This window comes from Nelumbo lutea, chromosome 6 (assembly GCF_056320005.1).
Source record: "Nelumbo lutea isolate HS-2025 chromosome 6, American lotus-T2T, whole genome shotgun sequence".
Lineage (NCBI taxonomy): Eukaryota > Viridiplantae > Streptophyta > Magnoliopsida > Proteales > Nelumbonaceae > Nelumbo > Nelumbo lutea.
This window is the reverse complement of record NC_142689.1, coordinates 12581233-12653321: the sequence shown is the minus strand read 5'-3', so window position 1 is coordinate 12653321 and position 72089 is coordinate 12581233. Positions and strand designations below refer to the sequence as shown.

The 72089-nt window shown below is 38.2% G+C and overlaps 3 protein-coding genes, 2 long non-coding RNA genes, 1 other non-coding gene and 1 pseudogene across 9 annotated transcripts in view; 1 reads left to right on the top strand and 6 right to left on the bottom strand.

Annotated features, from left to right (window-relative positions):
* The window catches only part of LOC148847393 (uncharacterized), a 1363-nt gene extending 1171 nt beyond the window's left edge, over positions 1 to 192 (bottom strand). The window contains exon 1 of the mRNA XM_088949883.1: positions 1 to 192. This exon is cut by the window's left edge and continues 1171 nt beyond it. The gene's annotated coding sequence lies outside the window, so the exon portion shown is untranslated.
* Positions 193 to 681: 489 nt separating this feature from the next.
* On the bottom strand, positions 682 to 753 carry TRNAE-UUC (transfer RNA glutamic acid (anticodon UUC)). Its single transcript has one exon. It is a non-coding gene; the product is annotated as a tRNA-Glu (tRNA).
* A 23202-nt stretch (positions 754 to 23955) lies between these two features.
* On the bottom strand, positions 23956 to 25318 carry LOC148847391 (uncharacterized). The gene has a single exon (XM_088949882.1). It carries the CDS (start codon positions 24876 to 24878, stop codon positions 24135 to 24137), a length of 744 nt encoding a protein of 247 aa, XP_088806008.1. The 5' UTR covers positions 24879 to 25318; the 3' UTR covers positions 23956 to 24134.
* Positions 25319 to 35420: 10102 nt separating this feature from the next.
* Positions 35421 to 37168, bottom strand: LOC148847390 (putative galacturonosyltransferase 3; annotated as a pseudogene). The gene is made up of 2 exons (XR_016100872.1): positions 36921 to 37168; positions 35421 to 36835 (listed from the first exon to the last, which is right to left on the bottom strand). The product of XR_016100872.1 is annotated as a putative galacturonosyltransferase 3 (transcript).
* A 1332-nt stretch (positions 37169 to 38500) lies between these two features.
* On the bottom strand, positions 38501 to 41928 carry LOC148847389 (uncharacterized). Its single transcript, XR_016100875.1, has 2 exons — positions 41068 to 41928; positions 38501 to 40926 (listed from the first exon to the last, which is right to left on the bottom strand). It is a non-coding gene; the product is annotated as an uncharacterized LOC148847389 (long non-coding RNA).
* An 858-nt stretch (positions 41929 to 42786) lies between these two features.
* On the bottom strand, positions 42787 to 47768 carry LOC148847388 (uncharacterized). The gene is made up of 6 exons (XR_016100874.1): positions 47631 to 47768; positions 45818 to 46084; positions 44980 to 45189; positions 43965 to 44147; positions 43728 to 43833; positions 42787 to 42922 (listed from the first exon to the last, which is right to left on the bottom strand). It is a non-coding gene; the product is annotated as an uncharacterized LOC148847388 (long non-coding RNA).
* Positions 47769 to 48570: 802 nt separating this feature from the next.
* FACE2 (farnesylated protein-converting enzyme 2) lies at positions 48571 to 69074 on the top strand. 3 transcript variants are annotated; one of them, XM_088950296.1, is made up of 10 exons: positions 48571 to 48708; positions 48813 to 49306; positions 50046 to 50105; positions 50300 to 50512; positions 51020 to 51131; positions 54046 to 54117; positions 65031 to 65093; positions 68401 to 68478; positions 68728 to 68775; positions 68880 to 69074. In XM_088950296.1, the coding sequence occupies exons 2-10, from the start codon at positions 49094 to 49096 to the stop codon at positions 69011 to 69013; spliced, it is 993 nt and encodes a 330-aa protein (XP_088806422.1). In that variant the 5' UTR covers positions 48571 to 48708; positions 48813 to 49093; the 3' UTR covers positions 69014 to 69074. The 3 variants fall into 3 exon arrangements, 2 of the variants coding, with proteins under 2 accessions (XP_088806422.1, XP_088806423.1); XR_016100873.1 differs by having other exon boundaries at positions 48676 to 49306; positions 68620 to 68775; XM_088950297.1 differs by lacking the exon at positions 68728 to 68775 and having other exon boundaries at positions 48676 to 49306.
* The last annotated feature ends 3015 nt before the right edge of the window (positions 69075 to 72089 follow it).

Below are 72089 nucleotides of genomic sequence, written 5' to 3'. Positions count from 1 at the left end.
AGAGGAGAACTAGGGTTTGCTTGCAGATCGAAAAATGAAGAAGTCTAAAGTTGCTTCTTTAGAGTGGGGTTCAGTGCAGTTAAAGGTAGCCTTCCTCCCCGATGAGAAGGGATGTCAGATCTTTCGCCATGTTTCCTCTCACCACTTCTATCATTGCCTTCCTCTTCTCTTGGGCCTTGGTGAGTGGTGACCACTACAGCGTGTTCTTGTTGCCTCAAATGACTGTTTTACCCTAGAAGATTATTATATTACCTGTATTTAGTATCAATATGCATAAAATTGTAAAAAAAAAAAAAAAACGAGGAGAAAATTGGCATTACAGGATCATCTGTGAGATGTGACATGGCAGGAATGCATGCATGTACGCAGGAAGTAGAATGTAAACTTCCTTCCTGAACTACGAGGTGAAGTTGATCATCGGCCGGGCCGGGCTTTACACTACACGGACCCGGGCCTCATTTTAGGCCTATCTTTTATATCTAAAAAAATATTACACATGTACAATATTTTATATTAAATGATATATAATATGTATATAAATTTATTTTATTCATCACATTATATAAAATATTATAATACCATATTATAAATTTATAAGATCTATATATAAAACATATATTATAAATAACACATATATCTATTATAAATAAATGTGTTTTTTATAAAAGCACAGACATAAAATTCCGTTGCCGGGAATCGAACCCGGGTCTCCTGGGTGAAAGCCAGATATCCTAACCGCTGGACGACAACGGAATCACATACAAAAGAACATATATTTAACTATATGTGCGTTGCACTAAACTCAAAAGTATTAACCTAAAGCCCAGCACGGAAATTTGTGCGCCTGTGTCCAATGCGAGCTTAAACACAAAGCCTACGCTCCATTAGACCAGTTATCGGGCCCAAAACACCAAGCATGATTGTGCGTTGGGCTAGGCTCGGGATTTGTGAAAAAAAGTCTGGCCCAACTTATTTATATAATATTTATTGTAATATATATATATATATATATATATATATTATAATTTAATATATATATTTTTTTAGTTTTTTTTCTTTATAATTTCTCTCTCTCTATTTAGCCGCTTCAGTAGCGGCGTGAGCTATATACTTCGAATTCGGGCTCAAGCCCGGATTTTGAGTTTTTATGAGAGCTAGGCTCGGACCTAAGTTGTAAGCTTGATGGTCAGGCCGGGCTTAGGCTTGGGCCTTAAAAAAATCCATTAATGCAGAGTGAAAGCCTGGCCCAGCCCATGAGCAGGTCTAGGCTCAACCGCTCAATCCTAGAGTTTCTAGCTTAGGCTAAAATGATCACCCATCGTGTAAGCGAGTTGAGCTACTCGTGAGCACTTCAACTTGCAAGCACTTGAAGATATTTGGCTTCAAACGAAATAGTTATCAAGTCGAGTTTGGGTGTCACAATACCCAACTCGAGCAGTTCACAAGCCTAATCAAGCTTATAATAAAATATTATTTTTTATACTAACTTATTTATAATATACATTAATAAATTTATAATCGAGTTTCATACTATGTTTTTATTTATAATGTTTTTAATATTAATTTATTTATAATTTTAATACATAATTGAGTTTCCTAATATATTTATTTATAATATTTTTAATATCAATTTATTTATAATTGGCTCGAATCAAAGTTGAACTTAAATAGCTCTCAAGTATCCACTTAAGTCGAGTTTGAGTAGCAAACATGAAACTTAATCAAACTCAAATTGAGTTTTCAAGCTCTAAGTTTTTTTAGTCAAGTTGAGCTCAAGTAGCCCAATACTCTTGGCTTGATTCTAGCCATATCCTAAAGAATGAGAAAAACTTAGTTGCTCCATGGAAGGAGGGAAGCCTACTTCCTAAGTTATAATCAAATACATTAAGAGGGTGCTTGTTAGTATGATTTTGCATGAAGTGTTGTATTGGTGTAGGATGATGCATTAGAAAACAATAAAAGAATTTGGATACAAGGTAAAATTTTAAATTGTTTATTGTTTTTCATAATAGATAAGTGCCACCGGGCATCATTAGATGCCACATAGGACAAAACACTCAACACAACTAACTATATTGTCAAAAAGACATGATATTGAAATGGTTTTAACCAATCAACCTCCCTTGTGAAATAGCCACCTAATTGGTTACCACTTCTTGATACTAGTTGATTGATTACAAGTTATTCCATTTCATGGTCAAATTCTTCCACCAAAACTCACTTTTACATAATCCAAGAAAAATAGAAGTATAAAACATGGTTTTCAAAACCGGATCGAAAAAACTAGGAATCGGTCAGATGATTGTTTTCAGTTTACTCCAAAATCGGATTTTTTTCAAAAACCGTTGACCTAGGAGGTTAATCATTTGAATGGTTTTGACCTTTTTTTTTCTAAACTTTTTATGTTTTTGTTAGAACGGGCCAATTGTTCAACCCGATTGGTAAAATGATTGTACACACCTACATGAAACGTTTGTAATTGTTTGATTACAAGTTATTTTGGTAAAATGCTTGTACACACCTACATGACAATGAAATGGCTCTACAATGCTATATAACACCAAGATGCCAAAAAACACCAAAAGCTTTAGGCTTAGTTTGGAAAGAGTACAAATACAAATATATATACAATATAAATAAATACAAAATACAAGGTTTTGCATTCTACATTTTTGTATTTGTACTCCTTCCAAACTGAGCCTTGGCAATAACTTGGGTCTCTCGTTGTGATGCATAAAGAGTCCAAACTCCAATGCTATATTAATTTGGATAGAAAACCAATATTATCATGACAAGCACCAACATTCAGTTTCTAACATTGAATTCATATTTACCTTCCTTGCAAGTCCAAATTGATCCCAGATTATATGGATGTTGATGTTGCTCAATCCGAGGTGGTGCACGAACCAAGAAAGGTAGTCAGATAGTCCTTGCCAACAGGGTGGAGCCGCGCTTCAAGACCTATGATCAAGAAAGGATGTTAGAAGCTCGAGGAGTTGTCCCCGGGTAGATACTCCAACATTCAAGTAAGTAGAATGTGGTGGATAGTCGGGCCAAGCAATGAGGGTGCTAGTTCGAGTAGAGTAACAGTATGGGTATCAGCCCCTTTTAGTTGTTAAATTTATATCATATGATATTTAACTTTTATGTCCTACATGAAAATACCCCCTAATCATTAAGTCAAATGATGAAATGTGTTAAATTACCAAAATGCCCACCTAAACTTTTCTTATTTTCCTTTTCTCTTAAATTCTAATAGACGAAAAATACCTTCATTTTCTACAAACAAAACCAACTAAAATATCAAGAATAATTTCATGGGCATAGAAAAAAAAAATTAAATTCTTGATACATTTCACTCACATGAATGTATTTCTTTATCCACTCCTTTCTCCAATAAATCAAGTAAAACCAAACAAAACCATAAATTTATATCTATGGTTGGGACTTACTTGGTAATCGACTGCCCATAAGGTAGTAATCAACTACCTATGACATTCGAGATTGATATCACCTAATAGTCAACTGCCTGGAAGGTATAGTAGCCGAGTACCTATGACAGTCAAGCCTAGTGTTACACTATTTTTAATTAATAGTCAACTATTTAGTAATTAATCATCGATTATGTAAGATAATCGAGATTGAGTAACAATTAGTAGTTTGTAGAGAAGAAATTAAGATTCCCTTTTGTGATTAGTAATTGACTACCTATTTTTGATAGGATGAAGCAATTGACTATTTGACCGTGATAGTCAATTACTTCACAAACAAAAATAAGATTTTTAACCATTTGAAAGCTCAACGGTTCTTTCCTCTTTTGGTAAGCCTTTAGAATCATTAAGAACAAGCTTTTAATGTTTTTTTAGAGTGGTCTAAACCCTTTCTAATGACTATATAACAGTCATAAGCTCTCTAAGCTTGATTCTTGCTATATATGTATGAGTGTAAGATGAAAAATTGAACGAGGAAAATGAAAATGAATTGTGCAAAGTATTTCAAATGAAACAAGAGTAAAAAGCAAGAGATAAAAGAGTGCATGTGAAGAGATTTTGAGCTAAAAAGATTTTCATCTTTATAACTACTTATGCTATATCTTCAAGAGCTATATAGTCTAATAATCATTGTGCATTCGCTTGCATTTGTTTAGTTTAAATTGTATTTATGTATCAGCCTTGTAGAGGCATTACATTGTGCTTCATATGTATATGTCTTCATTATTATTGTATTCATTCAATTAATAGGTACAGGTTCTAGCTAAGCATTGTTAAGTGTTCTAAAATTGAACACTACAAGGTTAGAATAGCAGCTACAAATCTATGTAATTAAAAGTTTTGTTGGCACATAGAAGTCCAACTATTATAAAGGTTTTGTTGGCACTTGAAAGTCCAACTTGTGTAAAGATTTTACTAGCACCTAGAAGTTTAGCTTGTATATAGTGGATATTTTCAGGTGGTGTGCCTAATGAGAGGATATTTGTTGGCTAGGCCGAATTAGGCTGTAAATCCTTTTTGTGCATTTTATTGTTCTTGATATTTGTTGTTTCTTTGGTTACTCAGTCTTGTACATACAATACAAGACATTTTTGCCCTTTACCTTTATTGCATTGCAATCATTTTTAAAGAACCATTAGATTGGAACAATTTTGTATAACCTAATTCACCCCCTCTTGGATTAAGCTATTTAGACAACAGTAGATACATGGAACAAGACCACTTAATATGATCCACCAACATGAAATTAACCCACTATTAAGTGGGTAGATTTATATGTATTTTTTTCCTTTTAAAGTGACTATTCAATTATGTGGGTTAAATAATCATAAATTAGAATTCATAAGGATAACAACTAAGCAATTAGAGCATACAAATCAACTGGTCAAGCAAGTAATGATACATAATCAAATCAAAATAATTGTCTTGCTAAAAAATCTTAAAATTTTATTCTAGTTTCAACGAGTGTGTTTGGTTCCGTTTATGTTTATTGAATAAAAGCGGCCACATAGGCACCCCATCAGCAAAAGCCTCAATAATTGCATCCGTACGTATCGATGTTTGCAAATTTCTGTGTGCCTCTCTCATTTTAGGAAGCTTCATTTTGAAGCTTCTTGAAACGGGCAAGTGTTTATTGGAACTTTGCTGATGTGGTGCCTAATGGCACCTATGTGTCTTAAGCGCCCTCATTAATTGTTTTTCTCTTTTGTAGCCACACAAGTACAAAACATTTATTCAATAAACATACATGGAACCAAACACCCTCTGAATTAGTCCAACCTAAAGCAATGTTTGGTTTGGTAGAAAACAAGAGAGAAACATAAAGTTGAGGGAATTTAACAAAAGTCAAGAATTTCCCACAATGAAAGTTCTAAATGATTTTTTTTTTATAAAATTCCTTTAGAAATTGCCCCCCCCCACCTACAACTTCATTCTTTTCTCTTGTTTCTTATCCAACCAAACTTAAGATGTTTTGAGCAATGTTTTAAAAATTGACCCAGAATCGGAACTATTCTAGCCACCAGTTTTCGGGTTGATGGTTTGACCATTTGGTTTGAATGGATGGCTCATTCTGACAAAAAATTAAGAAAAAAATAATTAAAATAAAAAAAAGCCAAAAATCATTAAATGGGTCAAACATCAAAAAACAACTCAATGACTCCCGGTGATCATTGAAACACGCTAGTGTGTGCTGAAAAAAGATAAAATCACTAGAGGGCCATTGGTTGCAGGTAATTTTTCTCCCAAGTTGTAAGATTGGGCTTTTCTCTTAATATAGTGCCCATTTGGGAGGGCTGAGGTGCAATCATGCAGGGGCTCCTAGCTTTTTGAAGTGTGTGCCTCACACAAATATCCAAAATAAATTATTTTTGGGGAGCCCAGATCGAATGTCAATCAGTCATTTGAAGGACTGGCTACTTCGATCTCCTAAATATCCTAAAGAAAAAAAAAAAAAGAAAATCTAAAAGAATTCTAAAAGGATAAAGCCTAAGAGCTGTTTAGGAAAGAAAGAATTTGAACTGAATATTTCGTATGATTTCTTCAATCTGTGAGGAGGGGAGCTGAAGTAGGGGTGATCATGGGTCGGGCCCAGGCCGGGCTTTACCTTCATAACAACAGGCTTAGGCTAGGCTTGGGCCCAGCCCAGCCCGCATTATGGGCCTAAAAATATAAGCCTAGGGCTGGACCAAGATTTAGGGCGTAATTATTATATTTCAGTTTCAAAATTAAACAATTGTACCTTTTTTTCGTTTATTGTCGTGGAGACTATAGCAACCTGTAAGAAACTTTAAATTTAATATCAAGATAAAAGCTTCTAACATAAAAGAAATTAAATAATTAATTTATAAGTTTCAATTGGTCATTGGTATGCTAAAAATGATAATTTTAACAAACCAATTCTTATATCAACAAAAAATCAGCCTAGAACCTATAATATCTATCAAAAAATAACCATCCATTGTCATGTAATGTCTACAAAAAAACTTTAAACATCTTTGTAAAGGGCTCCATCTTCCATTCAACTCCAACAAATAGAAAGTGAAATAAACAAGATATTAACAAACTAAGAAAAAATAGTTCAAATTAATGTAAATAAATAAGTAATAAAATATTGAAAATGGTTTCAATTTTACCCAAAACTTGCAACCACTCTAAATTTCATATTTGTCTTCATCACTAGAAGATTCACCTTTTAGCGAGAGAGAGGGAGAGAGAGACTGGGTGTGGTGGTGGTTTTATGAAATTGGTGAGAGAAAGAGAGCCGAGAAGATTAGGGTTTAGTAATTTCCATATTTCATTAAATACTATATTAGAATTTGGTAAGACCTAAGACCGTAGGATTAAAATCTTTAATCTCCTACAAACCTCTATTAATATCTATTTAATATATAAAACATCAACTATCAAATATTTTAAAATAACATATATACATAAAGATATATTATTTATAAATAGCCGGGCCGAGCCGGGCCTAAAAAAATTAAGCCCAAGCTCAGTCCTAAATTTTGTGGGCCTAATGCAGGCATGGGCCCAGGCCAGGCCTTAACAGAAAACCTAGGCCCAAGCCTGGATTTTCCAGGCTAGGCTTGGCTGGGCCAGGCTGAAATGATCACCCCTAAGCTGAAGATAAAGGTGTGGGTGCTTGTTGTGTAGTTGGCTCCTAGTTTCTACCCATTAAATGGGTTGTAATGTTCTGTTTCTGTAATGTTTTGTAGGTTAATCTTGTAAACAATAAAATTTACCCAATAGGGCTAATTTGGAGAAGATCCAAAAGGAAAATGGAACTCTAAATTCTCAAATAGTCGTTCTGAAAAATGTTTGGTTTGGCAAAGCTTTGCCAATAGATTTTTCAAACTTTTTATATGAGAATTTTCTTTTCAGCCAAAACCCAACTATATAGTGCTTTTTTTTTTGGTAAACCAACATAGAAAATACTGTATGTTCGCAAAAAAATAATACAATATTAAGCTTTTAGAATCTTCCTAGTTTGTGGGATGACTTATTGACTTATTATGTTAGAGCTGTTAATAAACACTTGGATTTGTTTTAACACCTATCCCTTAAAATACTCTCACCTCACTTTTGAAAAAAATTTAAACCCACTTTTAACACTTGTCAAAACACTTATCGAATGCTCACACTTTTGACACTTGTCAAAACACTTATCGAATGCTCATTTAACGTGATTACTAGATCTGGTACCAATAATAAGTTAGGTCCAATCGTATGATAGCTAAAGGATTTTGGTTATTTGGTACTCTCATATCTTCCATCAAGTCACATCAATTATTGTTAATTGTCGTGGTATTAGAACTCATGAAATCAATAAGCATACATGTTCTCCCTTGGATCATGCATGCAATTATGTATGACTCATGTATGTATGTATCTTTATAACTTTTCATCCCACCTCCTTCAATTTTCATGGCTTATATTTAAAAAATATATATATGATAAAGAATTAATTGAAGAAAAAGGCCTACAAAGCATATAGAAAAAAAAAGGCAAGAGTATAAACTACCTCAACCAGAGATAAAAAGAAAGAAATAGAAGAAAAACGGAAAAGTGCGGATTGGCCCAATGCAGATTTCTGAATTTCACTTAGATCTATAAACATTCAAAATGTCAATATACTCCCATTCTATGCACCAAGGCTTACCCGTAAATTGGCATCAATTCCAAGCTGGCACCTGCCCAACTATACTTTGGGCCTAAAAATTTTGACCCTTGGCTGAACCGTCATTCTCTCTTATCCCATTTTCATTATATTAGATAAAAAACGAAAAAGTACGGACAGGCCCAATGCAGATTTCTGAATTTCACTGTAGATCTATAAACATTCAAAATGTAAATATACTCCCATTCTATACACCAAGGCTCACGGTAAATTGACATCAATTCCAAGCTGACACCTGCCCAACTATACTTTGGGCCTAAAAATTTTGATCCTTGGCTGAACCGTCATTCTCCCTTATCCCATTTTCATTATATTAGATATTTTCTTTTTCCTATATATCACATGGCCCCCGCTAATTAATAATATGTAAATTAATAAAGTGTCATGATTTTTCTTGTTATATTTTATGCCTAAAAGATAAATTTCATATATGATTTAAAAAGCACTTGTTTTATCATTTGTAATAAGGTTATATTATAAAACTGAATTTCTAAGTTATCGTATTATAGTTAATTATATACGTCAAATGTCATTAGGTCAAATGGGTATCCGAGTGTTCCCATTAATAATTGCTTCAGTTCTGGTTCGAATTTGAGTTTTGTATCCCGATTATAAATTGGTTTGTGACTGCTGGTTTCATTCTGTCCCAGATCCGAACCGACCCATTAACAGATATAGGATTTGGACCATGCATGCACTAATTGTAAATTGTTCCTCGTTAGTTAGGTGATCATCTTCTGATCCAAAAGGACTCTTAGGACCATGCATGCACCAGTTGGTGTTCTACCTCTAGTCACTAATTGTAATAGCTTATTTGATTTATAGTCCGATCTGGAACCACCAAATCTATTGGAATCTGAATTGGAAAAGTCTATTTTCATAGTTTGTTTTGGTTCAAATGGGAATCAGAATATGGGAATTGGAATTAATTGGAATGAGATTTAATTTCTAAGAGAGAGGGAGAGAATGACCATAGGGAATGTCATTCCACTAGGAATAGAAATGGGATTTCAATTCCACCCAATCAAACAATTGGAATTGGAATGGCCCGTTCAGATTCAGATTCCAATTTCAATTTTTCTGTTTGAACAGCCAAGACTTGTTATTCTTTGGGCCTTCTGGGTTTTTGCACTTACCTTAATTAGTTGTTACCATGGCTGATCGAGATGAGCCAGAACATGGTCCAAGGTCATTAGAAAACTCACCCAAGCATGCTTGGTTCATCATGGTCCAATGTCAGCCTGGCCCTGGAATTGAGTAATTAGAGCAAATGAATCTGGCCTGAATTATCTCAAGAAAGCATAGGACCCTGACTAAGGTCAACCCACCCAAGAACACAACAATAGTGAGCATGTCAAAGCTGAGCCAACCCCATTGTTACGGGGTAAATCTGTAGCGGAAAAAACTTGTGCGGCATCCAGGCCATTTTCAGCTAGGACAAGCTTGATGTGTGCTTAAGGGCCATGTGTTAGTCCGATGAATGGCTCTACCAAGGTCAGTAACACTGGATCATAACCTCGCGGCTTATGGCCGGGGCTATCTGTAGCTCTTATTGGTCCATGGGAGGCACCTCTTACATGCCAAAAGGGGATCACCATGATGAGAGGCATATGTTGTGCCGATGATATGGACAGTTGGGCACCTGTATGCCGATGATGTGTAAAGCAACCGCTGGGCTTGAGCATACCCGTGCACTGTGGGCAACGTAGATCGATCAGTTTAGACATGGAGCTAGCGAGGTGTAGAGACATGCTTGACCCAAACCTGCATGAAAAGCCTCCCCTTCATGAGTGTGTGTGCCCATGAAGAATCCTGATAACGGTGCTAGCCATTACGCAAGGCCACCCAACAAGAGATGTTAGTTTATGAGTGCCAAGGTTAGGCATGTAAGGAGGTCGACCACCCCCTCCTTAAAAATTACGTTCGGCTTTTGGACGTCCGCCAATAAGAAATATAACTTTTCCAAAAAAATTGTAATGGCAATATTTATTATAGTGCCACTTAAAGTAAGCCCACCAAGTGTAGGTAAGCCTCTTTCGGACCGTAACACCACGGCTTTAAACCAGGCCTACCAGGAGGCTAGATGCAGGTCCCTTCAAAGCAAGCGTACGCCTCTTCTTCTATCTAATTGCTGGTTTGTTGGGGTCGTTTTTGCCACTTTGTTAATCCAGTGGATATACTTGAGAGAAAGAACCAATGAAGTGAGAGATTAGAAGGAACACTTGATTTCTTTTACTCAGTCTTCCGTATCCAAGTAGGAGATCGAATATTCCTCCTCTGGTCTGGGGTCTCATGAATCAACCTAATGTTCTTTCAAGTTTTGATTTATTCATTTGGACATTTATCTCTGCAACTGATTAAGAAGCACTAGGAACCAAGCCATCGGCCTCACAGGACATTAAATGCAGTGGACAAGCCATTCCTTGTAATGACAATTTCTCTGAGTTGTCGTCTCTCAAGGATGCATGTGAGTAGTGTTTCTGTGGTTCTTGGTGATGATAACGTTTTATGTCTGCTATCTCTTGATGTTGGAATCAAGAAACTGTCAAATATGGTTCACTTATGGTGTGTTAAAGATGTTAGTACCACTTAAACCTCCTAGCCCCCCAGGTTAGAAATTCAGGGACCGTGTTCACCAGATACTCTGCTTTCCATTTTCCTTCTGATAGATACTAGAAGTTCTAATCTGCTCAGACACCTTCATGAGGATGCCTACCTGCAATATGTTATCTTCCTGTGCCAGATTATATGGTGTGTACTGAATACTGATCTATCATATTTGCTATAACAATTCCATTAATTGTTAGATCATCCATGGCTGTATTTTCCAGTTTCGAATTAAGGAAAGATGATTGCTTTTCTTGGACACCAGTCGTGCAGGGAAATTATGTTTTCTGATGCTGCAGCAGACGCAGCCAGGTAAAATGTTCATGACAGACCAGAGAAGGGTTCTCCTGGTCTTGGCCATTGCTTCTTTTGTCATGTTGGCTTGTAGACTTGTAGTTACCCAGATGCCAATTCTCTCTCTCTCTCTCTCTCTCTCTCTCTCTCTCTCTCTCCCCCCTCTGCGTGTTGATGGGTCATGAGTGGAAGAGTACAGCCGTAGAGGATGTTCAAAACTTACTAGAACAGTAGAGAGAAACTAACTATAGTAGTTAAGAGAATGTTCTCTGTATGGCACAAATTTGTAGCACTGAGCGAATAGCAAGAAGGTGTGTTACATGTATTAAGAGTTTGTCCACTGGACTAGTTGGATAGACAATTGCAGAGAACCCCTCATCCACCGTCTTTGATCTGATCATGTATCAGATTCCGGTGCCAAGAAGGAGAAGTAGTGGGGAACTGCCGTTTGGGTCTTACCCTTGGATTATGCCGCGTGGTGTCCTTGAAGTAGACATCTTCGAAACTACTCCGCCTGCTAAAATCGATCTGCTGTTGTCCGTGGTCTTTGCCGGGGACATGTTCGAAGCTCCACCTGCTAGAGTCACTGCTGCTGTGTTCTGTTTTAGATTCTTTAGTGCAGTCATATTGCTCGAAGCTCCACCGAGCAGAGTCGTACATGGAACTACATCTGGCGGAGAATTTGCCGTGGTGGTCGTGTTCGAAGCTCCATCTGCGTGAGTCGGGGCCTCCGGTGTCATGGTCCACACCAGAGAAGCGAACAAAGCCCTTAACAACGGGAACAGGAAACTTGAGGAGTTCGTCCGGAAGGGTTCCTATCATCATGAAAATGTTCGACGTTGGACTGGTGATCGACTGAACCGGAACGGCGCTGGAAACGTCGGAGATAGGTAGCAGGCAATTGGCGAGAAGAGCACAGTCCGTTGCAGTGGAACAGCTCTCCCAGTAGAAAGGCGGAGGGAGGTTGTCGACTACGTCAAGGTCAATCTCGAAGAGATCATCGTCATCTTCAGGGCTCTCTGATCCATTGCAGCTTGATCCACCTCGTCCTTCTCCTCCCCCGAAATCTGCGCTGGAACTGGGAGAAGCCATGGTGACCTTGTCTGGTTCCAATACCACCGCTACAACGTTGGAGATTGGAGATTAACTATATAATAAAATCTAATGTGGGCGCAGTTAGCGGAGCGCCCTCCAACAAATCTACAACGATTTCACTTTGGGACAAAATAAGTTTTCCAAAGATCAACCACCATGAACTGTTCCACGCTGACCTATCGTGGCGTGGCAATTTGTCATGAGAAGACTACAGAGTCTCGCTGTTCACATAGAAGCAAGGATGATCCGTGGACCCTTAACCCTTTTTCTACGAACAATTGTTGAAAGGTTTGTGGGGCTCTGGAATTTAGTATTATACTATTATTGTTTAGAGGTCTAATAGGGAGGGTTATATTTGATGGTTTGATCAGTTGATCATGAGATTTGCAGTTGCAGAGATGCTTTGGTGAATGTAGTTGACTAAACCCACTTCCACCCAAATAAAGAAAGATTACCTCCTCTTATTAGAGAGAGATCCATTCGACAAGAAAATATATATATAGAAAGAATAAGGACGGAAGTTGGTCGTAGTCATGGCCCAGGGAGAACTTGAAAGACGAACCCATCACCACCACCACCTCCACCACAACAACGAGTCTCGGATCTCTTGCCCACACGAAAACTCTGCCACATTTATCACAGTTATACATGGAGAACATTTATCCTCTGCATAATATTATGCAGGGGAAGATATTCCCAATTCACGGAGGTAATGTATCATCTGCATAATATTATGCAGGGGAATATATTCCCAATTCACGGAGGTAATGTATTGTGGGCAGGCGTGGACAGAGTTCTAATGGGCAGGAGATTCCAACTCTAGATCCACGGCTCACATTTTTTTAAAGAAATAAAATATGTAGAGTAGGCGTATCGTAGAGTTAGAATCCTACCAAAGAAGAAAACGAAATCCATCAATAAATGTTACGTGGGCACCATCTAAACCAGCCAACTACCGTATAGATATAGGACAAGCAACAATACATCATAGAAAAATATTTGATTAGTGGACCCATTTCATTTCTGTGGGATTTTGGCCATGCAAAATATTTGAGAGCCTCACAAGAGAGAGAATAAATAAGAATGATATCTCTGCCAAAATTGATATCTTTGTTCTTACTCATCACCAAAAGATCTTGTTTATTTAATTGATATCCATCCTCATCAAATTGTTCAGCTTTAATTCTTGTGGTAGGAGCTTTCCTGGATTATATATGTCTGGTTTTTAAATTTCTTATCTCTAATTCCAATGAAATATTTCAGTGTTGGGTGCGTGAGACCAAAGGACAAGGGCTGGGTCTCATCGCCTGTTGATCTCATCACTCAATCTTGAACTTGTAGAAAAGATTATTTGTGCCATAAAATTAGCAAAATCTTGCAAGAAAAAATAGCAAAATCATATTGAAAAAGCTCCAAGTTAACCACAACATGAGTAGAATTAAGCATAGGAGTTTTAAAACAAATGAGCCCAAAGTGGTTAATAGTGGTGATGGTTTCCCCTAATCCATAGCCGTCTGACCAGTGACCACCCACTTGACGCCAAATATCAGACGAGGATAGGCGCAAAGCCAAAACTTTTTTTTTTATGCTGGGAATTTACATTTATCTCGCAAATTTTTACTTAGGCTCAGTTTGTAAAGAGCACAAATGCAAATATATACAGTGTAAATACATATAAAATAGTACAAAATATAAAGTTTGACACTCCACATATTACATTTGTACTCCTTTGAGCCTTAGGAACAGTGACATGGAGGAATTGATACCAATACAAAAGAGCATAGTGTGGTAAATGGGGATGTTGGAAGTTTTAAACTGGGATAAATTACAAAGACCCCAGACCCCTCTAAATTCTCACTTTGCAAAAAATAATGCATTAAATTACCAAATGCCCACTTAAACTTTCTTTTCTTTCCTCACCCTTTTCTCTTAAAATCCTAATTGACCAAAACTACCTCTATTTCTCCAAATGAAATCAACTAAAATAACAAGAACATTTTAATGGCATAGAAAAAAATTAAATTCTTGATTAAAAAGAAACCTCTACTATTTCATTTGAATATTGAATACAACAAAAAAATCTGCAAGAATCTATTAGAGCAACTAAGAGGACTTCAATGTTATATGTAGAAAAATAATCTAATCATAAATCATTCAAATAAATAAAAATGGGTAGTTTGAGGATTTAAAAATTTTTACAAAACTGAGTGAGAATCTTTTTCGAATTTAGCTAATGAAACTCTAATAGAGGGGGTATTTATTGCTAAGTAGAAGTTCAGAGGGGTCTTCATCACAAAAAAATAAGGATGTATTTGTAATTTTCCCTTTAAATTGTTATAAATGTACATTAATGGGTGAGTTTCAACTTTCAATGAGATTTCCCTTTTTAAGGAGTGGGGGGAGAAGGCCTAAACCTTATATTGGGTTGAACAATTGGGGGTGAAAGGCAAATAAACATAAATGTGGAGCCAACCATCCAATAACATAAGTGGAGATTTTAAGGCATAGGGGACCATGGCTTTGAATGCGAAGCCCTACACAATGCTCATGCGAAAGGAATTTGGCCCATGTCAGATTTGACATGAAGGAGAGGAGACTCTAAAAGTGATCAACAGCTTACAAGGACACAGAAATTCCATGGAGAATAAGAAGCCCGAATTCTAGACATGTGGACCGGAACGTAGCAACAAATAATGAATTAATGGTGTGGACGTCCCACATTTACAAGTCATACAACAGAGGATCTACGCAACCAGATGATGGGGCGTGAAATGTATCAAAAAGAATATGGCTATGTACATATGAGACCATAGACAGAGTGAGACCGGTAACTGCACAGCCCTCACAGGTGTTATAACCTTTTTTTTTCTTCACTAGAAAAAACACCCTCCAGCAATAGCAAGAGCAAATTTCCTCTTTCTTTTCCCAGCTCCTCTATCATAAGGCCCCCACCCAAATCAGTTTGGTGGAGAAAAGAGGAAAGGTGATGCTCTCTAAACAAATTTGGCATGAAACGGAAAGCAAGGAGTCATGTTCCAGTTGGCCGATGATTCAACAATTTTCTACTGAACCAAACATGTGTATTTACCATTCTTGAGTGTGTTAATATGCTTTGAAGCTGTTTCAAGTCTGAAAATAAATATCCAGAAAAGTGTGCTGACTCCCATTGGTAATGTTTCAAACATAACGGGAAATGGCAACCATTTTAGGATGTTTAAGTGGAATGCTCCCATTCCTTGGATTAGCACTTGGGGCAAATTACACATACAAGGAAATTTGGACACCAGGGAATGAGAGATCCGGATGATGGAAGGAAATTTAGACATACTGCTTTCCAAAGGAATGACACCGGAAAATCAGTGTTGCTTCTGTGATCAGATAAAAGAATCTATCTCTCATTTGCTAATACACTACAAGTTTACTTTCTTTTTTTTTATAACTTTAAGTTTTATTAGGGAAGATCAATATAGACAACGGTACAAGAATCCCGTGGAGAGGCGTGAGATTACACCACTCACGAAAGTAAAGTCATAACAGAACATATTAAAACTGAGCCCAATATAAATGATCCCTATTGACCCTTTGGTTAGCTAAGGTATCAGCCATCCCATTTGCTGATGATCGTCTCACCAATTTGTATCTTCAAGGTCAATTTGCTAGTTAACCATTTTAACTTCTTATTTCATACTTAAACACCCAAGTGGCAGTCTTCAGCTTCTTAAGCCATCCCACCACTAACTTAGAGTCCCCCTTGACAATCAGCTTGTCCAAATTCAAGTCTTTTACTATCTGAATCCCTTGAATTATTACAAGTACAAGGAATTCAGCCCTGATTGAGTCCTCCACTTCCACTGGTCCCAAGAACAAAGCAGCATGTCCTTTATCTCTGAATACACCCCCTACCCCAAATAGGCCGGGATTGCCTTGGCTACTCCTATCAATTTTAGTTTGCATTCTTCACTGGGAGTGGGAGGTGACCAAAGAGAAAGTGTTGGCTTCTTTTTTGAACAGAACTTTCCGCGACTTCACCCTAGTTTCTCCATGTCATCAAAAGAAAAAAATGTGAAAAGAAGTCCAATATTCTAACCCAGTGTATCACTCCTCAAGAAAAATTCCTACATATCTTTCTTCCCAAATGATCCATAGCATCGTTTCCCTTGTGCATCTCCACTAGACTTCCACTTGGGCCAAGGAAATGCAGTCAGATCAAACAATCTCTTCACCTCAACCAACAAGTTCCACCTGCACCTAAACAAAGAAAAGAAAAAACAAAGGGAACATTTTCTGGGGGATTTTGCTGGTTTTTAGAAAGATGGAAAAACAAAATCTTTTAAGACTACTGAAGTCCAATAGAAGCTGTTATTAGAAAGATGAAAAGGATGCTGTTTTTTTCAAGATGAAATCCTATAAAGATTTTGCTGGTTTTCACTACAGGCACTTCTGCAATCATTGACAACAAATTATTGAAGACAATGATTAAGCTATATAAGGATGATTTTTGTACTGGAGTACATACAAGAATTGAGGGATATACTATATTGTATGCATTTTGAATGGAATCTCTCCTTTTTATAATACAAAAGCGCACTTTCAAAAAAAAAAAACGTACTATGTGCCATCAAAAAAATTCAATACTTCAACCCATGTCCTCTGTGGTCTGCCTCTGGCTCTTCTAGACCCTTCAACTTGTAAGTTATAACAGATCACTTCTTCTCATAGGCACCATAGAAGGTTTTCTCTGCATTTGACCGAACCATCCTAATATACTTTCCATCATTCCTTTTTGGTTTTCCTACTCATCCATCTCAGCATTCACAATTCTCTTACACATCCACCTTCTGAATAAGGTTATTCACATTTCAAATGACCTGACAACTATGCACTTAATACAAAATTGGATGTGATGATCACCCTCAAATCAAGAAGTCATTTTGCTCAGTACAATCCAAATCCAAACATATGATGGAATACCTAAGATATTCACCTATCAATATAAGGAAGTTGAATCAAAGCAGTTTGGAATAGCACAAGTCAAATGAACGTTTTCCCAAACAGGGGAAAGGGAAGTATCGAATATCCCTTCTCCAATAACTTCCACTGCCTTTTTCATCCACATATGACTAGCTCTGCCTCCATCATGCAAATAGAATTGCACAAAAAGGAAAGTGTAGTAGGTTTTGGTGATCCATTAAGATTGCACTCTAACAATAACCCAAGGAAAAACATTTTTCTAACCAGACCCCTAAAATTATAGAACCAGAGAGAATGAATAAGACCACGAATTGGAAAAAAAAAAAAAATTTAAATCATTATATTCCTTATAATAACCCCTAGACACCCCCCCGGGGACTATCAATAGCAAAAACACAAAAAAAAGGGATGGCCAAAAGCAATAAGTGTACGTGCCAAAGCCCAAAAGAAAAATAAAGAACCAGAAAAAGGAAGTCCTAGAACTTAAAATGAATGCAAAACTACATCAGAAGAATCAAAGATACTGCGGAATCAAGCAATTAAATTACTCTCTCTGCATTCTGCTATGGCAAAAGGGTCAACTACAACATAAGCCAATTATGGCATCCAGTTGTATCGAATGTTCACCAACAGCCAAAGCCCAAGCCTCTGTGACTAAATAAATTCCTTCATAGACCCTCATTATACATATCCATCCATCCAAGCATCATAGAGGAATCCCCCATATTGCCAATCCCTAAATCATAGAATGAGGTAACCTGAGATCCTAATGATGAACAGTAAGGAAATATACCCTAACCTTGAGAAAGGTTGCAAGCAATAACCAAGACACCCTTAAAGCTTTATTGGAAAAATAACATCTCGAGCAATCAGCAGATGCAGAAACTTCAGAATTTCATCGAATTATTTCCAATATCATATTTTTAAAGCTTCCATAATTTTTTACCCAGCAGTCACCACATTATGCTCTTCAAACTTTTCCCAGTTTCCCCTAACCTAAGCTACCAAACTACCAACTTTCATCCCCAGGTTCATTCCTGCCATCTCTTAAGGACTACTATATCAACAGCCAACAATGCAGATGGCACCATAATTGGCAACACATAAGAGTGCCAGCAGAACTCAGAATGTGAGATAAATATCTAGCTATGCCAAACTTCCAAAGGACCAAAAAACATGATACACTGACAGCTTAAAAGAAACATTTGAGGCCAAAGGTCAAGTATTTTCTGAGGTTAACATATGTTGCTTTCCAATAATTTCAAGTGCTTTCCAAAATCAATATATTTAATAAATTAAGGCAAATACTAGGCAAAGAAACTGCACTGTGAAATAAAACCATGAGCCAATGAAAGGGTGAGACACCACATTTGACATCTTTAATGTTAATCAATGAAATGGTAGGTAGACATGTGACGTCTTTAATGTGATGGGTACCCTTTTCTCTCAGATCCTTCCACCTTTGTATCCTTCTCCCCCTCAAGACCTACAGCCGACTCTCCTACCTCCCTTAACTCCTCTCCCAATACCTCCTTCACTCTCACTTCCCCCTTTCTCACCCCCCTTCTTCATTTCCTTGAGAGATAACTCTTCTTTTCTATTATAGACCCTCTGCTGCTGCTCACTTCTTTCTTCCAAGTCAGGAAATTTTCTCTTTCCTATGATTCCCCTACCTACCTCTTCTTTAACTCTGATTTCCTGCTCCTCCCTTTCCTTGTTGCTCTCTTTCAATGCCTTTGTAGAGCTAAAAACATGTAAACTCACCTCAGTATTCAGACATGCAATAATCTCCAAAGATCTTGAACCGGATAGGACCTCCATCAAACGCCAAAACAGACTCCTCTTGGTTATCACTGTCATGTTCCTTCTTTGTGTCCTCTGCACTCCCCGTGCCTTCCCCCCCCCCCCCCCCGAGAAATTGAATTTTGAAGCTAGAGACCAGACGAGCAAATCTGGATCGAAGAGGGGACCCACCTCAGGTCTTGAATGGGCTTTCAAACACTTCCTCTCCCAACCTGGCATTACCTTCAGCTGCTTGTCAACTGCACACATACATTGATCTTGGTCTTCCCCAATTCCTTGGCCTCTCCACCATCGAACAGTAGTCTTCTTTTCTCCCTCAAACCTTGCATCAAGCCAGACCCATTCGTCTGCTGAGATCCCCAAGCCAACTTTGCTCTGACTCTTTTTCCTTAAACCTGTAAGTCCCAAACTTAATTTTCCAAAAATACCCTTTACCCCTAAAACCTCTTGCATTCGATTTTTCAAAACTCTTACTAATTCTCTTAAAATTGTGCCCCCCACTGCTAACTTCCTTCATTTGTTTACCTGCTACCACCACCTATGTTTTATGCCTACCCCCCTCCAATCTTTTGCCCAAATTTTGAACTACTAATGTCTTGTTAAATTCTTTTGTCACGCGGACACCTCCCAGCCGACCACCCAATTTCAAACTCTCTAATTGATCGTCTATTAATGTCATCCCTGCCATGTCACCCTTTTCTCCTTCCTCCTCCCCCAACCCCCAGCTCTTTGACTCCCCATCTTCCTCCGTCTCCTCCGCACCATTGTTACTTGAGACCTCTACAACTTTGTTTTCTCCCTCCTTTTCCTTTTCCCTTACCTCTTCAACCACCTACTGCTCTTCCGTTCCTTCCTCCGTTCTTGAAAAGGTTTCGCTTTCTCTTCAATAATCACCCTTAGGCCATATTTTTCTCCAGCAAGCTCAAGAACCATCATGTGTGGGATGGAAAAGATCACATCAACTTCAACCAAGATTCTGGCCATGTCCAACTTCTTCCAAGACTTATTTTTGTCATCATATTTCAAGAACCTTTCATGCCTATTGCCTATTCCTTCGAAGGTGAGGATACTCCAAGCATGCAAAGAGATGTCAATCACCCCAATCCACATCGCCCTTCTTCATCAACCTACAGACGCATATGTCGTCGAGAACCACCAATCAAGCCTCAAGTCAAGGCTTCTCTTTTTTGTTTTCTCATATTCCAAGACCCACTCCACACATGCCTATTGTGGAACATGGATAGCAACAACCCTCCATTCAGCTTTCTCACCCCCATAACCCTCTCCTTTCCCCACTCTAAAACCGCCCAAGCTTCAACCTTCTCAACCTCCATCTCTCTCCCAACAACTCTACCAACCAGGCTAGCATAGAGCACCGTCATTCTCTCCTCCATCTTGCTGACCCCCCTGGCACCTACGTGCACCTACATCAAAGAAATTGCTGCAACATCATCACACAATATCACAATTGTGCACCACATATATAGGAGAGTAGTGCTGCCAATATCACAATTGCAATTCTTCCTTTGGCTATGTGGATTTTTTATTGAGCATCATCCCATTTGTACCCCAAAAGAGTTGCTGATTGTTCACTCCCTGCTTTGATAGGTTGTATACCATTATATTAGTAGTTCTACACTATTTTAAAAGTGCATGGCGCAAAAAAAGCGCAAGGGCCAATTTGCACCTGAGGTGCAAGGCAAGGCGTGTGCCTTTCTTAGAAAGGCACAAAATTACCAAATAAAAAAGGCTAAAAAATCAGAAAATTCAAAAAAAATGCCAAAAAATATCAAACATAATGTTAATAAAAAATATAAACTTAAGTTTTAAAATAAATGTTTTAAAAAACCTATTACCTAAAATTAAAATACATAAGCATAACATGTAAAGCATATTCAAGTGAAAATTTAAAAATAAAAGAAAACATATAAAGCATTTTCAAGCATGTAAAACCCACAATCTCTTTTTCTCTTTAATTGCATTGCTTCAAATAGCTAATGTGATGTAAAACATATTGCATTCTTGATTCCATGAGTCGCCTTTATACCACGCCCCTCGAGGCAAGCCCGAACAAGTCTATGTTAGGGTCTGAAATTCTTATTTCTCACAAAAAATAATGATTTTATAACTTCCATTGCCTTTTAAGAAGATATTTTATTGCAATGAATGAATGAACAACATTAGCAAATAGGGGGTTCTCGGAGCTTCAATGAGCAAGTGAAGCGAGCGAACAAGCAGATGTGATTGTAGCCCAAGAAAAGATGTTTTATCACACAAGTGTTGCTTGACAACTATGCAAATGATTATAAAATTGGATGTGATCGTAGCCCTCAAAGCAAGAGGAAGAAGTCATTTTGCTTACTACCAACTCTAAAAAATGGGTGCCCCCTCTTGAACTAACTCCATCTCATCCTATGAGCAACCACACTACACTTCCAATGGCAACACTGAAGAGCCAAACCTAAGCATGTATGGAATGTCTAATATATTCACATAAACCTACCAACATTTGGAAGTTGAAATCAGAACAGGTACATTAACATAAGTGATTTTTATCAAATAGGGAGAATGAAAGCATTAAATTTCCCTATTGATAAAAAAAAAACATTAAATTTCCCTTACCTGATTTTTTTTTGATAAATTCCCTTACCTGATAATTTCCGTTGTATTTTCATTATCACTTTCACTACATCTACCCTGCCAATACAAACCAAATTGCACAAAGACCACGTTCATTTGGCAGTAAATTATTTACCTGGGTAAATGCATTTACCCCAGTAAGTGTTACCCCGATAAGTACATTTGCCCATGCTCTTTTTACAAAAAGTATTAGTTGGATAAGTGAGCAAACTTCCTAAAGGACCCCTAACTTTTTTATTCTGATAGGAATATTTTAGTCCTATACAGTTTGGCCAATTTCCCCGTTCCATGCGTAAGTAAATTACCCACCTAGGAGATGGGTAAGACCATCTCAGGTAAGTTTCCAAAATCCTGCCCGGGAAAGTTTTGTTTACACAGGTCCCACACTTCACTAGTAAAAGAACATGGGAAAGTTGGTCAACTTTCCCATTGACCAACTCGGCCCCCCAACCCCAAACAAACCTGGCCAAAGAGGAAACAGTGAAGCAGTTTTCCATGATGCATTAAAGTCTCCACTCTAACAAATGAACTAAGGAGAATTTTTCTCTCCACATATCCAGTCTAACCAGCACCTTAGAAATTACAGAATTAGCAAGAATGAATGAGACCAGTCACCTAGATGTCAAAGTCAACAAAACTGTTACAACATGTGGTCCTCCCTGACAACCCCTAGTATTTCTTTTTCCACATTGGCTATCAATAACAATAAACATATAAAATAGGAAATTGGTAAAACTAGTGAAAGTCTAGATGCCAAATCCCAAAAGAAAATAAAGAAAAACAAACGGGAAGACCCAAAAAATAAATGAAAGGAAAAGTACAAGAACAAAAGAAAAAAAGAAAACAAGCACAATCAAGCAATTGAACTCCTCTCTCTGCACTCTGCTTTAGCTAAGGGTCAGCTACAATATAAGCCAACCATTGCATCCAGTTGTATAAAATGTTCCCCAACGCCAAGCATCTGTAAAGACTCTTCACTCTTGTAGTATGTATTCATCCAAACAATCTAAGCACTATAGAGGAATCTCCCACTTTTTCCAATCTCTAAACTGAATGGAATGAAGTATCCTAAAACTCTAAAGGACAGCAAAAAAGAGCCCTGACCACATAGAGACCCCAGGCTCTCATAAAACCCTTCTATTGATTCATCATTTCATCTCGACAAAGGATTTAGCAAAGCAAGCAGCAAAAGATGTACATGCAGATTACAGAACTAAAATACGAATAGAAACCCTGTATGGGTAGGTCAATGATTTCAAACTCCTTAATTTCTCCAAAAACAACAAGATCAACTAACTTTTGACAATTGCCACTGCCAGTTACAAAGGTATTCAAGTCTATGCAAAGTTGTTTAATTCGTAAGGTATGTCCTCTTTAAGTTTTTCCTCCTCTACCATAGCTATGATTTTCCACCACATGAATGATAGGGAAGCATATCCTTCTTGCAAAAAAGTTGGATTCAAAATCCAATATGCCCTTTAATTTTATTGGTAGAAGAATATTTCAAGCCATCAGCAACTAAAAAATTGATAATTTTTTACTTTTATTATTTCAAAGGTCATATTTTTTTAAGGCTGTATAATCGTTTACCCACCACCACATAATGCCTCTTCAAATTTCTCCTCCAAAAACGTGATCTACCAACAAATCTACTACCAAGATCTATTCACAGGTCCTCTCCTTCCATCTTCTCACCATTCATAGCAACCAATGCAAAAGACATCATCATTGCATCAAATAGAGACATGGCACAACTCAATGAGACAAATTCTATCTATGCCGAAGGAAAACATGAAAAAATGATGAGAAGATTAAAAGAAACATATGATACAAATGTTTTTCAGATGTTAACATATATTGCTTCCCAATAAATAATGCCAAGTGCTTTCCAAGTTCAGATTACTTGACTAATTTTTGTATTGGTAATCTTTCTTTTTTCTATAGTAAGAATAAAATTCATTAACGCAAAAGGAATTATATCCAGAAAATTGTAGTTCTTTTAACTATTTAACCAATTAACTCCCACACAGAGGGGAAAAAACTAATGTCACGAAGAAAAGTAAAGAGAAGTAAATTGAAAGAGAAGGAAGAAAAAGAAAGAAGAGCCCAGCATAATCATAAAAACAGAAACTAATTAAAAGGGAATATTTACCTCCAGCAGCACAGCCCATTACTCCATTTACCCATTCTACAAACACCTAATGTGTGTAACTAGGAACAAGATTCAAAATATAAATTATTAATGATTAAATGTTGAAACCTAGTTACAGTACGCAATCTTCCAATGGAAACTAAATAACTCCATTAACAAATGAGGTACCCAAACTTAACTATAAAATAAAAGAAAACAAGAAAGAATTGCTAAGCCACCAAGAATGTTGAATTGATGAATGAGTTTCATTTCCATCATTCCATGTGAGACCCAAAATTCATGCTGGCTTTACAAAGAAAGCAAAACAGAGTGAAAATGAATGCTAAAGGTAAAGAGTTACAGCTACAAGAAATGGAACTCCCAATGAGGGAATTCAGTTCCTAGCACTTAACATCAGTCCCGTTTAAAATATAACTAACAGAGAAAATAATGTATAGATCAAAAAACACGCATAAGATATCAAACCCCGATGCTCATCCCCACAAGAAGCAAGCTCAACCAGAAGACGTGTGCAGACCCTCGTCGACCAAAGCACAAAAACAGCCGCCATGGAAAATGCAACAACTCCTCCTTGCGGAATAAACAAGGATAACGCCGAAAAGATCACTATTGGCAGCATACAGTAACCAAGGAGACTCAAACAACGGTAGAGATCCAAATTCCCATTGCGACCCGCCAACATATTGAATACAACATAGAGGAAAAGAGAGGCAAACGTGACCCAACCCAAGATAACGCCGAAATGGATCTTCCCAGCGAGCAATTGAAAGAGACCAAAACCCATAAGGAAGATAAATGGACCTGATAAATCAGCATCTTCATGGAGATTGGCGTTTACTCTGAAAGGGTTCAAGATCGATACAGTCTTCCTCCAGATTTGGCGAGTATTGATTCCAAGCTCTTCAAGTAGAGGCGGCTCGTCCTCGAAGTTAGAACCAATTCCCACACCAGTTGCGCCAAAAACAGGAGCCGAGAAGGATGTCGGTGGAGGGGCAGATCCAATATCAAATGACATAAAGGGGAGGTTAGGGTTTGCAGGGCGAGGTGGCTGGAACGGCGCCGTTGGGACTCGCCGCTGCTGCGGAACGCTCCCGGGATTCCCGCCGGAAGGAAACACTACGGGCGGGACATTGAATTCTTTCGCCATGTACGAAAGCTCAAATAGGGGTCAAAAAATGAAAGTTTTCACTTTTCAGTGCTTCAATTCGTTCCTAACCGTAATTTGAAACGGAAAAGTGCCCAGAAATTCGAAGCGAGAGCGCTTACATCAGATCAATTCCTCAGATGGAGCACAGCATCCGGCGGTCGGTTGACAGTTGCAGAGAAGAGAGACCTTAAGAGGCTTCTGACGGAGTGGAATGAACTATGAAGAGAAAATTAGGGATTTATTTCAGAAAGGAGACGAGAACTAGGGTTTGCAGATGATGGAGAAATGAAAGCTGAAAGTCGCTTCTTAGTGAATCAGTGTAGTTAAAGGTAGCCCTCCTCCCCAAAGAGAAGCGACGACAGATCTTTCGCCATGTCTCCAACTCTTCCAGGCTCCCCATTGGTTTGGTGGCAACTACAGCGAGCTCTTCGTGACTGTTTTACCCAAGGGGCTATAAGATTGTTATAGTGTCAATGGCTTACAAGCGAGGGCACAATTGGCATTATAGGACATCATGCGAGTAAGTGACACGGCATAAATAAATGTATGTAGAATGGAAACTTCGTGAAGAAGAATGGAATGCCATAGATGTGGGTACTGTTTGGATGTTTATTAATAAATAAAAAGTACTGTTCAGACCATCCTTTCTTTTATGGGTTTTTGGCTTTTTGCTTTGTCTCTGACTCTCTGTAGGGTAGCGGATCGAATCGGATCGGACACAGTATCCAAATCTGACCCGTTTTATATTCGAATTGACCAACTGAGGGCTGGCTAGTTCGAGGCTCGTTGGTGTGTTAACTGGGTTGTTCCACTTGCATGGTTGGTATAGACCACTGCATAGTTACTAGCTTGCGATTGATGCCATCGATGAAACTCTTTGTTATTCCACTCATTTTCCACCTCTTTTAACTCATTATCTGGGAAAATGGGATTTTGGCTTGGGAATTAAGGGTCCGTTTCGTTTGCAGGAATAAAGGTTTGGAATCGGTTATTCTGATTCCAATTGTTTGATTGGGCGAAAACGGAATTCCATTCCCATTCTTTTTAGAATGGCATTCCCCCATTCTTGTCTTTTTCTTGGGAATGAAATCCTATTCCTGTTGATTTTAATTCTCATTCTCATTCCTGTTTAAATCAAACAGAATATGGGAATGGACCATTCCGATTCCAATTCCGAACGATTTCAATTCCAATTCTGATTATAAACCAAATGGACCCTAAGTTTAAAATGCATCTAAATTCATTTTAAGAGCCATTACCTTCCACAATTCAAGTTTTGGAATCAAAGGTAGAGGTGTAGGTGAAATTCGCCCTTAATTCTTGTCTAGGTTCAAACCAAGGTTATTTCCATGAAAAGGGACCTCCTTGGACACACATCAATACATCAGTTGAAATCAACTCAGTGGATGTTCACGCATTCCTTCTTAACAAATTCTCCCAAGACATCCCAAATGTGTAATGGCTAAGAGATTTTCTAAGTGGAGATTCTCTCTTCCTAGAGAATTGAGAGGTTTTTTAGTTCAACATTTTTGGTGCTTGAGTTCATGGTTATGTTCAACTCTGGAGGGTCTAAGTACATGAGATTCTGGTTCGTGTCTCTAGCCTTAAGATGATGGAATTAAGGGTCCATTTGGTTTATAGTCGGAATTAGAACCAAAATCCTCTAGAATTGGAATCGGAATGGTCCATTCCCATATATGTTTGGTTCAGACAAGAATGGAAATGAGAATTAAAATCAGCGGGAATGGGATTTCATTCCCAAGAGGGGCAGAGAATGGCCATTCCCTCAAATGGGGGAATGTCATTCCAATAGGAATGGGAATGGGATTCCAATTCTGCCCAACCAAATAATTGGAATCAGAATAGCCCATTCCGATTCCAATTCTAAACCCCTATTCCTACAAACTGAATGGACTCTAAGTGTTTTCAGGTAAGTACTATCTCCATTTTTTTTATAGGTTTGCTTTGTTTTAAGGAGCTTTTACTAAGTCCCTTTTCTTGAGTTCGTGCCCTCTACTGAAAAAAGCATGGGAGCGTGAATTCCATGAAGGGTATGGCTCATAAATTTGTGACCATCAGTTTAACCATTTGCATTATTCTTACCCATGCATCATTATAGAATGATAGTTCTCTTTCCTCATATAATATTTAAAATCAACATGGTCATCATTTAGGCCAAATGGTTTTATATTGTTATTTATCTTGTTACATGCATTATAGAAAGCTAGAATTGCATTTAGTTGTGTAAAATGGGGCTTAAGCCTTTTTTTTTTCTAAGGCAATGCTATTCTACTAGCCTTTGCCAGTGGGCCTTGAGCACTAGATAGGTATCCATCATTCTTATTCCATGAGTTGTGGTTTATTTGCGTTAAGAATATTTAAGACATTAGGGGATGAAATAGAGATTAGGGCCTTGGCCCAAGACGTGTGTAGTGCCAAACCCCTTCCACACTCATACTTTAATTCCTTACATAGGCTAGTTAGACTTGGTAATTTGGAATCATTTAAGGAATCATGGAACTAAAACGTTTTTTTTATTATTATTATACTGTGTGTTTCCAAAATTTCCCCAAATTCTTACATTCCAACTTCATATTTCTCCCCAATTTAGTAAAAATCAGGTGGCAACTCCTTAAACCAAACACCCCCACTCGCCCCCTTTGTTATGACCCTAGCTCGTGGGTTAGACACTCCCTAGTCAGATTCAAACCAACAAGCCAACAAGCCATTGAAGTCGCACATTGGGAACGTCTCCATAGGTATCCATGGGGAGATGTTCCTAGTGTGTAGGGCTACAAGTCAGGTTGAGGCCAACCCTAAGTTATAAACCCCCAACCCTAACCGAAACTAAATTTCTTTAACCCCAACCTTCTTCCCATCCCTTAAAATCTCGTAGAACTTCTTAATCTTAGATCTTAAATCAATTTTCATTACATACTAGGCATGTCCCCATACTAAGTATGGGTCCATGATCTAAATTATTTCATTTTTTTAAATATTCTATATTAGAAATTTTGAACGGTGTATTTGTGATAGTTTTAATGGGTCTCACCATGTATGCTTTTTATTCGGTTGAGAATGCATCTATTAATTTAAATATTTTGAAAGAGTAACTTGAATTTTGAATTTTATTTGAAACTGTAACTAACTACTTCTAAAATACTGTTTTCTGAAAACTTAGAGTGCCACATGTCTAAATGGGGGAGGCTTCAGCCCACTATCTTTATTTAATATATAGATAATAGATATTAATCCTATGTTTTGTTGATTTTTTATTGGTTCTTTAAGTACAAAATTCAGGAAAAAAAAGTAGTGTTTGAAGTGACTATAGTTTATTATGATGACTTTTAATAGATCTTTTATGGGCAACAAGCTATGGGTGGCAAATAACAGAGAGGAGATAAAGAATAAAATATTCAAAAAATATAAAATATGTTATTAAGGTTTTAGTATTTCCGATTAGGATTAAACGAAGTTATTATTTAAATGAAATAAATTATAGTATGTGGTGGTGGCAATACAACTACTATGCATCTAAACAATTCAATGTATGATATAATCAAACACACATATATAACATATATTTATATATATGATATATACTATAGAGTTGGGTTCTGACTAACCTGGCCCAAGTTGCAGCCTTACTGGTATGTGACCATACTGGATTGTTAGTCCACAACTATCGGCTTCTCCAAGTTTTCAAAGTTTCTTCTAAATGAAGCTTTTCTATACAATATTTCCTGAATATTTACTTATCTGCATCAAAAGCTCTCCTCACTAAGATCGGATCTCCTCATAATAAAAAACTATACCAACACGTTCTAACATAATCATTGTCCACACATGCCATGCATGGGTCCTAATCTTATCGTGGGACTCAACCTTATTGTGAGATGTGTGGACATAGATCATATTGGAACAATTTTTGTTGTTGTTGAGAGGAGATCCCAATTAAGTCTTCATTCCAATTGCACTTCACGATATATAGTACTAAGACTAGAAATGTATCATGGGGAACTATCCCCACCATTAACTTAAAATTTGTTGTTGTTGTTGTATTCCAAAGATGTTTTGTTGCATGTGGTTCTTTTTCTTATATAAAAAAGATGAAATATCGATTTTGGTGGTGTGAATTTTTTGGCTAAGTACCTCGTCATTTGGTTTGCTTCTAAATGGCCGATGGCTCAAGCCGAAGTGAACTTTGGCTGTCGTGCTGAGTCGAGCTGGGCAGGTTAGGTGGTGAGCTGCCTATGAAGTGCCGAGTTGCTTGTGAGGTGCTGGGCTGACCAGGTGCCGAGCTGCCTGTGAGGTGCCGAGCTGACTAGGTGTTGGGCTGGCTGGTGGCAAGCTGAATTGATGAGCTTCGTTGCTCTTTAGAGACCTGCAAGGAACCAAATGTTAGAGGACCCGGGGTGGCTAACCCGGCGAGGTCACTCCGATGCTTAAGTCAATACTCTCATAGTAGACTACGAGCTAAAAATCACAAAGTCTGAGAGCTAGAACTTACTTGCTTGCTTCTCACTTGCCCCCTATCATTGGGGTTAATGCCTTTATATAGGCTTTGCTCACGTACCGCCCCCGAGATCTCCAGGAGGTCGTGTCTAACTGATACAAAATCCTCAGAGGTAATTGCCATGCACGTTGACCATCTTCCGGAATGAGGGCTAACCTCCAAGGGTCGTGGGGTATGCATGCTGAATTTATCGGCGAACACGTCTCGCAGGTCACCAGGTCAACGAATGTGCCAGGCTGCCAGGCCGCGCCTGTGCCAGGTCGCCAAGTTGGACACCATCAACTTGGCAAGTTGTTGCCAAAGTGGTTCCGGGTGTTACCTAGTTGTTCTGAGGTGCCATGTGTCACAATATCATTAGAGGGCAAAATCCATCATCATCATTTGCCCCCCACTCCCGAGCTGAAAGTAACTTGACGAAGGGAGTAAATTTCTCCTTTTGGCCCGGGATGAATAATTCGATGAGTTCGTAAGCGTTGATTCAATTCCTTAGGCTCTGGGAGTGACTCGTAGTCCGCTTCTTGATTTTGCCCATGTCGAAGAGGCGACTGGGTCTTATGTGGCGAGGAGGTCTTTGCTAGTTAAGAATTTTGGCCCCTAGGCTCTGAGAGCGACTCGTAGTTCACTCTCCTTGATTTTGCCCATGCCGAAGATGCGATTGGGTCTTATATGGTATTTTAGCCCATAGTCTTTGGGAGCGACTCGTAGTTCACTCTCCTTGATCTTGCCTATGCTGAAGAGATGACTGGGTCTTATATGGTATCGAGGTCTTCGCCAGTTCGATACTTTAGTGCTATGTCTGCACCGCATCAACCTCGTGATGTCGGTGACCCACTCATACAAGAAGCTACTAGGAGCTCGACCTACGGGGGTGGCACTACTGACTTTAGGTCGCCAGCTCGCACGGGAGCCTTAGAAGGCTCGACCAGCAAGGGTGTCCATGCAGTTTGTTGGCCGCCAACTCCCGTGGAAGCCACGAAGAGCTCATCTTTGTAGAGGGGACCTCACAGAGAGGACTGATGAGGCTTTATCCGAGTTGAAATAAAGTTGGTAGAGTTGCTTAGTCTATTAGCTAACAACTTCCTGCATGGTCTTTGAGTTCATAAAAAATGGAAACTATAAAGCGAGAACTTTAGTTTCTAAAAAGTGAGGACTTAGCTTTCTAGAAGAAGAGGACTTAGCCTTTTAGAGGATGAGAAAGCTTTTTGTAGTGTTTTCTATAGATGACGCCAATTGATGAATTGATTTTGGTGGTGTGAATTCTTTGGCTAAGTATCTCGTCATTTGGTCTGCTTCCAAGTGGCCAATGACTCAGACCAAAGTGAACTTTGGCTGTTGTGCTGAGTCGAGCTGGGCAGGCTAGGTGGCGAGATGACTATAGTGTCGAGCTACCTATGAGGTGTTGGGCTGCCTGGTGGCGAGCTGAATTGATGAGCTTCGTTGCTTGTTAGAGACCTACAAGGAACCAAATGTCAAAGGACCCGGGGTGGCTAACCCGGTGAGGTCACTCTGATGCTTAAGTCAGTACTCTCATAGTAGACTGTGAGCTAAAAATCACAGTCTGAGAGGTAGAACTTGCTTACTTGCTTGCTTCTCACTTGTCCCCCTTGTCATTAGGGTTGGTGCCTTTATATAGGCCTTGCTCACGTACCGTCCCCAAGATCTCCAGGAGGTCGTGTCTAACTGGTCTGAAATCCTCGGAGGTAACTGCCATGCATGTTGACCATCTTTTGGAACGATGACCAACCTCCAAGGGTCGTGGGGTATGCATGTCGAATTTGTCAGCGAGCACGTTTCGTAGGTCGCCAGGTCGGCGCATGTGCCAGGTAGCTAGGTTGGACACTATCAACTTGGCAAATTGTTGCTAAAGTGGTTCTGGGTGTATGATATTACTCCATTATTGGCTAATAGCCCACAAAGAATGACACAACAATGATATTACTCCATTTCTAGATATCTTCCTCATTTTGACCGTGGGTGGTATGTAAAGCATGAATTTTGTTCACTACTGATTGAGGAAGAAAAGATTGGACATCAATTAGATTTCCATTGCAAATTGGACATGTTGTCAGCTACTGATGATATGGGGTTAGATCTACTTATTACGGATCCCTAAAGTTTGTAGGTTTTAAGAGGAAATTGTAAAAACCCAATGATTATTCCAAACATTTGTTGTTTGGCCGTTCACAATCCTCTATTGGATTCCTATTTTATGTTTTTACATCCCCACGAGTCACCCGATAAAGTCGTGAAATTGAAGAAGCCTCTCCCTCGACCATACTTCAAGATAAGGATTTTAGACCATAAATTTCTATTATTTTTTAAATTCCAGACCCTTTTAATTAGGAAAGCTTGATTGACTAATCCTATATCTTCCAATCCTAAACCCCCAACTTTGATTGGGTTAATCACCTTCTTCCACCCTATATGATGTTTGCTAATTTTTCCATTTGACCCCATAAAAGATTTCTTTTCATGCATGTGGTTATATTGGTTATTCTTAGGGGTGTTCATGAACCGGTTTTGGGTTGGACTTTGTCCAAATCAAAATCAATTTGAAATGGATTGGACGGACCAACAAGACATATTGAATTTGGACGGACTGGATGGACCAATATGACATATTGGATTGGACCTAGTCCTCCATAATGAATTTATATTGGATTGAGCCAATATCTGATCCATTGATAGAAGATAAGAACATAGGTGTCAATGGACCAGGTTTGAGTTGAAACAATCTAAATTAACAGGAATTTGAGCATATTGGACAATCTCTGGACTGGTCCAAAATATTCATTGGATTGGATTGGATCAGGACCATTTGTAATGGACTCATATTGGACTGGATTGGATTGGACCAAATCCAGTCCAATTGACACCCCTAGTTATTCCTATTTTCCTTGATGCTCTATTTTCCCATGCCACTCAAACCTCATTTTTTTGGTGTGCATCTTTTGTTTAATCAGGAGAAACTAAGGCGTATGCGATTTTAAAAAACTTTTGAATTAGGAATTTTAATCTATGTATCCATTGTTTTTTCTTTGGCTTGTGATGATTATGGTAAGTGGCATGTCATGTATTGAGGAAGTTGCAAGGAAATGATAAAACCAGCATACAAAAATTGGGAGAAGATTAATAAAAAGGGCTTGACTATGTGATGCTGCCCAATTCGATGTGTGCTGAATCAAATACGCAACAGATAATCCTACGAATTGGACGAAGTCGAGGTGGAAGAACAATGTCGTGCAACAAGGAGATATGCAAACATGACAGAGTTAAAGATTTGTTGATGAGGTCCCCGGGAAGGCACTTTGACGTTCATGTCAGTAATGGGGTGATATAGTCGGTCAAGTTGAGCTAGACTGAGTTAAGGAGAACAATAAATGAGCAAGAGAGCTAGAGCGCTTAGAGAGTTCCAAGAGTTGAAGCCTCTCTACCTTGAGGGGATATGCCTTTAAATAATTGAGTGTTTGACTTGTACCTGGACATGCTCGTTGTGGGGTCATTGGGATGAAGCCACCCACTGAGTTTTTCAGGGAGCTCCACCTTTCTCGACGAGGGTGCTTATCCTTGTTTGTGTGGGACTTCGCTTCTATCCGAAGTATTCGGTGACATAGTTATCTACACTTGTAGGTGAAAAATGCACTGACATGGTCCGAGGCCATCGACCACAAATGTGCACATATGGTGGTTTCGGCCAACTAAGGCACCACTTGAACACCAACTCCCCAGTTTCGAAATCGAGAATTGAGGTGCTCAGCCATAGTGGAGTGGAAGAACTCATGAACACTATGCTTAAAAATGTTTTACAAATTTCACTTTATGTTGTTCATGCAATTAAACATCAACGACAAATAAAACAAAAATGATCAATGTTTCTTATGATAGAAATGTGATAGGATTTATCCATGTGATCACCAAGTGGTATCCATCGACATGAGTGTTCCCACAAGCACCCACTAATCAATCATAGTTAGACTCTTGATAACCTTGACGGTGTTAGGTAAATCAATTGACTATAGGCGGGCTAATCTCCAATTATGGATAATTTATAATGCATAATCATGTACATATGCTTCTGTTTTATCTCTCTTTTTGTATAATCTCTAGAAAATTAATTTATTGTTTTGAATTTTGATCTCATATAGCATATGATGACATGGGAGAACATATTTTTAATTTTTAATTTTAATTTTTAAGCATAGATGAATTGGGAATTGGGAAAAGCAGGGTGCATGCCATGGAGAGACTGCATATTGCAGGTGATCTAGGGATGACGATTTTTACCCTACACAATATGTATCTTCCCCCACTTGGCATGAGGGGGGGGGGATTTTTTGCTTGAAAAAAAACCGGGTTTGGGGAAGGGACATATTTTGGGATTTTACACCGTACAAGTATGGATAGAGTATGATAATAAGTTAAAATTAACCTTGTTTGACCTACATATTGTTGGAAGACATATGAGCTTAGGCATATGACCCACATTTGTATAGGTTTGACTTTTCCCTTCCTATCCTTATCTTTTTTTTTTCCTTCAAAGTAAACATATAGGTGTTTGATTTAATAATATTTTGAATTTTATGTAAATGATAATTGGTAGCTGATTTGAGGCTAATATGTAGGTCCTTGTTCTCATTGCATGTCATGTGATGTAATCTTTGGGCATCAGTGCATCAGACACCTTGTTTGGTGTTGATTTGAGGCTAATATGTAAGTTTTCATTCTCATTGCATGTTGTGTGATGGGTCTATCCATTCCATGCTTCTACACCTAGTTTGTTCCCAAGCATCCTAAATTGAGGACATAATGCAACAATCTTGATCACCGAGTCATGGCTAGGGGGATATATCATTTCTATTGCCACTGATAGAACCATTAAAGAAGGCAACATTGAGATGATAGCCAATTGTTGTTGTTTTTAGTGGTGTTTGGAACAAATGCCATTTCTTAAGAAAGTGATACTGCATTGGCATACTGTTTTCATAGAAAACATTTTTTTTTCTTTTTTTCCTATTTGGTAGCATTATTGTTGATGGCATATGGGTTTCCTCACACCACACCTTTCCCAATTTTCAAAGTATGGTTTTGAAAAAATGTTTATTTCTTTTTCCTAAAAATTGCATAACCAAACATCAAGCGTTGTCTGGAAAATGTATTTTAGATGTGGCACTGTTATTTTCAAAGAAAGGCATCGATTCCAAACACTAGCGTTGTTGTTGCTACAATTAAGTTTTTTATTAGGAGTAAAATTAAAAATTTTGGTTGACGTCGATTTTGACTTCCAAAATGGAATTCGGCATTGATTAATGTTTTAACTTGATACTATTGAATATCTATCCTGATTCCAAATTCCAATTCTGACAACCAAACGGACCTTAATAATTTGATGGGACTTTTTTTATCATTTTTTTGGAGGAAAAATATATGATGCGGAAAGACGTGATAACCCCCGTGAATTTTGGTGAACACTACCCAATTGGTTCAATGCCAGCTGATAGGTTGTAAGTTTTTCCGTTGTATTCCTCCCAAACGGAGCTTTGTGGGTGAAATATTTACCAGCGGGAGGAATTCGGCTAATTTTATTTTCTTTTACGGGGAATACTAGCGACTAGCCAGGGGCGCCTGTGCTCAGCACGGGCGAGTAATACCGAGTAAGTGGGAGAATAAAAAAGGAACAATAGAAGCAGTAGTGGTGGGATCCGAATCCGGGTCCCTATTCATCTTGTGAACCAACAAGTTTTGTGGAATAAGCCACCTCTACTGCATATAATTAAATATGCCGCAAATAAAAAAACTAAGCTCAGATGAAAAAATAACCAAAAAAACAAAAAATCACAATGGAACGTTTATTTATGCCCTTCTATGGTAATTAAATTTTCAAAAATATGCTGAGACAGCTATTACTTCTATGAGTTCTACCCGTCTAGTTATTAAATCAAAGTCGTACACTTGGACGGGGTAAATACAAAAAAACCTGCGTCGCTTCACGTGGAAGAAACACGTGCCAGCGAGATTTAACCCAACAGTTCAGAAATGGTATATTTTCAGTTTTTTTTCTTTTTTAATCAATGAATTTTTTAAGGTCTGGTTGATAACTTGATAATGGAAGGAAAAAAAGGGAAAAGCAGAGTTGAGCATTTACATTTCCCAAGAAAAATTCAGGACTCAAAGGAAAATGCTGCTCCTCAAGTTCGTCTAATGTTGTAAAAAGACTGTAGGTAGATCAAATGGACACTTGCATAATTTCTTACCACGTCTTGCCAATGGTGGTATATCCCGGTAATATCTCGTTTCTTCCACTCCTTCAAGTCGAAGATGTTCATTCCAAATGCCCACCCTCAAGCATTTGGATCAAAATTCTCAGATATTTTTGGGTTAGAGAAGTTTAGATACTTGTCAAACCGATAAAAGCTCTCTTTACAGGTCTCCACTGCACCATTAACCATTCCATGCAGGTCGACAGACCAAACAGGTGTCAATCCTTCTGAGCTACAATATCTTCTCCAGTTTTGGGTAAACTTCAGGAAGGTAAAACCTCAGATGGTTCAGCATAGACAAGTATTTAGGATTTCTGTACTTGAGATTATCAGATCCATCAGAAAGGGAAGATGGATGATTTGCCTTGAAATAATATTCCTTGATTCGTGCAGATTCGAGTTGGCGAAGAACCGAACAGTTAGAAGAATTTAGCCACTTAAAATCATCAATGTTCTCAACTTGGATTGTAGCACTTTCCGGAGAGTTGACAAGGAACCACATCTTCATGGCTGCAAAGTTCAGTCTATCTGTGACTATATGAAAACATGTTTCTGTGGTTCTTTTGCATGCAGAAAGGTAGAATTGACAACCACAGAAGTGGCAAGCACATTACCAGAGAATATGGCATAATGGTATAGAGAAGGATTTTCCAGTTTTCTATGTTAACGATTTCTTTATTTTTGTGATTCTGCATGAAATAATCTGTTGTGAGCTGCAATGGGAGGCAATGCAATGGTTTAGGTACAATCTTTGAAGCTAGCTGGATCAAGAAGGCACTTTTCTTCTTCAGTGCATTGATACTAAGCGTTAACTACTATGTGATAACCTTTTCAAGGTCTAATTGGAGATACCTCGGATGTAACTCAGCATCAGAATTTGCTTCTCCAATAGCACGTTGATCGTCTTTGATGTGTTTCATCAAGGATTCATAGTGACCATCATCTTTCTTGGACAAAGCAATGCTTGCATATGCCTTTGCCATTATGATCTGATCCCTCATAAGCTATGAGGTGGAGTCAGAATTTGGACTTTCGTATTCTCTCCATATACAGTACTTTCCCTTGACTGTAGTGTTGGGCTGTTTGGATTGTTCAATTGCTGCTGCTTGCATTTGCTTTTCAGACTATTTGTTCTGGTGGATGAGCTCTGCAGTTTGAAGTTCCCTCCTTGCCCATTGCAGTTTCTGCAAAACTAAAAAACATGACCACCCTGAATCCATTGTCCTAAAGATATTTAGAATTTGAGATTAGAAGAATTTGACAGTCAACCTGTTGCTGGAGCTTTATTGGATTCATTGTGATGGTTGGATGATACTGCATACCTCCATCCTTGAATTGATGTTCATCAGTACAAAGCTCACTTCTATCATCCATTCCACTCATCACATGTTGAAATGAATCTTTTCTTGCCTGAATAAAGCAGTACGATGGAAACAAATAGCAGTGTTATTAATACAGAAGGAGAAGGTAGTCAAATCAAAATTTTAGACATATATTCTAGACATTACAACCTATTATATTTTAATTGGTATGACCTATTTAATGTATACAAGGATGACATGACCATTCCAGAGAATCCATAGAAAGGAGACCGGTGGATTTGTCAAGCATTCACTTCTGTACTGGAGCTTCCCAAAGTAACATTATCTTTCCAGAGTTCTCATTTTTCAATTCTAAGAAATGCCTACAACAAAAAGCTTATTTTGGACATTTGGAAACTGGCAAAAGCTTCCTGGTTGAAAGTTGCCCCATGAATAGCAGAATTCAACAAGTACATGTGAGGCACATTTATAACCCTAAAAACGCTGCCACACAGAAGGTCTCTTGTTTATTTATACTTCTCTAAATAACCTGACTGGCAAAACTTTTGCCAATACAGATGAAAATGATACTATAGTTAATAACAGGTTATAAGTTCTGTATCCATATGGCTTCCTGTATTCTTAAACTGATAGGAATTGACATGAATGAGCATTTTGTCTATCTCTTATTCTCATGCTTGACGAGAGGAGAAATTCCTACACAACATTAAAATCATTGTGCTTTTTATCAGCAGGGCTCTCCCACACCCAGGAAGCAGACAGGTATTTAGATCTGACAGTTAATTTGAATGTTGCCGGAAGCGTCACTATACGTTGCAATTATTTCAACCTGCGCAAAGTTAAATGGATTAGTGTTCTATTATTAATCTGGATTTAGCAAGGAAAATAAATTTAATTCGTTACCCCTCCATCATGATTGAATTTGAAAATAATGAAGAGAACAGAAATTGGATACCTCTTCAACTGGATTGTTGTCAACTTGACCAGCTGAAGCATATATTTTTTTTTGTAATCCTGTACCTACTTAGCCAAATTAGATGAAGAGATTGAGATAAGTGCACTAAATAAAAGATGTCACATGAACAAGAGTGGTGATAATTCAATACTTTTCGTATAAATACAATATTTGATACCATTTCAAACCCTGGTGATCATTTCTTTGATGTTAATAGTTACACACTTCATAAGGAAACACTGATCATCCATCATCATCCAAGCCTTATCCCAATTATATGGAGTCAGCTTAGAAGCAATCACTGATAAATTCCAAATTTGACAGATGGCAATAGCACTTCATTTACATTTTCTTTCCAGTAGGCACTCAAATTCCATCCACAGTTAAAGGTTCTGTTTTGCCAAGCTCCATAATACGTGTATATTAATCCATAGGGGTGAGCATGGGTTGTTGGTTCCAGGTTTTTGGGACCAGAACCCACCCTATCAAGATCAGTTCCAACGTCGGTCCTGGCCTTGGTGGTTCTGAGGCAAAGGCCAGAACAACAACAACAACAACAACCACAATCATAATTTTTTTTTTTGGAAAAAGGTAAAGTAATTTTATTCAATGAGAAAGCCAAATACAACAAGACTTGGGTCAACTAGGCCTTCCTGAGCCCAAAACATATTACAAGAACATCCATGATTTAGTACAAAGAAGGAGAGAAACATTCCGACTTTTAAACTCCTCATTCACTGACACCCAGGAGCAAATCTTCCCCACCACTTTCTGCAAAATCTCATCTTGACTTTTAGATTGATTACAAAAAATTCTATTGTTTCTTTCCATCCAAATGGACCAAAGAACAGCCTGCGGAATAGTATTCCAAACAAGCCTGCCTTTCTTGCTAAGGCCCTCCAATCTCCAACTCATAAACAGCTCCTTCACAGACTTAGGCATAGCCCAACACACCTCTAGTATTCCAAACAAGCCTGACTTAGGCATACCACAATCATAAAATGTTCAAACTTGATTTTCAATAATGAGAATATATAATTCAAAACTTACATATTATACACATTCAAATATTAAATTGAAGAAAAATGATCAATTCACTTAAGTGGCTCAATGGTCAACTGAGACCATGGTCTTTGTAACCATGAGTACTTGGGTTAAAAAGTTCACATCATCAAAGTATTTTGGGATTTATTTTAAGGAAAATTCGATTCCAAGGCTGGTTCCACCTAGGCCAACCAAGGCTGGTTCTTATGGTCAGTTCAGGTAGGGTAAACCCCTAGACCCTGGAGCCAACCTGGTTAGGGGTCAGTTCCAAGAATTTGGGATCAGCCCTACCCAGTAACATATTACTGCTAACCAATTAAGACCTATGTTACCTGAATACAGCAAGGTTATGGCGGGCTACATTATTGGATACAAAATTTACACTAACAATTGTAGAGGTATATGGGTATCATAGGTTAAGACATGCTTCAATATAATGGCTCAGTAACTTAAGGATATAGTTCTTGGGATTAGTGTTATCTTTCATCTCTTCTAAATGTAATTTAATTCTTATTTACCTATCTATGTACTTGTTTATTTCTAATCTGCCAAATCTTTTCTTTTCCTTATTTCTTGCTTTCTTTACTTTCCCTCTGATCAGTTTCCAGATCAAGGAAATACATTAATTAATAAGCATAAAAGGATAAATGTATAAAAGAAAGTTTCCCAAATTGAGAGAGAGAGAGAGAGAGAGAGAGAGAGAGAGATTAGATCTAGAAAGCCAGGATTCCACTCCAGTGGATAATCTACGAGATCATTAATTAATCCACCAAATCATTTTAACATGCAAATCAATACTATTGCACCATCACTTTATAATTGAGCTAGTAGGTGGGCTGTTCTTTTATTCTTTTTACCGTAAGTCTAAATATCTATGCATGTTTACTTGGCCTTACCTGTTTTAGAAACTCATAAAATTTGGCATTATTTTGGGGTGGTACTGATATTTTAAATTTTTAATTAACTTCCAAGATTTGATTATGGCAATGCCTTTATCTTTTATTCTAGGTTGTTCATGTTTCCAAGACTAGGGTCACTTATATCAATTCTATTAAAATTTAACTAACCCAAACAAATGGCAGTTCAAGATTTTATAACTAATGCACCTGAACTGATCAATGGTGTCTACGTGATATCATAAATGAATCAATTCTAAAAAAAATTGAGGGTACATACAGTATTTTAGAAGGTGCATTTGGATTCACAAGCAAGGCTCATTGTTAAGTGCACTTTGCCAGACTTGTTATGTTCTTTTTAATCAGTAAGAGCAAAGCTTTGTTATAGGGAAAAAAAAAGGAACAGAAAGTACAAAGTTCAAAGAACAACCAACACCCATGGAAAATTAGGACAGGGCCCTTGGCTACTCCCCACCTACAATTTAAATGTAGTATGTAATAGACTACAGTATTCTTTTTCTTTTTGATTGCTAACCATTGAATCTTTATTGGTATTGAAAAAATAATGTATAGGCAATTAGCAACTAAGGATCCATTGTTGAGCTAGCCTAAGCTACCCAGTCCCTAAAGAGTCAGTCAAACAACTAAAATGAGAAAGGTCCACAATAAATACACCAACTGATAAAAAAAGCATACCTACACAAACACATCAATAGTAAGGCAAACACAACTAGAATGAGAAACATGCGCATTGTGCAATTACCGAACAACAATTCATTTATTCAAATTTGTAATTTTTTCCCTAACAAAAAGACTGTAGGTTTTGAGCTGTGGAGGAAGAATAAGAAGGGTACTGCAAAGAGCTTTTAAAATGGTCTGGAAACAGGAAAGTACTGCCCACTTCATCTCAGTAAACAATAGCCACTGGATACTAAAATGGCTAAATATAATGGAGACAGAACTTCACTTAGTGAATGTATAAAACAAAGCATGAAACCTTTCTGTTGCTGCATTGCTCACAATCATGCAGGGGCCAATATCCTTTGAGTTCCCTTTGACTGAAAGAGCATAGGCAGGAAAAAAAGAGAGTATATTACAGAGATTGGCAGGTTTAAATCTCTCCAAAAATATGTATATAAATCTGTAAAATATACTCTTTGAATATCTGCAATAATAGACATGTTTCTGAGTGGTCTTACGTTCTTGCTGCCAGATGCCTTCAAGGGCATCAAGCAGATTGGCGTCATTGGGTGGGGGTCTCAGGGGCCTGCCCAAGCTCAGAACTTGAGAGATTCTCTTGCAGTAGCAAAATCCGACATTGTGGTCAAGATTGGTCTGAGGAAGGGCTCACGTTCCTTTGAGGAAGCTCGTTCTACTGGTTTTACCGAAGAAAGTGGTACCCTGTGGGAGATATATGGGAAACTATTTCTGGCAGTGATCTGGTGTTGCTATTGACTTCCGATGCAGCACAAGCAGATAATTATCAGAAAGTATTCTCTCACATGAAGCCAAACACCATACTTGGGCTTTCTCATGGATTTCTTCTTGGACATTTACAGTCATTAGGGCTTGATTTCCCTAAGAACATTAGTGTTATCGCTGCATGCCCCAAGGGAAAGGGCCCCTCTGTGAGAAGACTGTATGTCCAAGGCAAAGAGATAAACCAGCTGAAGAGAGAGATTACCGCGACGGTGGGTCTGGCATGGCTGGAACTACATGCAAACTAGCTAGAGACTAGTATGATGGCTGGAACTACCACCAAATAGGGGACGGTGGGTCTGGCTTCCTTCTGGGCTGATCTACCGCCAGTTCGACGGTTGAGACAGAAAAACAGGGGGAAGAGGGGATGGTCTGATCTGCAACCGATGTAGACGAGACAGAAGTCAAGCAGGAGGAGAAACCTTGAAGAAGAAGCGATGAAAGTCCCCGGTTTTTCAGAGGAAGTAGTGAGAGAGAGAGAGGGCGGGAAGATAGACATGGAAGCTGGGAGAGAAAGAAAAGTGTGTCGAAGCAAGAGAGAGAGTAGTGAGACAAAGTGGTCAGAGGAAGATGGGGAGAACGGGAAAAAAATTTTTGGACACGCGTCATACATGCGAAATAGAGGGAGAGAGAAGTGGTTACCACTTGCCTTTCATGTAAACTACAGTGTTGAACGGTAAAATTCCGTTTTGCGAAAGGAGAGATTACCCCTTTGGCTTTAATATATATATTAGCGACTAGCGAGGGGCGCCCGTGCTCAGCACGGGCAATTAATACCGAATAAGTGGGAGAATAAAAAAGAACAATAGAAGCTGTAGTTGTGGGATCCGAATCCGGGTCTCTAATGTAACGAACCAATTAATCTGTAAAAATATATTACACAACAAAGAGAAGAAATACAAATTTTATATGCACGAGTACAGAAAAGATCTCACAAAGTTATTAAACATATAATTCCCAAAAGAAATATAATTTTTATGTGTATCATAATGGAACCATCTTACAAACAAAGTCATCAAACATGCCATTCATCTAGTGAACCAACAAGTTTTGTGGAATATATCAGACGAGAAAAGAAACAAAAAAAAAAAAAAAAAATCTGATTAAGAAATAAATTCTGATTGAGAAAATGCCTAAAAAGTGTACGTTTTTACAGTGTAACTTTTGACTTTGCTTCTTGTTTCTCACGATCAAGCCTCCGGTGACCGAATACGGCGGAGGAGGCTAGTGAGTGGCGGTGCTCACCCTCGTATGTCATGATCAACATCGTCGGATCATCTACGGCCAGCTCAACGTGCTTTCTCGCCGGGCATCCCCTCAAGCTACTACACTTGTAATACCCTCTGGAATGAAATCAAAATAGAAAAACGTTTGATTTGATAAGATCTTTGCCTCGAGATTCCAGATCGAAAGCTGACGACAAGTGGATTTAAAATATTATCGTGGGTAGGGGGAACCCTTGATCGGTTTCTGGCCGTACTTTCGCCAGGAGTACTCGTCGGGTGGGATATCGGCGCATGGCGCATGTTATCATGCACATGGCTCAAGCTTTGTCTTCTCTTTGCACGAGATTTACTGAAAAACAAATAAATAATTAATTTTAATTAAAAAACAAAAATTGGATTTTGCTATCATGTGCATGGCTGACTTGCCTTAAAGCAGCTAAATGGTTCTACCATGACTGACTTGCTAACAACATCCATTGGTGATGAGAAATCAGAGGAGTTCATGTCTTTGGGGATAGGTCTAAAGGTGGCATGAACAGCAGAATCCGTGCTAGACTCTGGAAAATTATCCATTGTAATTGAACGAATGGAATTTGTGAAGACAAGGGTGGTATCATTGGCTTCCTGGGAAAGAGAGATCAGCTGGGAAATTGCAGTTATCCAGTCGGAGAGAGAACTTTCTGTTCCTGTTTTGGTGTCCCAGTCCCCATGGTAAGGCCAGCTAGAAGGTAGGGGCCAAAAAAGATTGCCTGAATAGAAGCATACTCAGGCCGGTCATCTGAATCTCATAGAAAAAGGAATGTCAGTTGTATTCAAATACAAACCATACACCTTCATCTTCTCCTAGCCCTAAGATTCTAAATAAATGAAAATGGCAGTTAAGAAAAATCTTCAGCAAGTATGATGGATACACCGGTAAAGAAGAAATATGGACATAAAGAATCTACAGTGTGCTACCTTTTATGGCCTCAATCAATTTATCACCATCACACCATTTCCTAATAACTAACAAAAAATTACCTGCTTGTGGTTGTGGAACATCAGATAAAACATTGCTTTTCTAATGTGATATTGATATCCATATAAAATATGAGAATTAACATAAATGACTGCAATGTATTATGAGAGAAAAGGAAAGAAAAGATGATCCCTGCCTGGAACTGGTAGAGGCAAATTCTGTGCATTTAATGTCGCCTTGGCCCCATCCAAATACGTCCAAAGTGGGATCCGCAAATTTAAGATGGAGGATAGGTCTGGCCCCTACATGAAAAAGAGGCAAAATGAAACTCAGTTAATTATTGCATAAGCCAACTAAATACTTTCTATTACAGGAATCAAAACTGCAATACTTGCGCAGAGAGAGAGAGAGAGAGAGAGAGAGAGAAGCAGACCCAATAAAGAAGAATAACAGCTAAATTACAGAAGTACCCAACCTCAGGACCCGTTCCCAAGGCCTTGTTCTAGGTACTCTGATTAAAAAACACTTGAAGAGAGATGCCTTTGGCTTCATTCAACTTCAATCCTCTAGCGGTGCCACTAGTTCCGACTCTTGCACTTCACCATGGCCCTCGGAGCTGCGACCCAACAGATTGAAGACTTCATCACAGATTCACAACATTCATGTGGAATTTTGTAAACATGAAGCATATAACATGTTGATAATAGGAAGAATTTTTTTCATCAATTAAACAATCAGGTAGCTAGAAGCAGAGAAATAGGAAAGATGACAACAGACTATAATGGCCCTTCAAAGTCTAGGCCACCAACCAGAAAGCAAGTCAACTCCAGACTTGGGCGCTTAGGTTGTCTGGATCAATATTGACTTCTGGGTTAGCATCTATCTACTCCTACTGACTAGGTTCATATTATGGTGAAGTTCCTCCTAATGGTACTCCATGAGAACCACTCTGCCTTGGAATATCCATGCAAAAGTGTAATCAACACTTTTTCATATTATGAGAGTGTGAAGAGTTATTTGGAACTGTCATAAATCTATGAAATACTATGGTAATCAAAGACAAAAAGGAAAGAGGAAGGAATAATTGAAAAAATTCAATGGTCACAATCCTGCTTTTAATTTATATTTAGCACAGGGAAGGTAGAATTGGTAAACCTAGGAAGACATCATGACTTGACAGAGGCATTCGTTTGTGCACAATCTTCTACTTCACAAAGATTGTGATTATAATTAGAGAATACAAGAGAAAGAACTGAAGCAGTCCATGCCTTCCGCATTCTTCAGCAATCAAAATGTAAATTATTTTTCTGAATAACAGGATATCCTAACTTCTATGGGAAAATTGTATTAACAGGTTTTCATCTTAGAGTCAAGCATTTACATAATCTTGGCATCAAAATAAATCATGTTAAGGTCTTACACAAAGCACGTAAGGGACGGGGGATTACCAATAGTAAAGCAGCTGAACATCTTCTCAAGCGCTGCTGAAAGCTCTGTATAGCTGCCATAGGTTTTGAGATCAACCTTCCATGCTAACCTTAAAGTATAGACATCCAGACCCTGACTTTACTTCAGCATCATCATTGTTCTTTGCTGGGTTGGTAGCCATGGTGTTTTTCTGAAAAGATCGAATTGGTGGCCATCCTACAACTTGAGCCCTGCTCAAGGAATTAAGAAAAAAAAAAAAACAAATTTACTTAAGTCGTTTGTCTCTGAAAGTTCACACCAATCAACTCCCTCTTTCCCTCTAAAATCAGCTCAATTAAATGCAGGCACAAATACAGAAAAGAAGAGAGAAAGGTTGCATCTAGTAGTTGAAATAAACCAAGCGAATGCAGAGATCTTAAGAACCAAAGAATAGCAAAATTCATAATATTTCATACAAAATTCACTCCCATATCCAATAAGGAGCTTCAACATCCCATACAGAAGAAGGAAACCATGGTCTGTCCAAGCAATGTGTGCGAATTACATTAAAACAGACAAGAAAGAAATAAAAAGAGATTGATATGCGAAGTGAATAAAGAGGGGGGAGGGAGAGGGAGAGTACATCATAGAGAAAAGTTAGGACACCCATGAACAACTGTGCCAAATTTTCTCTTGCCATATAAAGCTGCAATCTAACCGACCCAATATGGTTGGTCAGACAAGGCTAAATTGAGTTGTATGCAAAGTTGCAATCTCAAAAATTTACTTAGCTGAAAGCCAAGAGAAAATGAACAAATAGCCGAGCGAAGTCTTTGAGCGCATGAACAAATTTACTTAGATAAAAGGAAATAAACTTACTAGGCAACAGGAGCAACATGGTCATTTGCGGCAAAAATCTAGGGCTTCTTGTCCTGCACTGGCTTGGGAGATGGTGGAACAAAGTCTTTGAGCGCAGGAATAGCCGAAGCCGACTGCTGGTTACTGTTTTCCAAAACAGCAAGAGACTTGCCACCATTTCCAACTCTCAGAGAGAACAATGCAGAGACTCGATCTCTGCTCGAGTCAAAGATTCATAAGCTTGAGCTCGGCTCGGCTAGGGCTTGATCTTGAGAAAAAACCTAAGACCTGAGAAAGGATTTGAAATCTAAACTCATTTGGATACACTTCCAATAGCTACATAATCAATTGTTTCAAAAAAAATTAATCATGGAGGGCAAATTTTCAGTATAATTAGTTAATACCATTTGAAACTTAAAGCACACTGGAATTCAAATAGTAAGGTGTATATCTACAGCTACACATTAATTATGTTAAGTTGCATAAAAATAGAATCAGAACTTAAAGAAAGAAATAAATATGTGGGAGTTCAACTTTATGAAAAAAGAACGCAGCAATCAAGAACATGAACATAAGAAAATCATAGAGAAATCTCGCAGTATTGAAAAGGTATGCTTTCCCTCAACGGAAATGGAAAGACTGGCCAAAGAATAAATATGCAAATTAGAACATGAACTATAAATAGAACACTAATAATTTGACCAAAACAACCTAGATAGAATACTGCCTGCATGAAATTAAAGAAGAGAAGTTTCAATGCAAGAAGGGCTAAATAGGGTTATGATCTACACATTTGATGACTCAGTTCAACCAATGATATGATACACATTTCTACCAGTATTTGCATCATAGGGACCTAATCTCTTCCTAATATCCAAGCAAGCCACACATTAGGTGAACCAAAGTCAACATTATCTTGCCAAGCATGTAATATCAGACAGTCATATGCAGATTTCAGGAAGATATAGAGCAAAAGAAAAGTAATTACATGAGATGAAGCTTGATAAGACCAAGCATCATTGGATCAAGACAACATGAAGAACCTTTCCACACCATGTTAGAAGGCCAATTAAAAAATATCTAATCAAAATAATTAGATATATTTCATAATAACTACTGATGTACTTTCCTGAAAACAACAGAATATCTGTCAACAATAATCATCAGCTATTGCACGGTTTACTGAAATTCAATAAAGTCCATGCTAATTGACAGCCCTCCCTTTTAATATAATTATCCTTTACAGGCCTTAGTCATTTCTAACCAATTTCTGCTGAAAACCCAGGACTTTAATTGATTTTAATTCTAGTTGTTTTCTGCTGAAAATCCAGGAACCTTGCTTGAGTGCTATTTGCTGGAATGTTCTCAAGTTGTAAGTGCTATTCAGAAAATCCAGCAAGTAACACCAAGAGTAAATGCTATCAAGAAATAATAATTCTACATATTATTAACACTAAACATGGAAGTAACACTAAGAGTAAATGCTATGAAGAAATACCTGCAACAAAAGGGAAAGTTGAAGAAGTAGAAGGAACATAGAAGGAACAGGGAAGAGAACTGAAAAAGAGCACCCAGGGAGATATAAAGGGAGGGTATAAATAGAGGTAAATGGCAGATAAAGACAAACATTAAATCTTGCATTAAATGCATTGTGAAGAAAGAAATTATAAAGATATCCTTTACTTTCATCGAAACCATTAATCATCTCCCAAATGCAGATATTTTTTATCCTAAAATAGAAACATGTTAAAATGTTAATAAGAAAAAGCTTAAAAAAAACCTGAAGTAGAAAAAGATTAACGTTAAAGGCGGCATTTAATAGCCAAGAGGTTACCTGCCGTAGTGCAGGCAGGATGCCATGTAGTATACGCAACAGCCTCTACTACTGAAACTGCTGTTGATGGAGTGTCTCTTGGGTGCAAGCCATCATTGCACACGTTGGAGGTGGCATTTTGACGCAAAATCAACTCCGGTGGCAAGTGGACAGGAATGGTGGGCTTAACTCCAAAAGCCTCAGAGATGAGGTCCGATGGGATTCCGCCGTTGGAAAATCGTCCTGTGGGTTTTCCTCCAAGGTAATCGCGACCGTAGGGCTTGAAGTTGTTCTTGAGGATGGTGGAGATCTGTTCCCCGAATCGACGGAGGAGTCACCAAAGACAATGACACCACGTAGGGTTGGTACTTGAGTACTGCGAGAGGCCTGATGAAATTGGCAATGGCTTGCATCGCAGGAACAGAACAAGGCCTGATGAAATTGGTGGTTGGTATTTGAATTAAATTAAATACAAGTGAAGGCGGTGACTGAAAGTTTGACTACTGCGAGAAGTGAAACTAATAAGGCGGTGACTGAAAGCTTGACTACTGCGAGAAGAGAAAGATGGAGAGAGAAGAGAGAAAATGGAAAGGGGAAAGAGAGAGCGCCGGAAGGAAAATAATGGAAAGGGGGAAGAGAAAAACTTGGTGGAAGGTGAAAAGAGATGGAAGAAACTGAAAGAGGGGAAAGAAGGGACTGACGAACTATAGACACAGCTGCGTCTGCCGTAACGTATAAGAAAAGACAGAAAGAGGTAAAGGGGTAAACTGAGAGAGAGCGAGATTCAGCGCCGCATGCCAGACTTAGAAAAGAAAGGGAAAGCCAGACTACTCCTTGAGGTAGTAGGCGACGAACAACGAAACCACGGCCAAAGCAGCAAGGACGACAATAACCACAGGGGCAATTACCTCCTTCCCTACCTCACGCACCCCCTAGTAGCAGGAGAAGGAGAAGGAGAAGGTGTTGCCGTTCTCAGGAACTTCGAACTTGACAAAGATAACTCAGTTTTGTTGAGTGGAAAGCAAGAAAACCCGGGAGCTTCGAACTTCTTGATAACCCAGATTTGAACTTCTTGATACACCCTCAAATGCTTTTTTAAGTATACAGTATAAATATATATATAAGATTAGATTATGTTTTCCGTCTCTTTTATTTAGTGTGGTAAGTGGTAACAGACATCGGGGGGGTCCCGTTATGGAACAGGTGGCAAATTGTAAGGAGTCGTCCACTGTGGATTCGTACCCGGAAAAAGGGAGGTCTCCTCCGGTCAAAATCTGGACTTCAGACTGGAAGCAGTAGAAAAGACCGAAACCAGTAAAAAGGAAAGCGAAGCGCTTTACACCTCGAATCCATGTATAAGAACCAAGAATAAATTTTGAGGAGTCTTCTACTCTTCTTTGCTTTAGCAGCCCTTTTGCCTCCACCGCTTCTCGTTCACAGAGAAACCTCAATTCGGAGAATCTCTAGGGTTTCCGTCTGTGAAAATGGAAACGGAGGAGGGAAGTCACGTCTCGAAACCAGTCGCAGTGATCGCCTGCACGGCCATGGCGATTTTCTACGTCGCGGTTCTCTACGCTCCAACGTTGATCCTTCGCTTCCCTCCTCCTACTTCGTTGAATAACTTCATGATCCGGAGGTTTGTTTGCGCCATCGTCTCATCAATAGTGTCAGTCATCGTTTGTGCACTCCTCCTTCCTGTAAGCTCTCTTATTGGTGTTTCATTTCTCCATTTTTTTTCCTTTCGGCTCAAGGGTCACTTGCAATATTGAGCAAGAAGAAAACAAGAAATGCTAATTAGGACACGATGAACATTGCCTGTATTGACAATGAATAAAAAATGGAGTTATCTTATTGAGGGTTCGTGGGTTGAAATGTATGGTTACCTGTGTTAATTTCATAGGAGAAGTCTATGCATGTTGTTGTGAAAATCGGGTTTTGGATGGAGCAGAAGTTATTTTAACTGAAAAAAAGAACGTCATTTTGTTATGACTTAAGGAGGCCCGACCCCTCGAAGTGGTTATCATACCTATTCCCGCCATTTCTTTCCATTTTACAGTCGTTAAGGTCATCCTATTAGGTCAATACTAGCGGTTTAACAGCGTCAAGTGTGAACACCATTGCTGAACTTCGTTATTGGTCTAATGTGGTTTTTCTTATTTTGGTCTCCATGTTTGGTTCCAAAATTTTTGAGTATGAAGACTTTGATCAGAGAACAGATAGCCTACCCAATTGCTATACAGACAAAGCCAAGATGGAAAAATTTTCTATGCATTATTTGCATGAAGTTGTGGCTCATTTTTTTTCCTTTTTAGTAGAATTTAGCTACCTTATCCAAAGCAAAAGAAAAAAAAGTAGGGATAACATCTTCGTGCTCGTGCTCTCTTTGTCCTTTACTGTAATTTCCTTGTAGAGTTGATTGTGGTTTTATTTTGCTAGATGAGAAGTTTGGAGGCATCGTCCGTTTTTGGTGTTTATGGCATTCGCGTGGATCATATGGTAATTTATATGCTAATGGGCATTCTTTATATATGTTTTCAAAGTCATAAGCTTCCTTTATTGATAGCTAATCAATCCCCAGTAATGAGTTTAGCTTATGATAATCTTAGAATGACATTTCATGGTCTGCAGATTGGGAAAGGTGAATAGTTGCTTAATCTGCATGCTGAAATGCAATTTTATGTCTGAAACAGTGGCATGCTGTGGTTTTTCCTCTTTCCTTGACTTCTCTTCCATACATTGGATCTTTGGTTTCAAAGTCAATCTCAGTGGTAAATTCATGGAAAGAACATAAAGTTCATGGTGAAGACTATTGGCTCAAATGTACACAAAATGCTTCTGAAATGTTTCTTGAATGGATTACCTCCATTGCAACCAATGTCTTGGCCTGGCGTAATTACTTTGTGGTTGGTATTACTTCAACATCTTTTTTGAACCTATTGTAAATTTTCTTTACTGGCATACTTTTTTTTGTTCAGTAACTCTTTACTGGCATACTTTTGGGTCCTAATACTTTAAATCTCTTTCTTTTTAGTCCTCCAAACTCATTGTTTCAGTCCTTTGGTGGGCCAGTTTTACCATTATTATCCTACATTTTAGTGTTAGAGCCACCAAATTCCATATATTAATATGTTTTTTTTTTTTTTTTCGATAGGCCATATATGAATATGTTTTGCCCACCAGAAGAGGAGGGCAAGTTTATCTACCACAATCACTTAGTTGTCATTTCTTTCCTATTTACAAAACCAAACAAAGTTTCATTCCATATGTTAATGTTGTTCTCCAATAAAATGCTCTTTTCTTTACAGAGAGAAAACTTGTATATATTATATTTTGATTGGTAATGAGAAGGTATTTCAATCTTCTATGACATTGTTATTGCATTTAATTATTGGAAATGCTTTATTGAACAGGCACCATTTACAGAAGAGTTGGTCTTCAGGGCATGTATTATACCTTTACTACTTTGTGGGGGATTCAAAATCTACAACATTATATTTCTCAGTCCCATTTTCTTCAGCTTGGGTAATTTGGTTATTCGTTTTTCGAAGGAGAAATTACATATGATGTTCAAGATGGTTGCATGTTTTGATTTTCATGTGGTATCCTACTTCATCTTAGTAATTGATTTGTTTGGTATGAATTTGGATGATATTCAAAGGAAAAAAATTGGATCCTAAGGGGAAAGTCATATGGAAAGGCAATACATAAAAAGTTCAAAACTAATAAATGTGGCAATGACACGAAGATGTACATAAAAAAAATAGCATATGCTTGTTTTGAACTCTAACTTCCAAGTGTAGAATTGGATCCAGTATTTCAAAATGAAATAACAAGTGCAAGCAACTATCTATACACTTTTGTTGTTCATGGGGGAAAGAAAAGGTGAGAATATTCATTTTATGGGAACATCACCAGGTTATACTGGCATTATCAAAGTCAAAGAGATTTAAGCTACCATAATCGATTTATCTCAAGGAAATGCAGGATTTCATATATTCTGGCCTGATAGGATTGGGGGACTCTCTTAGAGCAGAAGTTCTGGCACTCCTACAGGGGCTCAAACTGGCTAGACAGCTGGGTTTTCAGCAGTTGGAAGTGGAGGGAGATTCGAAACTGGTAATAGGTTGGATGCAAACAAATAGCTTAGGTGCCTGGTCCCTTGGACAACCTATAAGGGAGATTATGCAACTAAAAAGGGAGCTTGAAGTCACATTTAAATGGACTAGGAAACCAATCAATGCAATGGCCGATACTTTAGAAAAACAAGGAGTTAGTAGGCAGAACCTTTTTTGGGCCTGTTTGTAATGTGATGAGGGGTCACCTTGTTTTTGAAGGTGACAGTTTGTACCAAGTTTTCTTAAAGAATTAATGAAAGTTACTGTTTCCAATAAAAAAAAGAAAGCTGACAACTTCAAGGATACTAGTGATGAAGCATCTGGTATTGGATTCTCTGATGTTCTATTTTCAACCATGACCTTGATTTATGTATGCCTTTTCACTTGTCAGAAACTGAATCCTTATGGTTCTTATTCTTTTAGTGAAGGTGAAGTTTTCATTTAAAAAGGGAGAGAATGCAACAAGGTGACGAGGTATCACATTGGAGTGAAAAAAAGGAAAACTAAACAAATTATGACAAGATATCTAACAAGTCAAACAATATAGTAATACTCAAGGTTTAAAATTTTGATACAATATGCCCGGTAGGGGGCGTATCATAGCGTATCTTTGAAAAATAGATACGAGATACGCATGGAAATCGGACATTTCGTATTTTTTCATGCGTATCGGAGCGTATCGAGGGTGTATTGGGGCGTATTGGTAGCCTATTGACGAAAAAAATACGACCAAAAACTAAAAAAAATTAAAGGGGAAAAGCAAGCTTCTTTTCCTCGAAATAAGCCTTCTGTCACCCCCAAATGACTCTAAAACTCCAAACTTCATTCCTAAAGTGCTAGATTTGCAAAAGTTTGCAAGAAATAAGTGAGAATCGTTATTTTTTTAAGATTTTTCAAAATTTGAAAAAAAAAATGACAAAAGTAGGTAAAATTTTTTAATTTTTTTATAATATCTTGTGATTTCTTTTTTTCTTGAGTTTTTAAATTTATGTTGATCTACATTTCTTACATTCAAAATCACAATTTTTTTTTTTTTTGTGTTATCAATAGATTTATGGAAATTTCATGAAGATATTTGGGGAAAATATAAATTAACAAAAAATTTGAAAATGTAATTTTTTCTCTGCCTATAAAGACTAAATATGTTTTATATCTATGGATTTATCTATCATATCCCTAGAGCAATTGAAAATTCTTCTTTATTTTTTTTTGTTTTTTATATTTTTAGAATTAAAAAATAATAATTAATTATATTTTATCATTTGATCACAACAATTGAATATATTATAATTCTATGGATGATCTATCATATCCACAAACCAATTGAAATTTCTTATTTAATAATTATTTTTTATTTTATATTTTTAGAATTAAAAAATAGTTAATTAATTAATTATATTTTATCATTTGATCACAATGATTGAATATATTATAATTCTATGGATGATCTATCATATCCACAAAGCAATTGAAATTTCTTCTTTAATAACTATTTTTTGAATATATCATATAATATTTATTTTTTTGTAACTTCTGTAAATGAATAATAAATAATAATTATTTAAATAATAAATAATTATTAATTATATTTTCACATCAAAGTTGTGTCAATGCATTTTTTGTGGTTGGATAGGAGAGTTGAGGTTTTTCCATCCCATAAAACATTAAAACCTAAGAATTATAATTTATAAATTATAGTTAGGCATAGGCTTTTTAATGAAATTATAATTAACTACAATATATTTCTTCATAAAACCATTAAAATATATTAATTTAATGTATATACACCTCATTGAGGTCTTATATTTAGTGTTGTTGATGTATTTTTATGATTTATTAAAGTATTTATAGTGTTTCCAAGCGTATCTTAGTTTTTCTTCGATCACATACGTATCCAAGGCGTATCCTGATACATCTCTTAAAATTGCCTTTCCGATACACTTGACATTTCCGATACTTTGGACCTTGGTAATACTGCACTCTTGCTTCATAAGTTTCAGGGCATACCTGCTGTAGACTGATAAAGTTTATATACAATTAATGCTAGGCTAACATGCATTTATGTGCACTGATAATGTTAATAAGATTTTGAAGCACAAGCTCAATGGGAGATGTTGTGTAATGTCTTGCCTATCTTACTGGGCCTCCTAATCTGCCATATCATACTGCAATGAGGAACAAATATTTTAAAAAGTAGAAGTTAACAACTTCTGTGACAAGAACTGATTCACTTTATTGCTGCACTACTAATTTGTCTGTAACATTTTGGTGAAGCTTAGTAAAATCAACTATACTTACAGTGCATTGTCATTATGTTGCAGCACACTTAAACCATTTTCTAGAGCTTTATTGTCAGCAAAATTATAGCTTTGCCAAGGCGTCCCTGATTGTAGGTATGTGTTCCTTATTTCTGCTTTTTTGTAGTGGACTGGACCTTTTTCTTTGTTTCTAAATTTTTGAACTTAGAATACATAGGTTGATTGAGAAAGCATAAAGCTGACAAGGATAAAAGGAGGTTTATTGAAGTAAAAGGCAGGAGGAAATACATCCCTCACAATCATAAAGCTGACAAGCACATACTAAAGCAAGAATAACAAACCATGAAACCATGAACTTGGAGGGTTAGAATTCATGTAGAAAAGTGTCTTTCTTTTCTGCTTTCCATAGTTTTTTTTTTCAATAATTTTGAAAGAATTTCATTAATTAAAATACTTTAGGATACAACAAGAAGTTGCAAAAGATGATGATCTAGTGATCATTGCATGCAAAAATTCCAGCAAGAAGAGAAGGTGTGTAGGTGTTCAAGACTGCTATCAGTCTTGATCACTAAGAAGTTTCAGATTCGATGAGAAGAGAAAGTGAAGAAGAAGTAGAAGAAAGAGTGGTGAGAGAGCAGTAGAACACATATTTGGAGGAGAATAACAGAATGTCAATATTCTGCCGCCGCCACTTTAATTTAATATATATATATATATATATATGTTATGCTAGTTACATGAAATGACATATCTGCCCTTGGTGTTTACATCATAACTGCTAACACATAACAAACAATATAAAACTGAAAGATAAATAGCAACTAGGAATAACAGAATAACAAATTGACCACAGTTGTGACTAGATACATTCTACCCTACGTATAGAGTGGGACCACATCTGTGGGGCCCACATCAATGTTCTCTACACTCCCCCTCAAGTTGGGAGTACATGTTCATCATTCCCAACTTGGATAGATCCGCTTCTAGCTTCTTTCTTGATACAGCTTTAGTGAGGATGTCTGCTAGTTGCATACTGGATGTAATGTAAGGGAGGCATACTTCTTGAGATGAGACCCTCTCTCGTACAAAGTGGCGATCAACTTCAATGTGTTTGGTTCTGTCTAGCTGTATTGGATTATGTGCTACATTAATGGTGGCTTGATTATCACAGTACACCATCAGGGGCTTCTCATACTCAATACCCAACTCCTCAAGTAGAGATCTTAGCCATAGGATTTTAGCCACTCCGTTGGCCATGGACCTGTATTCTGCTTCAGCACTTGACTGGGAGACAACACTTTGTTTCTTATTTCTCCAGGAGACAATATTTCCTCCCACAAGGGCACAATATCTTGAGGTAGACCTTCTGTCATCAACACTCCCAGCCCAATCAGCATCCGTATAGACCTCCACCTTCATGTGATTGTTGTTCTTGAATAGTATACCCCTACTTGGGCATCTCTTCAAGTAGGCTAAGATTCTTTCTGCCGCAAGAAGATGTGTGGTTCTAGGAGAATGCATGTACTGACTGACAACACTAACAGCATAAGTAATATTTGGCCGAGTGAGGCAGAGATATAGGAGCTTTCCAACCAATTGCTGGAACATAACTTTGTCTTCAAGAAGCTCCCCACTCCCGGCACTAATCTTGTGGTTCTGTTCAATTGGTGTATCTGCAGGCTTGACACTTAACTTTCCAGTTTCTGCCAACAGGTCTAGGACATATTTCCTCTGAGAAATAAAGATCCCCTGTTTGAATCTAGCAACCTCAATACCCAAAAAATACCGGAGTACACCAAGGTCCTTCACCTCAAATTCTTGATGAAGAAGTTGTTTAAGAGACTCAATCTCATGGCTATCATTCCCTGTGACCACAATATCATCAACAATACTGCCAGTAGTGTCAAAGAGGACTCCACCCTCTTGATGAATAGGGTATGATCTGACTGGGCCTGTACATAACCAAACTTCACAAGAGCTAGTCTGAATCTATCGAACCAAGCCCTAGGTGACTGTTTCAAACCATACAAAGCCTTGTTGAGCTGGCAAACCTTCTTACCTATTTCTGCATCATAGAATGCAGGAGGCAAACGCATGTAAACTTCTTCTTGCAGATCTCCATTCAGAAAGGCATTTTTCACGTCCATTTCGTATAAAGGCCAAGTGTGACTTGCTGCAAGAGACAATAGGACTCGAATAGTAGTCATCTTGGCTACCGGTGCAAATGTCTCCAAGTAATCTATGCCATAAGTTTGTGTAAACCCTCTTGCAACTAAACGGGTTTTATACCCCTCAATAGATCCATCTGCATTATGCTTCACCGTAAATACCCATCTGCATCCAACTGGTTTCTTTCCTTTGAGCAAATCAACTACCTCCCAGGTGTTGTTTTTCAACAGGGCATCCATCTCAATTTGCATTGCATCTTTCCATTCAGGGATGGATAGGGCTTCTTGCACTGTTCTTGGAATAGGGACATTGGAAATGGAACTAAGGTAGGACTTGTAGGTAGGAGATAGGCGATCATAGGATAAAAAATGGGAAATACAGTGGGTTGTGGATGTGGTACAATGTCGTTTTCCTTTACGGACTGCAATCGGAAGGTCAAGATCATCTATAGGGGAAGTCTCTGTGGGCTCTGGGACTATAGTATCTGGACCTGGAGCTGCAGATGAGATTGGAGCTGGCCTGGACTGTTGATGATCATGATCAACCTGCCTGCACCGCCTGTGATAAACCCGCAACTCCTGATCCCTCTAACCACCCTCACCATTGCAGCTCTCCCTCAACTCCTGATCCCTCTGACTATCCTCACCATCGCAGCTCTCATCACCCAGTGGAATAGGTAAAGGAACTGCCCCATTCTCACTGCTCTCCCCCTAAAGACAAGAACTCAAATCCTCACTCTCACTGCTCTCCCCCTGAGGGGAAACCCGAGGATAATAGGGTGTCCCCTCAAAGAAAGTGACACCCATGGAGACAAACTTCCTCCCGGAGACAGGATCATAGCAGCAATAACCCTTTTGAGTTTGTGCATAACCAAGGAAGATGCATTTGGAGGCTTTGGGTTCGAACTTGGAGTGATGGGGTCCGAGAAGCTGAACAAAGCAAGTACAACCGAATGTCTTAAGAGGAATAGAAAACAAGTCCTCACGTGGGTGTAAGAGGGAAAAAGGAGATCGCATATCAAGGACCCTGGAAGGAACCCGATTAATAAGGTATACCGCCGTGAGGATAACATCACCCCAGAAGCGAATAGGAACATTGGAAGTAAACATGAGGCTTCTAGCCACTTCCAAAATGTGCCTAGTCTTCCTTTCGACAACTCCATTCTACTGAAGTGTATGAGAACAAGAGCTCTGGTGGATAACCCCATGATGAAGAAGATAAGATGTCAATGATTTAGCAAAGTATTCCTTTGCGTTATCAGATCTGAGAACTTTGATCTTGGCATCAAACTGGGTTAGGATCATTTGGTGAAAATTTTGGGTCAGGGAAGGTACCTCATCTCGTGAACGCATGAGATAAACCCAAGAAAAACGGGTATGGTCATCAATAAATAACAAAAAATATTTGTACCCACTCATGGAAGGGATATGATAAGGCCCCCAAATGTTAATATGCACAATATCAAAAGAATTATCACTCCTTTTATTACTCAATAAATAAGGCTTTCTACAATGCTTAACAAACTCACAACTTTCACACTGTAACTGAGACAACTCAATAGACTCAAATAAAGCAGGAAACAGACTCTGTAAAGAACGAAAAGACAAATGACCTAATCGGTTATGCCAAAGCATAACCGGACTCACTTTGAGAAACAAAAGACATCCTCTCAACTGACTCTCCTTGACAGAACCGCTCCCCGAGCAGATAGATCCCATTCGCCTCACGGCTAGTCCCAATCACCTTCTGTGTCTCCAAGTCCTGAAAAACACATCGGTCAGGGAAGAAAGTTACTGAGCAGTTCATATGCTTGGTAATACTACTGACTGAAAGAAGGTTACTATCAAGTTTAGGAACATGCAAGACAGATGACAGGGAGATAGTATCTGAAAGCTTGATGTCACCCTTCCCAGAAATAGGAACCAGGGAGCCATCAACAATAGATACCTTATCCCTACCAGAAGACAAATGGTAAGTAGTAAACAATGAAGGCAAGCTAGTCATGTGATCAGATGCACCTGAGTCTATTACCCAACAAGGTTCAGTAGTACCTGGAGCTGAGGCATGATAGGCTGAAGCTCGAGTACCTGAATGGGCAAAGGCATATGTGGCAGGGGCTGATGGAGGCTGCAGTGGCTGAGCTGAATTTCCAACTTCCTTTTCTAGCTGTATCAGGGTAGCCCGAACTGCAGCTAAGGTCTCCAAAGATGTTCCTTTTGTGCCAGATGAGGATGCTGAATCAGTGTTCACGGCTACATGAGCAGTGCCCTTCTTGTTTCTCAACTTCGCAGGAACCAAGGGAGGATGCAGTTTCCAACATGTCTCTTTTGTATGTTTGAGCTTCTTACAATGTTCACATACCGCATCCTTCTTGTCTTCCTTCCTCCTATCCTTCTCTGAATCACCCCATGATTTGGGTATAACCGCTACAAAGGCTGGTGTGGGTGGCTGAGGTTGCATCATAACCTTCCTTATGGTCTCTTCACTGTATACAAAGGAGTATGCCAGAGAGAGAGTCACACCGTCTCTAGTCAAAATCTGCTGCCGAACAATATCATAATCTGAATTTAAGCCTGCCAGAAGTTCAAATACCCGGTTTGTCTCAACCTGCTTTCTATATATCTGTGCATCTCTAGGACTCTCCCACTCAAGAGTCTCTATAAGTGATCAATCTCACGCCACAGGGACTGCAAGGTAGAGAAATATACTGAAACTGGTCTCTCTCCTTGTCTAAGATTTTTCACTTCACATTTCAATTCATATGCTTTGGCAACTTTAAGGGGTTGGGAATAAGTTTCTTTCATAACATCCCATATCTCCTTAGCTGTCTTTGCCCACAAATAATTCCGGCTAATATGAGGCTGCATAGAATTACACAACCATGTCATAACCAAGTAGTTTTCTTGCATCCATTTGGTATATGTTGGGTCTCCCTTGGGAGGTTCTTTCATGTCTCCCAAGAGGTACCCTAATTTACCTCTTCCACCAATAGCCATCATGGCTGATTGGGCCCATTCCAAATAGTTTGATCCATCAAACTTTACGGTCGTAATCTGACCACCCATCTCAGAAACACTACCATAACTGATGTTCCCAAGTCTCAAAAAACCACTTGAACTACCAATCTGTCAAGTCTCAAAAACCACTTGAACTACCAATCTCAATCAAAACAGTATAGGCCTGATCTGTATTCTCAGTGTATGTGCACAAAACTGAGATAATTCTGATCTGAAACCAACTAGCCAACACAGTAGTAGCTGTCCATAGAGATCTAACCCCTTAGGACTCTGAGAACAGCTTAAAAAAATGTGATATGCTTGCAGTAGAGTTTAATCAGTCCTTAAGTAAGCAATTCAGTTGCACAACCCAAATAGAACTGTATAGATAGGCTTGTAGTAGGGTTAATAAGAAACCCTAGAATCTGATCAGACCTACCAATAAACTTAAGGGTAGCTCTAGGTAGATCATAGGGTTCAGTCAAACACTTGGGATTGCCGCAAGATCACTTTCAAACCCTAGAGTAGAGAGAAACACAGTTGAGACAATTCGGTCCAGGGTTTGCTGTAAAACCCTAGTGAATCGAAGAGAGAAAAACCTAGAATGGTTCGGCCTTCCCCTCCAGATAAGGTCCAACCTATCTTCTCTGATAGAACTTCTCTTAGAAAGTAAACAACTTACAAGGAAAAAATTGTTCGCTGCCTTCTAGGGTTACCCGAACCCTAGTCTTCTCTGATCCTTGCTGACCACTAACACTCTGCAACCCTAGCAAGTTTCCAATAGCCGCTAGCACCTCTGGCGATCTCCAAGAATCAGTCTGCGAACTCTTCCTTTTCAGCTTCCAGTCCTAGGAGATTCTCATGTGGTTGGCTGGTATTAGGCTCACATGAGAAACCCTAACTTGGCTCTGATACCATGTAGGTGTTTAAGACTGCTATCAGTCTTGATCACTAAGAAGTTTCAGATTCGATGAGAAGAGAAAGTGAAGAAGAAGTAGAAGAAAGAGTGGTGAGAGAGCAGTAGAACACAGATTTTGAGGAGAAGAACAGAATGTCAATATTCTGCTGCCGCCACTTTAATTTAATATATATATATATATATATATATATATATATATATATATATATGTTATGCTAGTTACATGAAAGGACATATCTGCCCTTGGTGTTTACATCATTACTGCTAACACATAACAAACAATATAAAACAGAAAGATAAATAGCAACTAGGAATAACAGAATAACAAATTGACCACAGCTGTGACTAGATACATTCTACCCTACGGACAGAGTGGGACCACAGCTGTGGGGCCCACATCAATGTTCTCTACAAGGTGAAAATAAAAAATTTTCACAAACCCTAATGCTGAAATCGTATATCTTGATGTCCACAAGTGCAGAAGTTGATGTGGTGGTTCACATCCAAGCTTGGATCGTCCCAAGAAACACTGCAACAAGCTGAAGATAGTGCAATTTCAGGTTTGCAGTCTTCAAACTTTTTCCAGAGTTTCCAACAGCAAGGTGACACCTTTATCATGAGTTTGGGTGATGTTTCTCACTCAAAAGGTCTCTGGAATAATGATAGAAGGGATGCCTAACAGGCCTGGTCGAATGGGGTTCAAAACCCTAGCGAAAGGCCTCTCACAAGGGTAGGCTGAATTCAACTAAGTAGGGAAGAAGAATGCATGCATCGAACTCCTCTTCTTGGTCTTTTTATATAGACAAGGGAGGTTATAAGAGTCCTCTCTTAATCCATATTGGTTTCCAAACATGTTTAGGATAATCTTGGAGAGAATCTTGTTCTCCTAATTTATTCATAAAAAAAAAAATCCTGTTCTCCTAATTTAGCTCGAAAACTAGAACCTTTCTAGTTAAGTATCCTAGTCAAATCTTGTAACCACCTTAAACTTCCTAGTTGATAGTTTGACTAGGTTTCTTAGGAAAGACTCCTAATTGTTTTATATCATCTAATTAATTCTGGAAAAACTTTATATTAATGGGAGATACCAGCTTGTATGGTGTGAAAGCCACCACCAATGAGAGAACCAACTTAAGGCGTCCGCTTAGAAAGAAAGCAGTCCACTAGGCTAATTTGCCCATATCAGTTATGGGCTTTAGTGAATTGGCCCAATAAGGTTCTAAACGCTTAATTACTTGGGACTTACCATCCTAAAGGCCCAAGTCCAATTGGTTTAGCCCATTATGTGATTATTAGGTTAGAATAACTAAAAAAATCACTTGCTATTAATCTCTCTGCTAATAATACTCGACACCACTTATTGGGAAGGACTTTCCCCCTCTTAGTCTTTATGACATGGTGTCCAACTTCCACCTCTAATGAATCCAAATAGAAGATTCATGTAATACTACTACCAATAGATTTAGGTATCCATCGTAGAAAGTTGTACAGAGCATTCTCTCTGTCTTAACATAGTAAAAGATTGTATCACATTGATAATCAATTGATATACCATTCTTGAATGCCCCAACATGCTTAGGTATTTGACCCTAGAAGGATCTCATTGGTTGGTATATCAAAGATAGACAAGTCTGATACTTAGCTTGATACCAATATCAAGTCCAAGGATCAAAAGCAACACCTAGTTGTTCCACTTGTCATAAAGTCCAAGAACACATTGGGTTTGGTCCAGTTCATTGTTTCTTGCAAACACTCACTTTCACACTTTAGGTCACAACCCAACTTAGACATTGCTCCACTACTGTAAACCAACAAAATGAACTTAGAGAGTCTTGGAAGCGGGAAGGAAGATGTTGTTGAGACACAAAACTTAGCTACAAGTGGAATGAAGGTTAGATCCCTTCTAGAGGGAGTGCTTTATTTATAGAAATATGGGAACAAGGATATGTGCATGAAGCAAGAATTCCAGAATATTCCTTAGCCTGAGCAATGCTTGGAGATAGATCCCATAGACTTCTCCTCTTAAGACACGTGTCTCTCAGGACCATGAGGTTGTTAGATCACGATTTTGGGTTTCCTTAGGAGGTGACACATGTTAATACGACACTCAGGTACAACTGGATGTGGTTTCCTTGAGGCATTGATCGCACTTTTGATACTTTTCGTCATGACCCTCATCGTGCTTAGGTATAAACTCGTTGATACTTGACTTGCCTCGCAAGTCATACACACATGACTGATTTTAAATAGCTCGCGAGGCCAATTGGACAAGTGCGGCCTTGTGGGGCAAGATGGTTCGTCTTGTGAGGTTGGATTGTTATGCTTTTGCGAGGCATGTTTGCAAGGTTAAAATATTGTAGCACAGCAAGGCAGCCTTACGATGGCATTGTATTTGGGGCCAATTGGGTTTGGAAACTCAACAAGAGCAGAACTGATAGCAGTAGTACATTGGGGAAGTTCCTCCATTGCAGAAACATAGTAGTGGTGGAAGACCTTAGAGTGGTGGTGGGATGGCTAAGAGATAATACACAAGGAAGATGGATTTACAGAAATGTGTTGAGAGGGAAATTAGCAAGTTGGCAGCAGAAATGATGGCTACTTTTTGGACCAATCTTGTACTGATATTAGAATTTGGTCTGAAGAGTCCTCTGGTTATTTTTCTTGTTCTCCTTTCTTCAATGCTTTAGTGCAGTCTTCCAATTTAATTCTCTCTTTTCCTCTAAAAGAAGTGTGGAGTGCTCCTGTACCTCCAAAGGTGAGGGCCTTTTGTTGGGAAGTGGTTCTCCAAAAAATCAACACTTTGGATTTGCTTCAGAGAAAAAGACCACATTGGTGTTTATCCCCTCATGTTTGTAGCCTTTGCTTGAAGAGTGGTGAGACGGTAAATCATCTACTAATCTCTTGTCCTTTGTTACTCTTACTTGGGATTGGTTCTCCTCTCTCTTTGGGTGCAGGTGGGTTCCCCCTACAAGCGTGACGGATCTTTTTGAATCTAGCTTTTTCCGTCAACCAAAGAAAAGAGGAAGGGTAATGTGGAGAACAACGAGGGCAGTAGTTGTTTGGACAGTGTGGGAAGAGAGAAATAACAAAATCTTTCAAGGGAAAGAAAAATCAGCACATGAAGTCATAGAAGGGATCACCATCAAAATTATACACTGATTGAAATCGCTGGACCTGTTCAAGGTTTTCTCTGTAGATGCTTTGATTAGAGGGTGGAGTATGGTAGCAGCTTCTTCCTGCCCCTCTTTATCTATTCAAGAGGACTGGTCCCCCCCTTTAACTATGGCTGTTAAGCCAAACTTTGATGGCAGCTCTGTAGGTAATCCAGGCCCCTCTGGAATTGGGGGTGTCTTTAGAGATGGGGGAGGAAAAGTCCTGGCCCTTTTTGCTGGCCCGATAGGCTTGGGGGACTCTCTTAGAGCAGAAGTTCTAGCACTCCTACAGGGGATCAAATTGGCTAAACAGCTAGGTTTTCAGCAGTTGGAAGTAGAGGGAGATTCGAAACTGGTAATAGGTTGGATGCAAACAGACAGCTTAGGTGCCTGGTCCCTTAGACAACCTGTAAGGGAGATTATGCAACTAACAAGAGAGCTTGAAATCTGTTTTAAATGGACTAGGAGATCAGCCAATGCAATGGCCGATACTTTAGCAAAGCAAGGTGTTAGTAGGCAGAACCTTTTATGGGCCTGTTTGTAATTTTGATGAGGGGTCACCTTGTTTTTGAAGGTGACAGTTTGTATTAGGTTTTTTAAAGAATTAATGGAAGTTACCGTTTCCCATAAGAAAAAATAAAGGCTACTTTTTAATGGGTGCATAGAAGTGCAAAACAGAATGGCTGATGCTTTAGCTAGGCAAGGGGTTAATAGACTTTAAATATATTGGGGGAGGTTTCAAGGGAATTCTTTGTATAGACTTATTTGGATATAGGTAGCTATTCAAACTTCATTTCTTCTTTGTACCCGTACATATTGTTCATCTGTTCATAACTTCATGTTAATGAAATTTTGATAGTTACTTATAAAAATTAAAAAAGCGAGCAAATACTCAGACCTTTTGAGTAGATACACTTAATGGTTGTAGAATTCTTTCTTTAGATGTGAGAGTTTCATCCATTTCATGTCAACAATGCAAACTCTTGGACTGCTTTCAAGTGTTCTCAGTTGCAGACATTCTAAGAACATGGTCTGAAGTAGCACAATCTTTGAGAGTAAGAGATAAAATAAGGCCGGAGTGGAAACCACATGAAGGCAATAAAGTAAAGCTGAATTTTGATGGGTGCTCATATGGAAATTCAGGCCTTTCAGGAATAGGAGGAGTATTAAGAAACCCTGACAAGAGGATATTGGGTATGTTCTCAGGGCCGATTGGCAACGGAAACTCGCTGAAGGCTGAGCTACTGGCATTATTACAAGGGTTAAAGCTAGCCAAACAACTAGAATGCAGACATGTTGAAGTGGAAGGGGATTCAAAAGTAGTAATTTCATGTGCAACAAATAGCAGCCACACCCCATGGACATTTAAACATGTGATTAGGGAAGTGGAGAAGATTGCCAAGGAGGTTGAGGCTGAATTTAAATGGGTCTGTAGAAGTGCAAATGGGCTAGCTGATGGATTAGCAAAACAAGGGGCATTGAGACAGCAATTATTTTGGGCTACATTGTAATGAGGGATAAATAGAGTGAGGAAAAGTGATCAACAGTCCCATCATCAAATTGTATAAAATGTTTACAATCTGAATCTGAATTTTAATAAAAGACTTATTTACTGATAAAAAATATATATATTAAGTAGTCATTCTCGTGCTTCCACCATATCTATTCCATATATATAGCTGGCATGGATAGTGATTTTATTCCTGTTTTTTGATGGCCATGCTTATGATTTTATTCTGAGTATAGATGCTTTTACTAATTTCTAAAGATAGTAACACGATGACCTACATAATATGTATTCATATTTGGTAGGTTTCCAGCTTGGTTACACAGTGATCTTTGGGGTTTACGCATCTTTTCTCTTCATTCGAACAGGTTTGTGATTTTGCATGACGTAGCCTTCAGCGTAACAATTGAATTTTCTTTGTCTGTCAATATTGTCTCTCACTATCATCTTAACATTTCACTTTTAGATGACTTAGCAACAAAAAATAATTGTAGTTATACCAGCTATTTGTGGTGGTTCCTTTTAATTTTTTGACATTTTATTGGCATATTTTGACTATTTATGATACTATTCGCTTGCCTCGGATAGCGACATCCACTACAAAAGGTTGCATATTTTTATCGAAGTGTCAAAATATGTATAGATAGAACTAGAGGTTCAGAGCATAATCATGTACCCAGTATGTGGCTTTCACAAAATAAGCACAATCATATGAACTTAACTACTAAGGCTGTCAATGGATCAGATTATTATCTGGGTATGCTTTGGTTATGGTGGAACTTAATCCTATTCTTTAAACATATTGATAAAAAAAAAACGCATTGCACAGGATGGGGTCTGGCGTAGTGATAGACCCTTTTAATCTATTATAGATCTAATTTGATCTGACAATGTGTAAAGATATGTTTCTCGAACTGAACTAGACTTAAATAGCTGGAGTTAGCAGTTCATCATTCAGTGATTAGACTTCTTGGTCGGGGTGGGTTGGACCATGAGCAATGAGAAATATGAAAAGAAAACTACTGAATAATGAAAAGGGAAAACTAAATTAAAAAAGGGGGAATAGTCTTGTGAAAAGGATAATGTCAGGGGCTGTAGGAGGTGTAGGAGATTTTGGAGTTTTAGTGAAGTATAGGAGATGTAGAAAATCTGGTAAAAGATGAGAAAGCTAACGATGGTGAATTCTTGCCATATTTTTTTTTATTATAGTTGTATGGAGGAATGGCCTGGGAGGTATTGCCATCTATGGTTACTATTGCAGGGTTTGCTTCTGGCATTGTGAGACTTGATTTTTTTTTCCTTTTTTTTTTTGTGTAACGGATTTGAACAATGGGCATTATCAATTACAAACATATTCCTTGGGTCTTTTCAGGAGTATGTGACTGATATCCCCTGTAAAGCCTTTTTTTTTTGAGGTACTTAGTATGGATAGATGGAAAATTCCCTTTTTTTGAGAGGGGAGGAATAAGTTATCAAGAATTTACCGAAGATCATCAGAAATCTATCCTGGAGGAACTCCTCTTACATTGCTGGGAGGGGATTGACAGTTCTTGGGAGTTTACTAATAGAGAGATTTTGTTTTAATATTCTTCCATCTGGTATTTACAGACCTAAAGTAGCATGTTATTTTAGCTGATTCCATATGGTCGGGACAACACTTCATTAATGATGATGAAAGCAGCAGACTTTTTGACAACTAGGAGGTTTTTTATTTTTTTAATTTCCCTTTCTTTTTCCCATCATTATTGAAATTTAAGTTGCCAATGGAAGCTTATCAAGCCATCTAGGGCTACGGTTTGATTTTTATTGGAGGAAAGAAAGGATGCTTGTAACTAAAGGAAGCAAAAGATCATCTCTGAATTTGGACTTTGGAATCTCTCTCTCCCTTAAACAGTAATTTATCATCCCTTTCCCATTTTTTTTATCAGTAATAATCAATGATTATATGTTATGGTAAGGAATGATGCACAAATAGAGATGTGCCAAAGCACCCTCTAAGTTTGGGCTAGCTACTTCCTTTCCATCTGTGTTTTTTACAAGCCCCTCCTTTGGGGAATCAGTCCCCAATAGAACCGATTTCTGCCTGCTTTGTGCCTCACCAAAGCATCTGCCACACAATTTTCTGATCCTAGTATTCTGTAGCTAACTCCCAGCTCCCTAGCCATCTTTTGTCTCCCTAATTACATGTCTGTAATTCCAAGGTCCTATATTATCTATTGAGGGCCATTCTACAATTACATGGACGTCTCCTTCCACCATCAGATTTAGGAGCTTAACCACCTTCATCCCTTGTTGGACTGCCATCAGCTCTGCTCTTGTTGAACCACCATAACCCATCCAGAAAACAATGCTATGATACGTTCATCACTATTTCATCCCTTTCTCCATTTCAAACTTCGTAATAATTAGAGGAGATTAAAATTTTAATAAACAAGATAAAACTTTGGGGGTCATGTGGGCGGAATTTCAACCATCTATCTGGACAATTTGAGCATGTTAGCATGAGGAGTTTTTAGGATAGTAGCAATCCTATGAGAGACAATCTTAATGGTTTGACCATCTGTCAAATGTCAAACCCAGATTTTGGAACATCAAATTACATACACATACACATATATGCATGCATATGTTTGTATAGATTTTCTTTTTTGGTAAAACATATTTATAAATTGATATATTACTATTGCTGCATGTAAATAGATCTTAGTTCCTAGCTTGTAGCTTCACTGGATCAAGTTGTGTTTCTAACTAATAACTTGCTTGAAGCCTCAGTACAAATCTAATTTAACTTTAGCTAATAGTATGCTGTATCACTAAATCAGATATGAGTACTTGAATCTAGTTTTATTTTTCACTTGGATGCAAGACCACAAATTTGAAGTGTCCTTACATCATCCGTAATCTACTTGTTTACAGCCCTATAAACTACCCAATCAATTGGATTCCTTTTCTCATGGATGAAAAGGAAGACAATCTATATATAGATGTTAGATGGGCAACATCTTTTGACTAGCCTGAATATGGACTATACAACTTTACAACACTGCATTCAGCTATGGTCTGGAGAAAAAACTAGTATAGTTCGTTAGCATCTTTGTCATGGTCTCACGTCTTTTGGGGGGGAGAACTGGAGAGGGAGGGGTTGCACTTGCATTTCACTTTATTTGTTTTTGCTAGACTGGTCAATGGGATTTTTTTGATTGGCCTGGTCAATGGATTAACACTGGAGGAAAGTGAAAGACCATTTAATGATGACATTCTTAAGCATACAAATTTATTTTCTTGTATGCCTTGGAAATACACTGTAGACCACTGTTCTGGAATTGTGTCATTTCAAGTGATTCCCAAATCACAACTGTCTTGTAGCTTGGTTGCATATTAGCATATACAATACTCCAAAACTGTGGTCTAAGATGGATATGTCGGGCTTTAAAGAAATAAAATTTGTATATTCAGCATCTTTCTTCAGGATAGAAACCTCAAGGACATACTCTGTACTCTTTTTTGAGAGAGAAAAAGTAACTGAGCATGTCATCTTCTCGTGGCATACTCTATTACTTGGGCACCTAATTTTTGTTGTTTGTTTCAATATGATCCGTAGTATTTATTTGGTCACTGCTCTTTTTAGATGTTATCTTATATGATGACTATGGATCACTGGCTGATTCTTTGCAGGGCATATTATTGCTCCAATAGTAGCTCATATATTCTGTAATGTGATGGGATTTCCTGTCTTGTCTTCACGGAGAAAAGGTATGCACATAGAGTTGAACTTTCTCCAAATTAATTTATTTATGTCTCTATTGTAGATTTGTAGTGGGTTCTACCTAATCATGTAATAAAAGCCCATTGGCTGTCTAGAATTTTCTCATAGTGGAAGTGATTTGTTGCAAGTTGGAAGGGGCTAGAAGGACTAGGGGTGGATCAAAAAATACATGGGTAGAAGTAGTTAAGGAATAACTTAAGCACCAACAATTTAACAATGGGCATGGCATTAAACAGAACGGAATGGCGAAACAGGATTCATGCAGCCGACCTCATACAGTTGGGGTAAGGCTTGGATGATGATGATGTTCTGTTGTCACTAATGCTTCCTTTGGCATTCCTTTCTGGTGTTTGTTCCTGCACTGATGTCGTTTATATTGTTCCTCCAGGGTTGGCCATTGTTGCATTTTTGGTGGGGATTGGAAGTTTCCTGTGGTTTCTTTTTCTGGCCACCAGTCCAGATTTGTATAATGACAGAACCGATAATTGCAGGTGCTGGCATGGGTACTGTAGGTGGAATTGAGACTATGCACTGTACGGTTGAAATGAATTGTTTAATGAAAAATTCAATAGATCTTATCGCATGTGCAAGTGCAACTATACCAAGTTTCATTTCCTTGATATCTTCTCTTGAATGCAAAGGCAAACTCGGTGAAAGTGCGCAATCACCTCCCCTCGGGAATGACCTTGATAAAATTCAAAGAGATTTTATCCGGATTGAGTCAAATGAAAGAAAGCCCATTCACCTTTTAAACTGGAAATGGTTGTAGACTCCCAAGTCCCAAATGCCGGTGTGGTCTCGGTATTAAAAACCTTGGACGGGTAAATAATGCTTGCCTTGCCAAGTTGGAATGGCCAATTTTAACTGACCCTGATAATTTGTGTCAAATAAATATTCAAATAATAATAATAATTTTTGGGATGTTTAAAGCAAAGAAGATTTCGTGGGCGTGGATGTAGTCTTGCCTCCCGTGATGTGATTTGGCTGGGAGTTGGTTGGGGAATTGGAGATGGTAAAAAAGTTAAATTTTTTATATGATGTGTGGTCTCTTTTTCATTGCATGTATTGCAAGGGATGATCATCTTAGTAGGGTGTAAGTGAAATATTTCTGTATTGGTAAGACTGCAATTAACCTTGTTGAATCTTGGACAGTTTTAGAAATCCATAATGTCGGATTGAATTGTACGAATTTGACCACCAATGACAAGAGTGTTTGATGCAGGAGTCCTAGCCCCTAGGTGGTGTTTGATGCTCAAGCACCAGAGCTGTCATTGCTGTATGCAGAGTGCATTTCGACCACAGGCCTTAGGGGGCATGGACTCGAGCACTCTAACCTTCATATTCTAAATATTTGCAGTAAAAGCAAGGATAAGATATCCATTTGTATCATACCGCATCATAGTATCGTCTGGTAATTATCGGTTTTCAGGGCGGGTGATACATGGGAACCCAGATTTCCTGCACTCGCTTTTGGTGTGGGAGGTGATAGCACTTTTATTCAGATTCAACCAATTTGCATGGTCCCCTGTCTTATATATGCGAATGAAATTAAATGGCAAGTCAGGGGCGTTATTTCTCTAAAATTCTTTTTTTGGAACTTAAGAAAAATGAAAAAAAAAAAAGGAATTTGACTGTAGTTTGAAGAATGAGAGAGGTTAAACAAAACAAATGGAGAAACTCAAACGAATGGCTTGCTTGCAAAACCCTAGATGGGCAGATACCATTAACAAGAGATATGCAAGAATAGACTGCTCTTCAGTCAAGGAGTAGAAATCCTTTTGCAAATGCAAGATTTTGTATTCTTCCTTGAGCACCATTAATAACAGCTTTGCAGATTTTTCTTTCTTCAATAAATCGTTTGATTTCATCAGCGTTTTCCTATTTCTTCTTCTTCTCACTTGAGGAATCTTGCTTTTTTACAAATGAAGCTACAACATGAGTATTATGCAACATCAGGCTGCACTTTGCACCAAGTTAAGCAACAGACAAAACAAGTAGTTGGAAATCACATCTAAACCACCCATGTGCTTATGTGAATCCTCCAAAGGAGTTAGATTTATAAAATTATGGTTACTTTTTTCTAGTGATAATGATTCTGAGAAAAATGTCTTCTTAGTTCTATACTGTAAATGCATTTGAATGCAAAGAAATTTCATGACTAGAAGTTTAATTGAATTCCGCCTTGACTGAAGAACAATCTACTCCTACAAATCGTTTTTTAATGGTGTACGCTTGTGACTAAATTTTTTCTGATAGCAATGGTTCCCTTTCGATTGAAGAACAATCTATTCCTACAAATCATTTTTTAATGGTGTATGCTTAGACTTGAAAATTTTCTGGTAATAACGATTCCCCCCTTTGAATGAAGAACAATATACATCTATTCCTACAAATTGTTTTTTAACGGTGTATTTTCATGACTGAAGTCATTTTTTTTTTTTACCATAATGGTTTTGAGAAAAATGTCCCCTCTCTTTTGTTTACCTCTTCCATCTATCGAACTTGATAGTCATTTGTTTTCCATTATTTTAAGTTTTAAAAAATGAATTTTATAGACAAAACGTCCCAAACTTTTCGTTTAGTTTAATTCACAATTTCACACATGCAAAACAGAGGACCATTTAGAAGGTGACGTAGTTGAATCTGATTAGAAGTGCACCATGTCCCACACTAAAGCAAGTGCAGGAAATCCGGGTTCACAAATCAGTTAATACACCAACGAACCAGCCCTCGGTTGGTTGATAAGGAAAATGAAATATCAAATCTTGTTCTGAAATGCTGCCATTTTCAGAGAGTACCGCTGCTGTTTAGAATTGGGTGATACATAACTTTTCGTTTAGTTTAATTCACAATTTCACACATGCAAAACAGAGGACCATTTAGAAGGTGACGTAGTTGAATCTGATTAGAAGTGCACCATGTCCCACACTAAAGCAAGTGCAGGAAATCCGGGTTCACAAATCAGCTAATACACCAACGAACCAGCCCTCGGTTGGTTGATAAGGAAAATGAAATATCAAATCTTGTTCTGAAATGCTGCCATTTTCAGAGAGTACCGCTGCTGTTTAGAATTGGGTGATACATAACTTCTGTGTATAGTCGGGTATTAATGCTTTGTGTAAGTATATGTTGCCTATCCTCACTGCTATTGCAATAAAGGTGCCAACCTGCAATGTGTTCGAAACCATCGCAGTCTTGCAATGGAAAAAAACACCATCAACCGAATTTGCTCGTAATAGGACATCCAATAGGATCAAGCAGGAACATGTCAAATTAGTTTTGACGCCACCTTAGCCATGTCACTACAAGAGACTCACGAAGGGAAGTAACATACATGTAGTACGAGAATTCTAAGACGAAAGGAAACTTCGTCTTAGAAAAATCTCATGAGACACATGACGAACTCTTGACAGTGTCCCTCTATCAGCAGGCACCAAACTGAAGATCTCCTTTCTAAATAGGAGTCAAATTCCTTTTGTCTCATTTCTTTCAAGACCTTGGGATCTCTCTTTATACAAGGGGGTGTAGATCATAATGAAAAAACATCTCTCTATCAATAGAAGCTCATAGTCTGCTCTTACTCCTAGCCTTTCTTTGC

Excerpts from the sequence above, each read along its gene's own strand:
- LOC148847391 (XM_088949882.1), bottom strand. The coding sequence starts at position 24,878 with ATGGCGAAAGAATTCAATGTCCCGCCCGTAGTGTTTCCTTCCGGCGGG.
- FACE2 (XM_088950296.1), top strand. The coding sequence starts at position 49,094 with ATGGAAACGGAGGAGGGAAGTCACGTCTCGAAACCAGTCGCAGTGATC. Across the intron at positions 65,094-68,400 it reads TTTTCTCTTCATTCGAACAG|GGCATATTATTGCTCCAATA; the intron begins GTTTGTGATTTT and ends GATTCTTTGCAG. Across the intron at positions 68,776-68,879 it reads GCCGACCTCATACAGTTGGG|GGTTGGCCATTGTTGCATTT; the intron begins GTAAGGCTTGGA and ends TTGTTCCTCCAG.